This window comes from Genypterus blacodes, unplaced genomic scaffold (assembly GCF_046128005.1).
Source record: "Genypterus blacodes isolate CSIRO-AG114 ecotype Tasmania unplaced genomic scaffold, CSIRO-AGI_Gbla_v1 ptg000104l_1, whole genome shotgun sequence".
In the NCBI taxonomy this organism is placed as follows: Eukaryota; Metazoa; Chordata; class Actinopteri; order Ophidiiformes; family Ophidiidae; genus Genypterus; species Genypterus blacodes.
Window position 1 is genome coordinate 1,162,501 of NW_027466908.1, and position 62,500 is coordinate 1,225,000.

The 62,500-nt window shown below is 43.8% G+C and overlaps 6 protein-coding genes across 9 annotated transcripts; 2 read left to right on the top strand and 4 right to left on the bottom strand.

The window, feature by feature from the left end:
- Positions 1–4,821: 4,821 nt before the first annotated feature.
- On the bottom strand, positions 4,822–11,570 carry LOC143008469 (G-protein coupled receptor family C group 6 member A-like). 2 transcript variants are annotated; one of them, XM_076160248.1, is made up of 7 exons: positions 11,310–11,570; positions 10,994–11,184; positions 10,407–10,516; positions 8,479–9,360; positions 8,119–8,334; positions 7,799–7,925; positions 4,822–7,656 (listed from the first exon to the last, which is right to left on the bottom strand). In XM_076160248.1, the coding sequence occupies exons 1-7, from the start codon at positions 11,519–11,521 to the stop codon at positions 6,626–6,628; spliced, it is 2,769 nt and encodes a 922-aa protein (XP_076016363.1). In that variant the 5' UTR covers positions 11,522–11,570; the 3' UTR covers positions 4,822–6,625. The 2 variants fall into 2 exon arrangements, with proteins under 2 accessions (XP_076016363.1, XP_076016364.1); XM_076160249.1 differs by having other exon boundaries at positions 10,994–11,570.
- Positions 11,571–15,892: 4,322 nt separating this feature from the next.
- LOC143008467 (G-protein coupled receptor family C group 6 member A-like) lies at positions 15,893–21,218 on the bottom strand. The gene is made up of 7 exons (XM_076160245.1): positions 20,890–21,218; positions 20,584–20,774; positions 19,906–20,015; positions 18,105–18,851; positions 17,747–17,962; positions 17,359–17,485; positions 15,893–17,216 (listed from the first exon to the last, which is right to left on the bottom strand). Exons 1-7 carry the CDS (start codon positions 21,081–21,083, stop codon positions 16,258–16,260), a joined length of 2,544 nt encoding a protein of 847 aa, XP_076016360.1. The 5' UTR covers positions 21,084–21,218; the 3' UTR covers positions 15,893–16,257.
- A 1,490-nt stretch (positions 21,219–22,708) lies between these two features.
- On the bottom strand, positions 22,709–27,015 carry LOC143008389 (G-protein coupled receptor family C group 6 member A-like). Its single transcript, XM_076160129.1, has 7 exons — positions 26,590–27,015; positions 26,282–26,472; positions 25,929–26,038; positions 24,842–25,723; positions 24,464–24,679; positions 24,157–24,283; positions 22,709–24,032 (listed from the first exon to the last, which is right to left on the bottom strand). The coding sequence occupies exons 1-7, from the start codon at positions 26,781–26,783 to the stop codon at positions 23,074–23,076; spliced, it is 2,679 nt and encodes an 892-aa protein (XP_076016244.1). The 5' UTR covers positions 26,784–27,015; the 3' UTR covers positions 22,709–23,073.
- A 1,135-nt stretch (positions 27,016–28,150) lies between these two features.
- tmem63a (transmembrane protein 63A) lies at positions 28,151–35,936 on the top strand. 2 transcript variants are annotated; one of them, XM_076160131.1, is made up of 23 exons: positions 28,151–28,310; positions 29,376–29,563; positions 29,778–29,857; positions 30,093–30,171; positions 30,262–30,299; positions 30,404–30,546; positions 30,753–30,804; positions 30,905–31,013; positions 31,175–31,245; positions 31,343–31,423; positions 31,582–31,699; positions 32,017–32,150; positions 32,289–32,432; positions 32,612–32,765; positions 32,888–32,994; positions 33,099–33,185; positions 33,273–33,338; positions 33,480–33,642; positions 34,029–34,134; positions 34,214–34,381; positions 34,543–34,658; positions 34,744–34,788; positions 34,966–35,936. In XM_076160131.1, the coding sequence occupies exons 2-23, from the start codon at positions 29,393–29,395 to the stop codon at positions 35,092–35,094; spliced, it is 2,361 nt and encodes a 786-aa protein (XP_076016246.1). In that variant the 5' UTR covers positions 28,151–28,310; positions 29,376–29,392; the 3' UTR covers positions 35,095–35,936. The 2 variants fall into 2 exon arrangements, with proteins under 2 accessions (XP_076016246.1, XP_076016245.1); XM_076160130.1 differs by having other exon boundaries at positions 31,582–31,698; positions 32,013–32,150.
- Positions 35,937–41,767: 5,831 nt separating this feature from the next.
- On the top strand, positions 41,768–46,163 carry rsph9 (radial spoke head component 9). 2 transcript variants are annotated; one of them, XM_076160097.1, is made up of 5 exons: positions 41,768–42,344; positions 42,960–43,110; positions 43,414–43,543; positions 43,645–43,791; positions 45,578–46,163. In XM_076160097.1, exons 1-5 carry the CDS (start codon positions 42,118–42,120, stop codon positions 45,736–45,738), a joined length of 816 nt encoding a protein of 271 aa, XP_076016212.1. In that variant the 5' UTR covers positions 41,768–42,117; the 3' UTR covers positions 45,739–46,163. The 2 variants fall into 2 exon arrangements, with proteins under 2 accessions (XP_076016212.1, XP_076016213.1); XM_076160098.1 differs by lacking the exon at positions 41,768–42,344 and adding an exon at positions 42,564–42,867 and having other exon boundaries at positions 45,578–45,843.
- On the bottom strand, positions 46,063–47,712 carry mrps18a (mitochondrial ribosomal protein S18A). The gene is made up of 6 exons (XM_076160100.1): positions 47,545–47,712; positions 47,222–47,253; positions 46,978–47,082; positions 46,777–46,900; positions 46,546–46,618; positions 46,063–46,457 (listed from the first exon to the last, which is right to left on the bottom strand). The coding sequence occupies exons 1-6, from the start codon at positions 47,690–47,692 to the stop codon at positions 46,313–46,315; spliced, it is 627 nt and encodes a 208-aa protein (XP_076016215.1). The 5' UTR covers positions 47,693–47,712; the 3' UTR covers positions 46,063–46,312.
- Between the last annotated feature and the right edge of the window lie 14,788 nt (positions 47,713–62,500).

The following is a 62,500-nucleotide window of genomic DNA, read 5'->3' on the forward strand; positions in this document are numbered from 1 at the left end:
GAAAACGTCTTCTGGGGCAGCGATGAACAACCATACATTTAAAACTGACGTCAACAACCTTGTTCAGATGTTATTTTCCTGAAAATCACGACATTTTGTAAAATTACAGCCGTGTCACTTTAAAAGCATAAGAACATCTATAAAAAGACGGCAAATGACAGTTAAAGGAGGTATAATTACCACAGAGGGAGTGTTTTTTGTTTTCCTCTTCCGGCCTGTATATGATTACAACCTGACAACTTCAAGCCTGGGCTTATTCGGCCCTGGCTGAGGTATCTGTTCTAGTGAGTGCTTGTATTCAATTTGAGAAATATTGGATTGTGACAGTTTGATAATTGATTATATGCTTATGTGATTATATGCTTGGAAATTGAATTTACGCTGCGACATCACATCCATCGTATGGGAACGTTAATGCCCTTTTCTCTCCCAAAGCCAAAGTCACCATCAGATTTAATAGTTTTAAGTGAGACTACATTCTGTCCCACTGTGCTGCTGCAGTCTGCTCATGTGTCCCCAGCAGGAGGGTCCCACTGGGCAAGACAGGGATTTAAACCTGGAAGCACAGCACCGCACAGCATGGCAGCTTTTTAGTGTGAGTCAGTTTGTGCTGTTGTGGGACGGCGAGAAGAATAGTGTGTGACAGAACAATCCAGATAGAGGAAACTTATGTACGTGGCCAGAGGGAGGGCGATAAAGAAAGACACAGGGACGGAGACAGGCAGCAGAGGACAAATAGAAAAGCGGGGCGGCAGAAAAACAGAGCAATGATCCTGAACAGCCGAGACGAATGACGGAAACTAAGTTGGCGATAAGGTTGTGTTGGGGGTGAAGGCACAAAGGAAGGAGTTTGTGATGGAGGGAAAAGTGCACACTCAGCAATATGGATCCATAGCCCAGGGTAAGCGAAGACAGAGAGAACTCCTCATCAGCACCTAGACCCATCCCAATATCGCTGAGTCATCATCGCCCCCAACACACAGTAGCGGCATAAAAGAAAGAGGGAAAAAAATCACACATCCCTCTTCATCATCATCATCATCATCATCACCATCGATATCACTTCTCAGCCTTGTCATTCCTGCCAGACACAGACACAAAGACGCCGTGCTCAAGACGATTCACTTTGAATTCTCTTTTTGTCTTCCAAGTGAATCGAGCTTTATTGGTGGAGTTCCGTCTCTTTTAAACGGCGCTCCTCAAAGCCTGTTGGGAGAAGCCCGGAGCGATCCGGCATCTTTCCCAGCGCCGCCCTCACACCTGCCCCTGGCAACAACACAATAACTATATGCAAAACTCTTCTTTCACTCTTGAAGTCTCTTCCCTTGTTTCTTCTTTCAGTTTTTAATTAAACAGAAGCAGAGGACTGCAGGAACCTGCTACTAATTACACCGCTGCCTCCCTCCTCCCTCTCTCTATCTCTCTCTCTCTCTCTCTCTCTCTCTCTCTCTCTCTCCCTCTGCTCCTCTATCCTCCCTTCACCTCTCTTTTCTTTTCTGAGCTCTGGAGCTTGGCCAACAGCCTGTGGAGTCACTTACCGGCCACTGCAACGAACAAGAACACACACTCATGCACAGATGATGATATATGCCCTCAAATCACGCACACAGGATGTAAATGTACACAATGCAGACACACACACACACACACACACACACACACACACACACACACACACACACGTACACACACACACACACACACACACACACACACACACACACACACACACACACACACACACACACACACACACACACACACATGTCTCATCTACTCATTCTGACACGTGTAACTGCTTTGACTTTATTCTGAGTGTATGTGTGGCGATTGGCAAGGGTCATAGGCCCCCTAATGAGAGAGAGAGAGAGAGAGAGAGAGAGAGAGAGAGAGAGAGAGAGAGAGAGAGAGAGAGAGAGAGAGAGAGCACGGGACATATTTCACAAGCACAATCAAAACATCTGTACGCACTCTGGCCCCGCCCCCTCCTTCCTCCCCCTCCTCTTCCTCATGTCTCCAATCTAAAATAACCTCTCCTCTGCATCACATTCGTACGGCTCAATTTCTGCTGTGCCTTTTGTGTATGTGTGTGTGTGTGTGTGTGTGTGTGTGTGTGTGTGTGTGTGTGTGTGTGGCCCACCAGCTTTCCATCACACCCCGTTCTCATCCTCCTCTTCTATTCTCCTTCTTTCAGGCGGAAGACTAATACTCTCCCTTGCTTCACTTCTTCACCCCTTTCCTCTGTCTCCCTTCATTACACGGCGTATCTCCTTCTCCCTCCCTCTCTCTCTCAATCTCTCTCCTTTCCACCTTAATACATATTGCTCTTATTTAAGCTCGGGCTCGGAGGTGGCGCTAGCGACACTGTAATTTAACAATGGCTAGTCCAATCCATCACACAGACAATGTACACACACCGCCGCCATGCATCACCTGAGTCTGCAGGCGTGTGTGTGTGTGTCTGCGTGTTTGACGAAAGGGGTGTGAAAGAGGGTGGATGAGTGAGAAGCAATAGGGACATCAGAGCAACACACGCACGCACACACATGCACACACACACACACACACACACACACACACACACACACACACACACACACACACACGCATGCAGGCACGCACACACACACACACACAAACACAGAGAGAGAGAGAGAGAGAGGAAATGATGGCAGAGATAACACAGGCTGTAATATAAACACAGGCGAGTGTAGAATCCCAACGACAGAGGAAACACACACTAATAGCTCAGCGCAGCGTTGGAGAGAGGAGGGAGTGATAAAAGAGTAGCAGCAGATAGATGATAGAGGGAGCAGATAGAGAGATGCAGCTTTAGCTAAAGTAGCTGGACAGCAGGAGTGGGCGGGACACACAAGCCCCCTCTGCTGCAATCAAGCTTCTGTCACCATCTGGACGCCATTTTAAAACCATCAGCTCCAGCTCCCCATGTAAACAAGGGCGCGACCCCAAACATGCTCCCCTCGCTAAATGGGCTCTCTCTGGCAGCTGCAGACCCAAAATGGCTGACTTTGTGGGTTTGCAACTGGAGCCAGAATGGCTGACTCACTGTATTACAGAAGTGGGCATTTTGTTGGTCCATTACTGAAGCTTGTTTGACCTCGCCAAGTAGTTTGCTGTGTGCTACTGGTAGCAGGCAGTGCTCCAAGGAAAGGGCGTTACATGTGTGTCATCTGGTTCCATGACATTGTTAAGCGAAAATATTTGCTAATGTGTAACACACTATTTTAAATGCTGGACCACTGAGCTCTGCCCAACATAGTTTGTTTGTAATGTCATGATGAATGCACCTAATGATGAACATGTATTGAACATGGATCCATAAGGTGCTCTGGTTCTCTATGGGCCTATGAGGTCAATAATAAGGGCTGTTATTGACCAAATGTGTGAGTCTGTATTTCTCTGGTCTCACGTATGTTACTGTTTCATATGTGTGTCACCCAGTGATTACATTATTTTTTCTCTTAATATATTGTTTCTTAATATTTTTTCACATATTTTTATTGCACCAAACACCAAAGCAAATTCCTTTTGAGTCAAAACTGACTTGACAATAAAAATGATTCTGATTCTGACTACATAATTTAATTAATGAAATGTTTGAAAGATACTTGTACTAGTTCATCTGGTTTAAGAATGTTGTGAAAAACACTGATTGATTAAAAGTTGCTAAAAACAAAGAGTAAATATCTCCTGTTATTTTATTTTGATAGGGCGTATAGGAGTTTGGTTGTGGTTAGCTGACTCACAATTTACAGAGTTTACCTGAATTAAGATTGACAACCGTCCCTTTACTGTGATTGGATGTCGTGTCTGATCCAGCCAATCACACGTCAATGTGACGGCGAAGGGGCGGGAAACACAGGTGCTGCAGCTCAGTCTGAAATGCTATGCTAATCGCGGTTAGCATAGCATTCAAAGTAAGTTTGTGTCGTGATCGTTAGTGAGTGATTTGTATCTTAGTGGGACATATGACAGGAATAAACATTTCTTGTTTTTCACCACGATGTGATTCATTTAGATACAATATAAAAAGAGTATTCATCATTTTAAATTGATACAGGTTACTGCCATAAAAGTACCCAGGCCCCGCCCACAGCACGGCAACATGGCGTCATCATTTAAACTCTTCACTTAAACAGCTACATGGGTTTGGCGCTTCATGTGTGTGATGGGAAAGATGCATAGTTGGTCGGGTGAAGAGATTCTTCATACCGCTTACCTTTTAAATGTTTAATGGTTTAATTTTGTAAAGGGAACAAGGATTTTGAGTGACAAATTAGTGAGAATTATGATGTGCTTACATGGTGTGGAACAGAGATTGAGAGATAGTCTATGACAGTGAAAAACAGGGAGCATGTCAGACAGATGTGTGTATCCCTTTGGGGGAATGACCATGTGTGTATGGAGAAACAGTTAAAGATCTGATGCAAAATTCGCACACACACACGCACACAATTGTATGCACACACTCTCACACAAACACAAACACACGTACACAGACACACATATTGTAGGCAGAAGTCTAATAATGACATGGAAATAATATGGTAATGATATGGTAATCTGGCAACATTATTCTACCCACAAGAGACTAGGAGGGAGAAGAACCTGCCACAAACTGCACACACACACACACACACACACACACACACGCAAGGATAAGGTGAAATCTCTGAACTGACATGGTGAATGGCTCAGGAGAGTTTGGCTGGTTTGGGGGAAGGTGTGTGCTGTCATCGTCTATATGTTGAAGGTGAAAATGTTTGGTTGACTTCTGTTTTACTTACTCATTTATTGTTACTGCTTTTATTACACTTTGATAAATTTCCTTCAAAACTGTCAAGTGCATGACAACATAAGACATTGATGTGACCTAACGTACACCATTTTACAGCACTTACAGATAAAACTGGCCTTTTTCCTCTAGGAGAGCAATCCAAATATTAAAACACACCGCAACACAAGGCTGTAGTACATATAATAATGTAGGCACACAGACCCAGAGGATGACAACAGAAAAGTTGGTAGTAAAGCAAAGTGAGGTGAAGTACACCTTTCATTACACAACTCAGTGCGACACTGCCACCCTCTGGTTTAACTTCTACACTACAGCTATTGACATATGACTTACTGTACAGGGTAGTATATTTTTATCCACTTACAGTATATGAATTATCCAAACTTAACAATTTAAACAACACATTATTCAAACAGCATTCTAAGTTAGAGCAAAATGTTCTTGAAGTTGCTTCAATGTAGTGAGTTTATTTTCCTAGCATCAAGAAAGTGATACTATGGTGAATTTACTCAAATTACTGATTTCTGCAACTACAAGCAAGAAATAAAAAACAAACTGTGACCCATTTTTGTAAATGTATAAATGAAAACCATTATATTTTGTAGAGTCTCGAGGCATTTTAAGAATGAAGCTTGGCTGCATCTAAACTACTCTAAATCATGATTAGATTGTAGCTTGAAAAGCTATCCAATTCAAAGTATCTTCCCCAACACTGGGGTAAATATATACAGTATATATCAATGCACTGCATGCAAACTGATTCCAAAGGGAAAAGCAGAGCCCAGATTGCTAGAGCAGGACTATCTTTCCTCCTTATTTCCTCTCCTTCCTTCCTGCTTGGCTGAGCCCCCCCCACGCTGCTCCCTTTAAGTGGGTGTGATTGACAGGTGAGCTATATCCATGCAATATCACCCAGCGCACGTTCCTATTCCCTCCTGGAGCCTTCATCCGCCGCTCAAATTAACCTTCCGTGCCAAAGGGAGGGGGCCCTGCGTGGGCCAATCAGCAGGTGATTAGGCCGGGGGTGGGAGGGGTGAGGGGTCACTGCGATGAGGCCATCGCAAGCCTGATTGGTTTCAATCAGCAGCCTGCCACAAGGACAACTGGGAGCTGAGCCGCAGTGAGCGCTAATCAACGCATCCCACAGTGAGGCATGAACAGTCACTATGTACGTGCACGAGCGCGCACAAACACACACATGAATGGATGGATAGATTGATGTTGGTGTATATACACACTGACAACAGTACACATTAACATCCAGACAGAGAAACACACAGATTTGCACAGCAAGACACAGGATGCAGAAATGAACAGTCAAGACCACAACAGATAAACAGAAAATCACCAGAGAGCAAGAGAGAGAGAGAAAGAGAGAGAATAAGAGAGCACACAGAGGAACCACAGAATCTTAGTAAATTCAATGACTAATTGCATTGGACTCGTTAATTTGACCACTGGCAGATCTGATAGGGGCCCGTGACATTGGTTAGCAATGCTCTGTCCTACAAACCACAACAACACATCTCCTGTGATGTCTCAAATGTGGAACAATCCAGATTCTCTCCGCTACGCCTGATAGGCTGCTAATTCTTGTCGAAACGTGGGGGAAGGAGTGCACAGAAGGGTCATGAAAAGATAAGACGGGGGGAAAAAAATCCCATTTCACTTTGGGAATGCTGGTAAGCTTGGATTTCTCTGCAGCCGCCTGTGATTGTGACTAAAATGCTTTGATTCAATAGCATTCTGGCGATGGGGCAGAGTCTGGAGAAAGTGGACAGTCTGGAGAGTTTGTTGACCTCAGGACTAAACTCTGCTCTGAAGGCGGGTTATTGATCGTTGGTCCATCTCAAAAGCAGGGTTTTGGAGCCCTACAGGTTTTGATGATGATGAGCACAGAATCTTCCCATTGTCATCATAGATGACACCCATGGTATAACACCTGATATCCTGCCGGAATGCAAGTACTGTGTTTGCTTCTTTCTTGCACAGAATGATGTAACACTTTGGCAAGAAGTGACAAAACAGAATGCCATAGGCTGAGAAGAGAATAACAACCATTTCCACAGCTGCAAGGTACTTGCCCTTGACTGTGAAAAACACTGGAACAAAGATGATCCAACTGATGAAATAAATGAGCATTCCAAATGTGATGAACTTTGCTTCATTGTAACTGTTGGGGAGATTCCTGCCCTTGAAAGCAAAGCCAAAGCCAATGAGAGCTAAAAAGGCAATGTAGCTTAGCATGGCTCCAAATGCAGCAAATGGTCTCTCATCACACTCTAACAGACGCAACTGTTTTTCTGGCAGAGAATTCCACTTGGGCTTTGGAGGCTGGAATATTAGCCACAGGGCACAGATGACTACTTGAAGGGACACACACATCCCGATGATGATATAGGGCTTGTAGAGTTTCTTCAGAACCCTGTGAAGGCTGGGGTCAAACTCAAAGGCCAAGATTATTTTATAGGACTTGACCAGGATACATGAAATACACAAGGTGAAGCTCAAGCCAAATAGTACTTGGCGTGCTTCACACTGTAACGGATTGGGCCTCCCAACAAATATGATGACGCTCACAAAGGTACCCAAGAGAGACAAGAGCAGAAGAAGTGATATAGGGCCCACAGAGGCACGGACAACTGGGGTATTCCATCTAGCAATGAAGACGATCCCAGCCACAATGGAAAGCAGTGCCCCCAGAGCTGTAAATGCCAGCAGTACATCACAAAAGATATCAGTCCAATCCAGAAAGACAGCTGTCTTCTGGGTACAGTAGGCACTTCCCCTCTCAGAGTAATGGCTGTCAGCATCACATGGATTACACTTAGTGGAGTCTAGATGCAGAGAACAATGGTCAGTGATATCATGATCTTTCAAGCTTGACACCAAAGTTATTGATGCTGAATTGACGGCATTATCTAAGTAATGAAAATTATTTGTGTTTCAGTATTATGAGGAGTTGGAGCTCAGGCTCACCTGTATAATTGGAGAAGGTGTTCTCAGGGCAGGCCTGACACTGATAGCAGCAAACTGGCTGACCTTTAGCTGACTGCTTCACGTAGCCAGGATGACAGCTTTCTGAGCAGCTGGAAGTTACATTTCCCTGTGGAAACAACCACATTTTCCTCATCATGCTTTTTTGAATGCGTTAAAGAGCAATATGATCCATTAGAGAAGTGTAGGAACAATATAACACAGAAATTGTATATATACAGTGTGGTGAAGTGTGACTCTGTAGAGGACAACGATATAGAGGACGGAGTTGTTCAAAGAAGGAAATGAAAGTAATTGTTTACTGTGAGATTGAGGAATTCTTGTCTTGCACTTGGTGAGGTGAAAGTGATGTTCTTGTTTTGTATACTGTAATGAGCCACAACATTTTGCACATCCAGCATTGCTTGATTTTGCCTCCAGAGGATGATTTCATATCCTGTGTTGAGGTCACCCCGATTGTCAAAAGTGTAGTTTTGCCCTTCCAAGTCAAATGTGGCTTTCTGTAAGGCTCCCAGAAACTGAAAGAAGAAGCGTTAAAGTATTTGAAACATACTGGAAATCTTACCCTTACATGACTCAGATGCATCTTATGATATGGAACTTTACATTTAAAGTTTCATCATGCTGAAGTGTATATGTATACAGCATGTGTGTTTATTCACCTCAAGAGGCTGCAGTCCTGTTTTACAGTCCCTGTTAACACAGAGGTCTGCTGCAGCCTGAGCAACAGCTCTAACAGCCATCCCAACACTGAATACAGCATACGGATGTATGCTCTTCTTCAGCACCTCATTGGCTGACTCGCCTGTTTTTTTTTGCTTCCCTTTTTTCACCGGCTTGAGAGCACGGTTGAGTTCAATGCTGAAATTTCCTTGTGTTGTACTGGCCCTTCCTGTTTTCTCCAGCCTTACATTCCATTCAAACCTCTGTTGCTGCTGCTTTGTCTTGTGTTTCAGCAGAAACCTTCGCAAGAATGTATTGTTCTGATGGTAGTCAGGGTCTGGATCAACGTTACTGAGGTACTGCTTAAACTTAGATGTGTTTCCATTTTTATGAGTAACCCCAATGATCGTTCCTATATCATCCAATGACCAGTTCCCCAGTACCTCCCCTGATTGTGACCAATTGTTACTGGCTACCCAAACTTTCCCTTGGCCTTGTGGATTGCGGAGAAGACCGTCAAAAATATTCTTCATATGGTGTGGTGTGGCAAAGGACACAATGACCCTGACATTTTCATTCCTTAAAATGTTTTTGATTGCATTGTTGATGTACTTCATGAGTGTCTGGTCATCAAGAAACTCTGGAAGTATAGAGGTGAAAGCCAGACAGATGTTGTTTTCTTCGGCTTCATTCTCCATGTGCTGAAGAGCATAGCGGCCATAGTCACCATCAGGTGCCACCACACCAATCCAGTTCCAGTTGTTCTTTTTGAGAATTTGGATGATGGCATCAACTTGGTGATCAACCGCTGGTACTGTTCGCATAAAGTTTGGAAAACGTGTTTTATCACTCAGTAGACCACTGGTTGCACCATAACTTATCTGTGAAATGAAGAACAATCAGAGTGAAATATCAACAGTATGCAGACTATGGTGTTAATTCTACCTTTACAGTAATCCTGGGGCCTATACTACAAAGCACGATTAAGGGGTAAGTCAGCTATGTTGATGCTCAAGTCTGATTTTTCGCTTGTCATGTAGCTGACTGACTTCTGATCTCACTCTGTCAACGCGATAACTGATGCTTGATTGCAATTCTGATCCGGAGCAGAATTTGTTGGAGCTCAGCTGGGCAGAAAAATCAAGCATCGCCTCTTGACCAATCACCTAGTTTGGAAAATAGCATCACCGTTCCTGCAGGATCCCCTTCACAAATCTGTAGGGGGATTCCAGACATAAAGCGTGGCGAGGATATTTAGAAAGCAGCAAAAAATACTTTATTTCCCCAAGAATAGTCTTTGGAAACGCTACAGATTTTCGGCAGAAGGGATTAAGTATTTGTGTACATGTCTTACCTGCTTTTCACACTGTGGGGATTGCAACTAAAACAGTAATGATGAGGAAAATGCTTTGTCTAAGGGTATTGATCACAGGTGAACTTAAACAACTTCAACAAGCTACAGCAATGACACTGACGACAACCAGCTTTATTTAATGTGCGTTTGACATGAATGGCTCAGTGTATAAAAATATATATGTAATATGCACACACAAGCTTCCCTGACGTCAATTATACAGTATATCTGCACTTGACTGTTCCACCTTGTTCCTATAGGCTCGTCTTTGAAGACACGCCGCCTTTTAAGGGAGTGCGCAAGTCACTGAATTAACAAAGCAGGTATTAAGAAATCTTGCAGATTAGTGGTGTCATGATGTCGACAAAGCCTGATTGCAAGGTTCCGATTTTGTCAAGCAAGCTTACACAAACAAGACCAAGGTCTGTTGAACTCCCTTCAAAGTATAGACAACTTAATTTTTTATTATTACAATTATGATCCCAGCTCTGAGGTTTATGGATGCAAAACTCTACCAACCAAAATTTTACAGCTTTACTTGAATCAAGAAAAGTTCTGTCAGCGCAGTCATACCTGAGGGATGTGCTCCAGGTTGAGTTGCCTAGCAACCGCTATGGATACCTCTGAGTTGAAATCACCAATGATAGCCATTACAGGTGGGGAGGGGAACCTTGCACCGATACCTTCATCAAAAGATCAGTATGCATTTAGTTATTCATCAAACATATATTTCTATAGTAATAACTGTTACCACCAGAACAACAACTTCTGCTACTAATGATATTAATGCAGTTATTTCTCGTTATCATAAACTGACAGCACATAACCTAATTTGATGCTTTGGAATCATTAGTCAATTTGATCAAATTCTTTTAGTTTTTTAATGAAGTTTCAGTTTCCTGAGCAGACAGCACGGTAAAGTAAGTGAATGTAGCCTGATATCGGTGTAACAAACAAACATGTCCTCACCGCAAATAAATTAATCAGCCAACTCTTACATTCAAAACGGCAAATAAGGTTTTTGAAATTGTTAATATTTAGATTTCATTTTTGATGATGTTAATAGTAGGTAGAATTAACAACAACATGTGAATATATTATTGTCAACTTTACCTAAAACGAGGGGTTGAAACTTGTATTCACTAGGATTTTTGACTTACATTTGTTGTCATGAAACTCCCCTCTGCCGCCTCGCATGAAGGAGAGGATTCTCTGGAGGGCAGTGGTCGCATCGCCACAGGAGTCTAATATTTGATATCCCAGGGTCAGGTTCCCTAACTTATGGCTCCTGTTTATCTCCTCCACCGCCTGCACCATCATTAGAGAATGGACCAGAAAAGGAGTGCTCAACCTGCTGGATGCAATCACATATCATTTGCAACCCCCCCCCACACACACACACACATACGGCCTTTATTGGAAGTGCACACTATGTTAAACTCACACCTAACAGTACATGTCAGAGTGAAACGTTACCTGTTACACGTCCTTGTTTCGCTGCCATCTTCTGCAGAGGTAACGTCAACACTTTTGTGTATTGGGAATAAACCTCCAATGATGATGTCACCCGGTGCTGTGGCAGCATCAAGATTTCTAATATTAAACTGCTCAGCGTAGACCTGCACTAATAAAACTGAGACAAAACTATAGAAACTAAAACAGTGCTCCATATTCTCCAGCAATTGCATATAGTTATGAGTTGTCCTTCTCTACCCCAAAATCTGATGCACACTACTTCAGAACACCTTGGAGAACATCTCTGAAGTAATATAACAAGCCCCTTTCTAAAGATGAATTATTTGCATCATGCCAACAAGGAAGCGAGATACTATGCAAAGTACAACAGATAAACAGTAGGTACAACTTATCGAATATAGTGATCATATACAAACAATGCTAGTCAAATGTGGCCTTTTCATGGAGTAATGTACGTTGCTAATGTCATCTCAGGTTCGTGCCTCAGTAATAGGATAAACGGCCATTATTTACACACCCCATAGCCCTTACTCAGACATGGCCTAACATGGCCATGTTGGCTTAGTTATCTGACTTTTCAGAAAACCGCTTTGTGGAGTTGCTAGAGAATTTAGGAGACCAAGTCAGTGGAGCCACATGTTAATATTCCAGTTTCCTACATTAAATCTGCCTGAGGCTACATGTCAGTACTTGTGCTTTCCAACTGATCTTTTCGTGCATGGTGACCATTAAGTGATGTACATAGTTAATTTTCGTTTGTGTATAAGGATGGTGCTAGGATGGTTCATGTCTCTTCGTATCGACTGTGGTTCCAGTCACGTCTCTCACTACAATAATTTGGTGAATCAAATGAAAAATATAATTCCATTTGAATGAATTTGGAAGTGCTCTATGCAAATGCCGGACCCATGAACTAATGTTTCTGTCAAGTTAGGAGGGAATTGGCGGAATGGTGCTTTTACACACATGTATATACCCACATGCACTCGCAATTATAGTAGTATAAGAAAAGATAAGATGATGGCACACCTTCAAGCCGTCTGCTTTATCTGTGTGTTATAACAAGTCAGATTTTCTGTCCTCTCCAGATGCTCCTTTCTCTCTCTCTTAAGCAAATGTACTTTAATGCACCTACACACACATTATTTGCCATTTCCTTAGTGTTCCCCAAACGTAAAATGGCTTGATGCCACTGTCACTATGAATAATATCCTTCTTTGATTTTGCCGGCTGATATGGCTGTTGTATTATTTTATTTTTTGGAACAATCATGATTCTCTCCACCACGCCTGATGTTCTGGTAACTGTTGGAAACTGGGGGAAGGACAGAACAGAGGGGTCATTTTCTACAATAGCTCATACTATTGGTCTACTTTGGTGGGTTAAATGCGGGCAGGACACTGATCTGCTCTGATTTTATTTATGTCACCCAGAGTTATAGACTCCTTTGTTGGGGGAATTTCTGTAGAGATGGACGATAGGAATTTTAGTGTGGTGTATAATGTATTTTCTTGGACAAACAAGAGACCCCAGCATGACATGGACCTGAAATAACTTTCTCAAAGCCTCTGAGTCAATCGTGATATTATCAGTTGTATTGCAACAGCGCCACCGGATTTTGTCACTACCTCACACATGGATCACGCAGTTATTGTCCTACTTCCCTCCCTACAAGGAAGAGAAATAAACGCTGACAAGAAGTTGCACTGAAGCAGAAAAGACGCCATGTCCTCCTATTCAAACATGCGGGGCACGGATGTTGATGGTTGTCACACATATTGTATTGGTAATCTCTTCTCAGAACAACATGACACACAATCAACTGTTCCTCTTCCTGTAAATTGAAGAAAATGTTCATATCATATAGTGATATAATGTATTAAATCTTGAAGATGCTTGTTGATGACTCTGAAAGACTTATTTGGCTTCAAGACAAGTTTATTTTCAACACGAATCATTGCCATCACCGCAGATCTCAGTAATTTCATGGGAGACAAAGGAAAGAAAAATTCAGACAATACATGTATTGCACACACAACAGATTAACAAATAATAATTTCCACACTGATCCAGAATAACCGATGGAGATTTCTGCTTTCCTGCTAATAAACTACAGCAAAGGTAGATGCTTTCATATTGACTTACTATCTGATTTCGGTGGATGTTTAGGGTGTTAGTACAGCATTACATCAGCATAATGCCACTAATATCAAAGCTTGCATCAATGTATTTCCTTGCATTTCATTGTAGAATGCTGGCCAGCTTGAATTTCTCCTCAGCAGCCTGTGATTGTGACCAAAAACCCTTTGATTCTGTAGCATTCCAGGCAGTGGCGCAGAGTGTGCAGAAAGTGGATAGTTGGAGAGTTTGATGGTCTCATGACTAAACTCTGGTCTGATTGTAAGTTTGGTGATGGCAGATTTCTTATGGCTTACATTTGTTGTCCTGAAACTCCCCTCTGCCTCCTCTCATTAAGGAGAGGATTGTCTGGAGGGCAGTGGTCACATCGCCACAGGAGTCTAATATTTGATATCCCAGGGCCAGGTTCCCTAACTTATGGCTCCTGTTTATCTCCTCCACTGCCTGCACCATTATTAGAGAATGGACCAGAAGAGGAGTCCTGAACCTGCAGGATGCAATCACATATCATATGCAACCCCCCCAAACACTTACAGCTTTTATTGGAAGTGCACACTATGTTAAACTCACACCTAACAGTACATGTCAGAGTGAAACGTTACCTGTTACATGTCCTTGTATCGCTGCCATCTTCTGCAAAGGTAACGTGAACACTTTCATGTATTGGGAACAATCCTCCAATGATGATGTCACCCGGAGCTGTGGCAGCATCACGATTTCTGATACTAAACTGCTCAGTGTAGACCTGCACTAGTAAAACTGAGACAAAACTATAGAGACTAAAACAGTGCTCCATATTCTCCAGCAATTGTTTACGGTTATTTGGCTGTCCTTCTCTTCCAAAACATCTGATCCACACTACTTCAGAACATCTTGGAGAACATCTCTAAAGTGGAAAACAACCTCCTTACCAAATATGAATCATTTGCATCATGCCAACAAGGAAGAGAGATACTATGCAAAGCGTAAACAGAAAAGCAATGACAGGTAAGAGTTATCAAATGTTGTCATCATATACAAACAAGCTAATGTCATCTCAGATTCGTAACAGGATAAACACCCATTATTTACATACACCATACCCCTTATTCAAACATGGCCTAACATAGCTATGTTGGTTTAATTTCAAACAACTAACAACTGTCTGACTTTTCAGATAACCGCTGTGTGGAGAGTTGGCAGAGAATGAAGCGGACAGAGTTGCTTGAGGCCAAATGTAAATATTCATGTTTCCTACATTGGATCTGCCTGAGGCCACATTTCCTGAATTTTCAAACATTTTAATTTAATTCCTTCAGATGTGTTTTGTGATTCCCCCCTCAAAACTATCATTACAGAAGGTTCCTGGTTACTGGTTTTCGAAATCAAATTCATGTTTTTGCTGGAGCATGATTCAGCATGTGACAGAGCGAATTCTGCTAATTCAGGGAAACTGAGTTTGTAGACATCACAGGGAGGCGGATGCCAACTCACTCATTTTCTTAACCCTGACCTTTGTTAATGTTTACTGTGGAATCCAGCTTGACAGGGAAATGCCAACTGGCAAAGGTGAAGGGACGTTCATAATTTCTGTCAAGGTGGAGCTTCTTGCCAACAATTACGCAACTCTATACAAACAAACAGACAATCTCCAATTTTCCTTTCTGACCCTGCTGTAATGCAAAAGCCGGACCCCTGAACTAATGTTTCTGTCAAGTTTGGAGGGAATTGGAGGAATGGTGGTTGTTTTATTCACGTTCATACGCACACACATACATATCCATATGCGCGCTCCAATTATAGTAGTGATAAAAAAGACAAGATATAAGATGAGATAAGATATAAGATGTTTACTGGCACACCTTCAAATTATCAGCTACTCCGGTGTTTTATGGCGTTCAGATTTTCTGTCCTCTCTAGATGCTCCTTTGTCTCTCTTGAGCAAATATACTTTCATGCACCTACACACACAGTCTCACCTACACCTACACATGTTTCCTAAGTGGTCCCCAAACATAAAATGGCTTGATGCCACTGTCAATATGAATGGACCTGAAATAACTTTCTCAAAGCCTCTGAGTCAAACGTGAAAGTATCAGTTCTATTGCAACAGTGCCACTGGATTTTGTCACTACCTCACACATGCTCACACCATGCAGTTATTATCTTACTTCCCTTCCTACAAGGAAGAGAAATAAACGTTGACAAGAAGCACAAGACGCACAAACAACTGTTCCTCTTCCTGAAAATGTTCATATCATACCTGGTTTAATGCATTAAATCTTGAAGATGCTAGTTGATGACAAGACTTATTTGGCTTCAAGATAAGTTTATTTTCAACACAAATCATTGCCTTCACCGCAAATCTCAGTAATTTCATGGGAGACAAAGGAAAGAAACAATCAGATATACAAATGAATACATACATAACATATTAACAAAAAATCATTTCCACACTGATCCAGAATAACACCATGGAAATTTCTACTTTCCTGCTAATAAACTACAGCAAAGGTAGATGCTTTTCATATTGACTGACTTTCTGATTTACGTGGCTGTTTTGGGTGTTAGTTCAGCATTACATCAGCATAATGCCATGTATTTCCTTGCATTTTACGTGAGAATGCTGGCAAGCTTACATTTTTTTCCTCAGCAGCCTGTGATTGTGACCAAAAACATTTTGATTCAGTAGCATTCAGGGCAGCGGCGCAGAGTGTGCAGAAAGTGGATAGTCTGGAGAGTTTGATGGTCTTATGACTAAATTCTGGTCTGATTGTAAGTTTGGTGATGGCAGGTCCATCTCAAAAGCAGGGTTTTGGAGCCCTACAGGTTAGGATGAGGAAGAACACTGATCCTTCTTATCCTCATCATGGACGTCACCCATGGAAAAGCTCCTGATATCCTGCCGGAATGCAAGTACTGTGTTTGCTTCTTTCTTGCACAGAATGATGTAACACTTTGGCAAGAAGTGACAAAACAGAATGCCATAGGCTGAGAAGAGAATAACAACCATTTCCACAGCTGCAAGGTACTTGCCCTTGACTGTGAAAAACACTGGACCAAAGATGATCCAACTGATGAAATAAATGAGCATTCCAAATGTGATGAACTTTGCTTCATTGTAATTGTTGGGGAGATTCCTGCCCTTGAAAGCAAAGCCAAAGCCAATGAGAGCTAAAATGGCAATGTAGCTTAGCATGGCTCCAAATGCAGGAAGTGATCTCTCATCACACTCTAACAGACGCAACTGTTTTTCTGGCAGAGAATTCCACTTGGGCTTTGGAGGCTGGAGTATTAGCCACAGGGCACAGATGACTACTTGAAGGGACACACACATCCCAATGATGATATAGGGCATGTAGAGTTTCTTCAGAACCCTGTGAAGGTTGGGGTCAAACTCAAAGGCCAAGATGATTTTATAGGACTTGACCAGGATACATGAAATACACAAGGTGAAGCTCAAGCCAAATAGTACTTGCCGTGCTTTACACTGTAACGGATTGGGCCTCCCAACAAATATAATCACGCTCACAAAGGTACCCAAGAGAGACAAGAGCAGAAGAAGTGATATAGGGCCCACAGAGGCACGGACAACTGGGGTGTTCCATCTAGCAATGAAGACGATCCCAGCCACAATGGAAAGCAGTGCCCCCAGAGCTGTAAATGCCAGCAGTACGTCACAAAAGATATCAGTCCAATCCAGAAAGACAGCTGTCTTCTGGGTACAGTAGGCACGTCCCCTCTCGGAGTAATGGCTGTCAGCATCACATGGATTACACTTAGTGGAGTCTAGATGCAGAGAACAATGGTCAGTGATATCATGATCTTTCAAGCTTGACACCAAAGTTATTGATGCTGAATTGACGGCATTATCTAAGTAATGAAAATTATTTGTGTTTCAGTATTATGAGGAGTTGGAGCTCAGGCTCACCTGTATAATTGGAGAAGGTGTTCTCAGGGCAGGCCTGACACTGATAGCAGCAAACTGGCTGACCTTTAGCTGACTGCTTCACGTAGCCAGGACGACAGCTTTCTGAGCAGCTGGAAGTTACATTTCTCTGCGGAAACAAACACATTTTCCTCATCATGCTTTTTTGAATGCGTTAAAGAGCAATATGATCCATTAGAGAAGTGTAGGAACAATATAACATTGAAATAAATAAAAGTGATGTAATGAATTGATAGGATGTTTGAAATATGAATTGTGGTGAAGTTTGACTATGTAGAACAACAATATACCATAGATGACAGAGCTGTCTGTTCAATGGAGGAAATTAAGAAATCAAAGACAAGAAACACTATGGAAAGTAATTATTTACTGTGAGATTGAGGAATTCTTCACTTGCACTCTTGGAGGTGAAAGTGATCTTCTTGTCTTGTGTACTGTAATGAGCCACAACATTTTGCACATCCAGCATTGCTTGATTTTGTATCCAGAGGACGATTTCATATCCTGTGTTGAGGTCACCCCGATTGTCAAAAGTGTAGTTTTGCCCTTCCAAGTCAAATGTGGCTTTCTGTAAGGCTCCCAGAAACTGAAAGAACAAGTGTTAAAGGATTTGAAACATGCTGGAAAAATCTTACATGACGCTTACATGACTCAGATGATATTGAACTTTACAATTGATGTTTCATCATGCTGAAGTGCATATGTATACAGCATGTGTGTTTATTCACCTCAAGAGGCTGCAGTCTTGTCTTACAGTCCTTGTTAACACAGAGGTCTGCTGCAGCCTGAGCAACAGCTCTAACAGCCATCCCCACATTGAATACAGCATATGGATATATGCTCTTCTTCAGCACCTCATTGGCTGACTCGCCTGGTTTTATTTCCAGCAGAAACTTTTGCAAGAATGTATTGTTCTGATGGTTGTCAGGCTCTGGATTGAGATTACTGAGGTACTGCTCAAACTTGGATGTGTTTCCATATTTAAGAGTAATCCCAATGATTGTTCCCACATCATTTAATGACCAGTCCCCCAGTGCCTCCCCTGATTGTGACCAGTTGTCACTGGCTACCCAAACTTTCCCCCGACCTTGTTGATTGTAAAGAAGACTGTCAAAAATATACTTCATATGGTGTGGTCTGGCAAAGGACACAATGACTGTGACATTTTCATTGTCAATAATGCTTTTGATTGTATTGTTGATGTACTTCATGAGTGTCTGGTCACCCAGAGCATCTGGAAGTATAGAGGTGAAAGCCAGGCAGATATTGTTTTCTTCGGCATGATACTCCAGGCGCTGAAGAGCATAGCGGCCATAGTCTCCATCAGGTGCCACCACACCAATCCAGTTCCAGTTGTTCTTTCTGAGAATTTGGATGATGGCATCAACTTGGTGATCATCTTCTGGTGCTGTTCGCATGAAGTTTGGAAATCGGTTTTTATCACTCAGTATACCACTGGTTGCACCATAACTGATCTGTGATAGGAAGATTTTAATCAGAGTGAAATATCAACACTATGCAGACGATGGTGTAAATTCTACTTTTACACCAATCCTGGGGCCCATACTATGGAGCAGGAGTAAGGGGTTTGTCAGCTATGTTGAAGATCAAGTTAGATTTTTCTGTGTCATGAAGCTGACTGACTTCTGATCACACTCTGTCAGCACAGTAGCTTATGCTCTATGGCAATTCTGGTCCAGAGCAGAATTTGTTGAGCTTAGTTGCGCAGAAACATGGAGCACCGCCTCTTGACCAACCACCGCGTTTGGAAAATAGGAGCAGCGTTCCTGCAGGATCCCCTTCACATATCTTGAGGGGGTTTCCCGGTAAAAAGCGTGGCGAGGATATTTAGATAGCAGCAAAATCAACTTAATTTCCCCAAGGATGTTTTTTGCCAAAGCTACAGATTCTCTGCGGAAGGCATACAGTATTTATTTACAAGTCTGACTTGCTTTGCCGTGCATTTCACACTGCCAGGATTGTATCTAAAACAATAATGATGAGAATAATGCTTAGTCTAAGGTATTGATCACAGGTGACTTCTTATGAACAAGATACAGTAAGACACTGAAGATAACTTTTTTTGTGAAGGAAGTCAAATCAAATCCAGGTTTATTTGACATGGATGGCTCAGTGTTCTTTACATAGAAGCATAAAAATAGGACAATATCTGCACACAAGCTCCTCTGACATGACCATCTTGTACCTTAGGCTCATCTTTGCCAACACGCCCCCTTTTAAGGGATTGCGCACATCTCTGCATTAACAGGCCGGCATTAACAAATCTTGCTGATTGGCCTGATTGCAGGTTTCAATTTGGTCAAACCTGTGTTTGTAACTTTAAAGTATGTTTAAGTCAGTCTGTTGAACTTCCTTCATAGTATAGACCCCTTAACTGAACCTGTTGTTGTTTTTGTTTTGTTTTTTACTATTTTGATCCCAGCTCTGAGGTTATAGATGCAAAACTCTACCAAACAAAATTTTACAGCTTTACTTGAATCAAGAAAAGTTCTGTCAGCGCAGTCATACCTGAGGGATGTGCTCCAGGTTGAGTTGCCTAGCAACCGCTATGGATACCTCTGAGTTGTGATCACCAATGACAGCCATGACAGGTGGGGAGGGGAACCTTGCACCGATACCTTCATCACAAGATCAGTATCCATTTAGTTATTCATCAAACATATATTTCTATAGTAATAACTGTTACCACCAGAACACAACTAGTGCTTCTAATGATAGTAATGCAGTTATTTCTCTTTATCATAAACTGACAGCACATAACCTAATTTGATGCTTTGGAATCAATGGATAATTGAATCAATATAAAAGTGAATTGAATTTTTCTTTTAATAAGGTTTCAGTTTCCTGAGTAGACAGCAAGGTAAAGTGAATGAATGTAGCCTGGTATCCGTGTAACAAACAAACATACAGCATGTCCTCAAAGCATATGACAAAATAATGAGACAATTCTTAAAATCAAATCAGCAAATTAGGTTTTTCAAATTGTTAATATTTAGATTTTATTATTAATGACATGATATTGGTAGTAGGCAGAATTGACTTGATTCTCAGCCGTGATACACAAAGTGTTACTAGACCAACATGGGATTTCATTATTGTCAACTTTACCTAAAAATATTGGTTGGAACTATATCAACAGCAAAATTAGTGACGGATGTTAATAAGGGCAGATTTCTTATGACTTACATTTGTTGTCCTGAAACTCCCCTCTGCCTCCTCTCATGAAGGAGAGGATTGTATGGAGGGCAGTGGTCACATCGCCACAGGAGTCTAATATTTGATATCCCAGGGTCAGGTTCCCTAACTTATGGCTCCTGTTTATCTCCTCTACTGCCTGCACCATTATTAGAGAATGGACCAGAAGAGGAGTCCTGAACCTGCAGGATGCAATCACATATCATATGCAACCCCCCCAAACACTTACAGCTTTTATTGGAAGTGCACACTATGTTAAACTCACACCTAACAGTACATGTCAGAGTGAAACGTTACCTGTTACATGTCCTTGTATCGCTGCCATCTTCTGCAAAGGTAACGTTAACACTTTCATGTATTGGGAACAATCCTCCAATGATGATGTCACCCGGAGCTGTGGCAGCATCACGATTTCTGATACTAAACTGCTCAGTGTAGACCTGCACTAGTAAAACTGAGACAAAACTATAGAGACTAAAACAGTGCTCCATATTCTCCAGCAATTGTTTACGGTTATTTGGCTGTCCTTCTCTTCCAAAACATCTGATCCACACTACTTCAGAACATCTCTAAAGTGGAAAACAACCTCCTTACCAAAGATGAATTATTTGCTTCATGCCAACAAGGAAGAGCGATACTATGCAAAGCGTAACAGAAAAGCAATGACAGGTAAGAGTTATCAAATATACAAACAAGCTAATGTCATCTCAGATTCGTAACAGGATAAACACCCATTATTTACATACACCATACCCCTTATTCAAACATGGCCTAACATAGCTATGTTGGTTTAATTTCAAACAACTAACAACTGTCTGACTTTTCAGATAACCGCTGTGTGGAGAGTTGGCAGAGAATGAAGCGGACAGAGTTGCTTGAGGCCAAATGTAAATATTCATGTTTCCTACATTGGATCTGCCTGAGGCCACATTTCCTGAATTTTCAAACATTTTAATTTAATTCCTTCAAATGTGTTTTGTGATTCCCCCCTCAAAACTATCATTACAGAAAGGTTCCTGGTTACTGGTTTTAGAAATCAAATTCATGTTTTTGCTGGAGCATGATTCAGCATGTGACAGAGCGAATTCTGCTAATTCAGGGAAACTGAGTTTGTAGACATCACAGGGAGGCGGATGCCAACTCACTCATTTTCTTAACCCTGACCTTTGTTAATGTTTACTGTGGAATCCAGCTTGACAGGGAAATGCCAACTGGCAAAGGTGAAGGGACGTTCATAATTTCTGTCAAGGTGGAGCTCCTTGCCAACAATTACGCAACTCTATACAAACAAACAGACAATCTCCAATTTTCCTTTCTGACCCTGCTGTAATGCAAAAGCCGGACCCCTGAACTAATGTTTCTGTCAAGTTTGGAGGGAATTGGAGGAATGGTGGTTGTTTTATTCACGTTCATACGCACACACATACATATCCATATGCGCGCTCCAATTATAGTAGTGATAAAAAAGACAAGATATAAGATGAGATAAGATATAAGATGTTTACTGGCACACCTTCAAATTATCAGCTACTCCGGTGTTTTATGGCGTTCAGATTTTCTGTCCTCTCTAGATGCTCCTTTGTCTCTCTTGAGCAAATATACTTTCATGCACCTACACACACAGTCTCACCTACACCTACACATGTTTCCTAAGTGGTCCCCAAACATAAAATGGCTTGATGCCACTGTCAATATGAATGGACCTGAAATAACTTTCTCAAAGCCTCTGAGTCAAACGTGAAAGTATCAGTTCTATTGCAACAGTGCCACTGGATTTTGTCACTACCTCACACATGCTCACACCATGCAGTTATTATCTTACTTCCCTTCCTACAAGGAAGAGAAATAAACGTTGACAAGAAGCACAAGACGCACAAACAACTGTTCCTCTTCCTGAAAATGTTCATATCATACCTGGTTTAATGCATTAAATCTTGAAGATGCTAGTTGATGACAAGACTTATTTGGCTTCAAGATAAGTTTATTTTCAACACAAATCATTGCCTTCACCGCAAATCTCAGTAATTTCATGGGAGACAAAGGAAAGAAACAATCAGATATACAAATGAATACATACATAACATATTAACAAAAAATCATTTCCACACTGATCCAGAATAACACCATGGAAATTTCTACTTTCCTGCTAATAAACTACAGCAAAGGTAGATGCTTTTCATATTGACTGACTTTCTGATTTACGTGGCTGTTTTGGGTGTTAGTTCAGCATTACATCAGCATAATGCCATGTATTTCCTTGCATTTTACGTGAGAATGCTGGCAAGCTTACATTTTTTTCCTCAGCAGCCTGTGATTGTGACCAAAAACATTTTGATTCAGTAGCATTCAGGGCAGCGGCGCAGAGTGTGCAGAAAGTGGATAGTCTGGAGAGTTTGATGGTCTTATGACTAAATTCTGGTCTGATTGTAAGTTTGGTGATGGCAGGTCCATCTCAAAAGCAGGGTTTTGGAGCCCTACAGGTTAGGATGAGGAAGAACACTGATCCTTCTTATCCTCATCATGGACGTCACCCATGGAAAAGCTCCTGATATCCTGCCGGAATGCAAGTACTGTGTTTGCTTCTTTCTTGCACAGAATGATGTAACACTTTGGCAAGAAGTGACAAAACAGAATGCCATAGGCTGAGAAGAGAATAACAACCATTTCCACAGCTGCAAGGTACTTGCCCTTGACTGTGAAATAAACTGGACCGAAGATGATCCAACTGATGAAATAAATGAGCATTCCAAATGTGATGAACTTTGCTTCATTGTAACTGTTGGGGAGATTCCTGCCCTTGAAAGCAAAGCCAAAGCCAATGAGAGCTAAAAAGGCAATGTAGCTTAGCATGGCTCCAAATGCAGCAAATGGTCTCTCATCACACTCTAACAGACGCAACTGTTTTTCTGGCAGAATATCCCAAGCGAGCTTTGGAGGCTGGAATATTAGCCACAGGGCACAGATGACTACTTGAAGGGACACACACATCCCAATGATGATATAGGGCTTGTAGAGTTTCTTCAGAACCCTGTGAAGGTTGGGGTCAAACTCAAAGGCCAAGATTATTTTATAGGACTTGACCAGGATACATGAAATACACAAGGTGAAGCTCAAGCCAAAAAGTACTTGGCGTGCTTCACACTGTAACGGATTGGGCCTCCCAACAAATATAATCACGCTCACAAAGGTACCCAAGAGAGACAAGAGCAGAAGAAGTGATATAGGGCCCACTGAGGCACGGACAACTGGGGTGTTCCATCTAGCAATGAAGACGATCCCAGCCACAATGGAAAGCAGTGCCCCCAGAGCTGTAAATGCCAGCAGTACGTCACAAAAGATATCAGTCCAATCCAGAAAGACATCTATCTTCTGGGTACAGTAGGCACTTCCCCTCTTGGAGTAATGGCTGTCAGCATCACATGGATTACACTCTGTGGAGTCTAGATGCAGAGAACAATGGTCAGTGATATCATGATCTTTCAAGCTTGACACCAAAGTTATTGATTATTAGTAATGAATATTATTTGTGTTTCAGTATTATGAGGAGTTGGAGCTCAGGCTCACCTGTATAATTGGAGAAGGTGTTCTCAGGGCAGGCCTGACACTGATAGCAGCAAACTGGCTGACCTTTAGCTGACTGCTTCACGTAGCCAGGATGACAGCTTTCTGAGCAGCTGGAAGTTACATTTCCCTGTGGAAACAAACAAATTGTCCTCATCATGTAGTTTTAAATCACCATAGAGTAATATGAGGCATTAGAGAAGTGCAGGAAAAATACAACATTGAAAGGAATGATAAAATTGACGGGGCTTTTCAAAGGAGGAAATGAAGTCACCGGGGACAAGAAACACTATGGAAAGAAAATCTTTACTGTGAGATTGAGGAATTCTTGTCTTGCACTTGGTGAGGTGAAAGTGATGTTCTTGTTTTGTATACTGTAATAAGCCACAATGTTTTGCACTTTCAACAATTCTTGATTTTGTCTCCAGAGGATGATTTCATATCCTGTGTTGAGGTCACCCCGATTGTCAAAAGTGTAGTTTTGTCCGTCCAAGTCAAACGTGGCTTTCTGTAAGGCTCGCAGAAACTGAAAGAAGAAGAGGAAGAAGTTGTAGTTGAACAAGTTGTAACCATGCTGGGAAAAATAAAATGTTCACTTATCTTGGATGCATCTTATGATATGGAACTTTTTTTTTAGTCATGCTGAAGTGCATATGTTTACAGCGTATGTGTGTGTGTGTTTATTCACCTGAAGAGGCTGCAGTCCTGTTTTACAGTCCCTGTTAACACAGAGGTCTGCTGCAGCCTGAGCAACAGCTCTAACAGCCATCCCCACACTGAATACAGCATACGGATATATGCTCTTCTTCAGCACCTCATTGGCTGACTCGCCTGGTTTTACTTGCTTCCCTTGTTTCACCCGCTTAAGAGCACGGTTGAGATCCATGCTCAACGTTCCTTGTGTTGTACTGGCCCTTCCTGCTTCCTCCAGCCTTTCATTCGGTTCAAACCTCTGTTGATTCAGTTTTTTGTTGTGTTCCAGCAGAAACCGTTGCAAGAATGTATTGTTCTGATGGTTGTCAGGGTCTGGATCAAGCTTACTGAGGTACTGCTCAAACTTGGATGTGTTTCCATATTTAAGAGTAATCCCAATGATTGTCCCAACATCATTCAATGACCAGTTCCCCAGTACCTCCCCTGATTGTGACCAGTTGTCACTGGCTACCCAAACTTTCCCCCTAGCTTGTGGATTGCGGCGAAGACCGTCAAAAAGATGCTCCATATGATATCGTCTGGCAAAGGACACAATGACTGTGACATTTTCATTGTCAATAATGCTTTTGATTGTATTGTTGATGTACTTCATGAGTGTCTGGTCACCCAGAGCATCTGGAAGTATAGAGGTGAAAGCCACGCAGATGTTGTTTTTTTCGGCATGATACTTTAGGCGCTGGAGAACATAGCCACCATAGTCACCATCAGGTGCCACCACACCAATCCAGTTCCAGTTGTTCTTTTTGAGAATTTGGATGATGGCATCAGCTTGGTGATCATCCTCTGGTACTGTTCGCATAAAGTTTGGAAAGCGGCTCTTATCACTCAGTTTACCACTGGTTGCACCATAACTTATCTGTGAAAGGAAGATACACAATTAGATCAGATCGAAATATCGACAATATGCTGCAAATTGGTGTAAATTCATATAGTTTTATGCCTATTCTAACCAGAACCAGTTTGGCATTTTAAACCCATCTCTTTTATAAATGCAAAACACTACCATCCAAAATTTAACAGCTTTAGTTGAATCAAGAAAAGGTCTGTCACCGCAGTCATACCTGAGGGATGTGCTCCAGGTTGAGTTGCCTAGCAACCACTATGGATAACTCCGAGTGGGGATCACCAATGACAGCCATGACAGGTGGGGAGGGAACCACTGCACCGTTACCTTCATCAAAAGATCAGTATGCATTTAGTTTTTCATTAAACATTTTTCTATAATAACTACTACTACAACCAGTGCAACTACTTCTACTAGTGATTGGTTGAAACTTGTATTCACTAGGAATTTGAAGGAACTTATTTCAAATCATAATTATTTTGTTATTTTCTTTAGGATGAATCAATCATTTATCTATCTACAGCAGAATTAGTGATGGATGTTAATAAGGGCAGATTTCTCATGACTTACATTTGTTGTCCTGAAACTCCCCTTTGCCTCGTCTCATGAAGGAGAGGATTCCCTGGAGGGCAGTGGTCACGTCTGCACAGGAGTCGAAGATTTGATATCCCAGGGTCAGGTTCCCTAACTTATGGCTCCTGTTTATCTCCTCCACCGCCTGCACCATTATTAAAGAATGGACCAGGATAGGAGTGCTGAACCTGCAGGATGCAATCACACATCATATGCAACCCCCCAAACACGCACAGCATTTATTGGAAGTGCACACTATGTTATACTCACACCTACTAACAGTACATGTCAGAGTGAAACATTACCTGTTACATGTCCTTGTATCGCTGCCATCTTCTGCAAAGGTAACGTCAACACTTTCGTGTATTGGGAATAATCCTCCAATGATGATGTCACCTGGAGCGGTGGCAGTATCAACGTTTCTAATATTAAACTGCTCAGTGTAGACCTGCGCTAGTAAAACTGAGACAAAACCATAGAAACTAAAGCAGTGCTCCATAATCTCCAGCAATTGTTTGCAGTTATTTGGCTGCTCCGTGTTCTCTTCCTAAAAATCTAATGTGATATCTCTAAATTGAAATATCTCTTTTTGAGCTTAAGCGATTAAGCTTCCCATCTCTCTGCCATGGCAAAAAAAAACTGTGCTCTGTGATTTCCTTGATGCTAAAATACTTCTTATCTATCTTCCATCATTACGTCTCACTTCAGATCAGATGTGGCCAGTGAGAATAAGGCTGGCTTTCTCCCTTGTATTTATTCAGCAAATCTCTGCAGAGTATTTGTCTGCCACAAATCTTTGAATTATTCATACTTTGGTATGGTGTGCCAGGTGTGCCAGAGGGCAGGCCCGGGCCAGTCTGCAAAGGGAACTTTTAATGAGTGCAATTAAAATAAAACACAGTGCACTAATCCATAACCAACATCTCCACTGATCAAGTTGATTACAGAATTCATTTATGATGTATACAAATAGATATTTTGATGCTCATTGAAGTAAAGCAGGTTTTCTAATTTATTTTATTTACTTAGCCTGTTTAGTGTGTGTGTAGGAGAGAGAGAGAGGGGGGGGGGGGGGGGGATCTTCTCTGCTGCAATGAGAGAGAGCATTCTTAACTATTCTTTTACAACTACTCCAGTCAGGGGTGCTGTTGGGAAAGGAGACTGAATGATTCAGAGGGCCCAGAGGCACTTTAACGTGCCAGGATTTTATAGATATTAATGTGCGAGAGCTGGTTTATAGCTCAGATTGTCCAAAACTGCTCTTATGACACATTTCGATGAACCTTCCAATAAATACCTTGTTAGAATATCCTAATTACATTTACCTTCAGAGGCTGCTGAGATCATTCTGAAACCTACAACCTCATAAACAGTTTACAGTTTCAGAGCCCTGGTTGGATGATGAATGGAAACTACTCCCTTATCTATCAAGCTGCTGCAGAACAAACCCTCTGCAGTGGGAGCCGATATGGAATTGAAATACATTTTGGTTTTGTGAGCTTTTTACCCCCAAAAGACATTTGAATGAAGAACGAACTACAACTATAGAAGATTCCTTGTTACTAGTTTTGAGTTTGTTGACATCACAAGGATTACTTTAATAATTCTGCATGGTCAGAATATAGAATTTGTTGAAAGTATAAGTATATAAGTGGCCTCTTCTAATGGTGATAACATTTTAAACCTAGGACATAAAACAATAACTCCTTACAGTTGGTATCTATCAGTTGGGATCTATGACACAACCTCTGCTCTTCGTGTCAGTGATGTAGGGGAGATAAGAGTTGCATTCATGTTTGTCGAAAGTTCTCCGTTTCCTCTTCTCATCACCAGGAGACACCAGGCAGCCGCTGTGCCTCTGCGCATGCGCACACGCGGCACGCGAACCGGACAGCAGCGCCGAGCTGGAGACCGTGGTCCGATGTGGGCGGTAACAGCGGCGGAAAGTTTCGTTATTTCGGAGCAGAAGCGGATGAAAAATAAAAACGGAGAAAAAGTAAAGCCCGTCTGCGTCCCGCGTCCTCACGTAAGTACCACAGGAGCGGCGTCTGTGCCCCTAAACTACTGTAGGGAACTTCTGAAGCGGATGTTGTCATTGGAGGAGTTGGTAGCGTGATGTAGCTAATCTTTGCTAACTTTTTGTTTACGCAGACCTCAGTTTGGGCATAATTTAGTATTTTTTTCTGCCCGTTTGATGGAACTCGACTCGTTAGTTTCTACAATGATTGAGTTCAGTCACGACGACAGATGTGTGTGTGTGTGCATGTGTGTGCTCTTCTGTGTTCTTCTGTCGAAACAGCTGTCAGGGATAGTGACGCTTAGCTTTGCGCTGTCACCCGGGCTAAGACAGCAGACGTGTTTACTTTTAACATTAACCTCCAATACATGTCCCAATACAAAGGTCAGTGGTTGTACATTATAATAAGACATCGCATCCTCGTGACTCGGGTCTAATCGGGTTCGAGGTGCGGCTCCGCTCCGCTCATGACTTGTGACGCCGGGATTTGTCATGGACGCCCATTGTGAAAGTCACATTTCATCACAAAACTCTCAACTAGACACACACAAACCTGAACACACACACTCGGTGGTCACTCTTATACAACAAGTCACCAAGTCACAATGCGGGCTGTACTGTACTGTACTGTACGTGAGAGTGAGAGTGTGTGTGTGTGTGTGTACTTTCACCACAACCACAGTACTCTCATGCATGTCAGGGTTCCTCTTCAGTGTGCATGAAGAAGCTGTATGACTTCACACGCTCCTACAAGAGAGACAGTACGGAAAACACACCCTTTCTGCTTTAGTGTCAATGTTGATACGGCTTTACTGCTACGTCTCCAGCCACACCTGTGTGTACCAGGTGTACACACATCAGTACACCTGGACACACACTCTAATATTATTATTTGCCATTTCTTAAGTTCTTAACATGAAGTGGCTTTATGTTGCTGCTGTCAGTATGAATCGTCTCCCTCTAATCATTTATGAGGCCTTATTCGACTCTGTGATGTTCCCTTGACAGTCCCAGGTTCTTTCCTCACACTGTGGCCTCTATCACTTCACTCTTTGTCTACTTCTTCCTGTTTAGCGGCTGCTTCTGCAGTGATGTCGTCCCCGTGGTGGGAGCCATGGCCCCTGCTGGTCTCAAACGGCAGCTCTCCGTCCGGCTTTGGGGACAACAGCACCTGCCTGAACTCCAAGCAGAGCACCGTGCTGGCCGGCGTCCCGTTCGGAGGGGTGCCCATCGTGCTGCTGATGGACTTCATTGTGTTTCTGGTGCGTTTGTCCTCCTCCACACACAAATCCAAGTTGAAGCAGAATCATGCAACCCCAATTATCCTATTTATAGCTACGTAATGCAATAATAACTCGTACACAAACTGATAAACAGCAGTCCATCCCTTTTGTCCACTACTGCTTACTTCACTCATTTCAAAGCTTTAAATAGGTTTCCTTGTGATTACTTATTGTGTTTCATTAACTCTCACAGGTGTTGCTGTTTGTTTTTTCCATCATCCGGCGAAAGTTCTGGGATTATGGACGTCTGGCTTTGGTTGCAGACAATGAAGGGTCGGTACATGAAGCCAAACACTTTCAATTCATTGTTGAACCTGCTTACAGTACACAGAGGGACTGAAACCCTCCCAGGAATGTTGTCCTAGTCCCAGCATCAGGCACTGAGAAGAATAAGTAAACGTGATACAGAATAGTAATTAAATTCAGATGATAAAGGATGTGGCAGGTTGTTTTGTGTTGTATTGTTTGTATTGTTTGTTTGACTTTGCTCTTGCTCTTTGTGTGTCAGGTTCAGTGATTCCTCTCACCGTCGCTATGGGCGCATGTCATCCGTCATGTCCACCGCTGACGATCCAGAGTATGAACTGGTACGTAGAAGTCAGCGTCTTGTTGAGATACTTGTAAGTCTGAGTCTGTGGTAATGAAAGTATCTGACCTGATTCCCCGTGTCTCTGCAGGGCTGCTGCTCCTGGCTGCCTTACATCCTCACAATGAGGTGAGTGTCTCTCAGTGATGTCACTTTGTCGGTCGTCTGTCGTTGTGTTTCATGCTTCAGTCGTTTCCTGTCGCTCACACGCGTTGGTTCCCCTCTAATTTCAGCGATGAGAAGATTAAAGCCAGATGTGGCATCGACGCCGTCCACTACCTGTCCTTCCATCGCCACCTGATCTTCCTGCTGTTTGTTATCACCGTCACTTCCCTGGCAATCATCCTGCCTGTCAACCTGACTGGAGACCTGCAGGGTGGGCTGACATTCTGCTGACATGCGGGACAGTTAGAATGGAAGATTTCAGTGCTGTTTTGCATACTGATTATCGGTCAGGTGTGCGTTCTCCATGGGAACAGTGAACAGGAGTGATTCTCAGAGATCTAGTGTTAAAGATCCAGGGGCAGACTTCTTATCTCCTCATTTCTGTCACTTATCTGTTATCTGTTTTTTCCATGTCAGGCAATGACCCAAAGACGTTTGGTAGGACAACCGTTGGGAATCTTCAAAAAGAGTAACTATGCCACCGGAATGTGCAGACAAAAATCAATGTGTTCCGGGGAAAGCTACTCGTTCAGTCAACACGCTAACAGTTTCCTGCTGTTTGTTTCCAGTAACAAGCTGGTGTGGCTGCACACAGTGTTTGCTGTGCTGTACTTGGCCCTGACGGTGGCTCTGCTGCGACGTCACACATCACAGATTGAAGGAATGCGCAGGGAGACGGTGAGTGTCTCAGCGACCGCAGTTGACCTCTCAGCCCTCATGTCTGTGTCTTGCCTCCAGGCTGAAGTAGCTTAGAATGTCAGGATTGATCAAACTAGCTGCCCATTGTTTCCCATGCTGGTACCAGACTTTGATCTGCTGTTCTGTTTTTTTGCGGGCAGATCAAAAACGCCTTGTTTGTGTGTTCAGTCCCAAAAACTGCCACAGAAGAGGAAGTCAAGGTTCATTTTACGTACGTAGCCTGGATTCATCTCTGAACATATCAGGAACCCTGCCTTCTCTTGTCAGGTGCTTTGTCAAGTTAAACGTGTTGAATCTGTTGTGCTCAGAGAGGCGTACCCTTCCTGCCGTGTGTGTGCCGTCACTCTGGGATACGATGTGACCAAGCTCATGTACCTCGACAAGGAGAAGTAAGGCATGACTCAACAATCGCACCTCTGTTATCTGTACATCAATGCATATTCCACGCGTATGTCGGCAGAAGAATTGTTTTTGTGAGGCATTCCAAGGCTTTCTACACTCAAATCTCCAAACTAACTTGTAAGTCGTCCGGTTCTAAACACTGCAGGGAGCGAGCTGGAAAGAACCTGCGCTACTACGAGCGGATCCTCGAGAAAACGAACAAACAGGAAACCATCAACCCCCGCTTGTGCAGTCACCTCTGCTGCTGCGCCAACTGCCAGGAGGTGAGACCGACCGAGTCGTGTGACCGCTCATGTGCGGCGACTTAAATGCTTCCTCATTCTGTAAACATAGATTTAGTCAACAGAGAGTTAAGTAGAGTTTAGTTCACATTTCTTACTACTACACACCTCTGCGTGACGACAGAATGATACGGTTGTGTTATGGGAAGAGTGAATGAGGAAAGAATGGGAAGTATTTTACACACACGTGACAATTTTGTCCGTTGCCGCTCCAGCTGCATGCTACTGCTTTCTGCCTTATTTATTCATTATGTCCAGTCATACACATTAGGTCACGCTTTCATTGTGTGTTGTTGGAGGTGGATGCCATAGAGTATTACAGCACTAAAGAGAAAGACCTGCTGGAGGAGGTGAGGAAGCAGGTGGAATTGGTGCCACAGCGCCCCCTGGGGATGGCCTTTGTCACTCTGCAGACTGGAGCCATGGCCAAATAGTGAGTACATGGAGGAGGAAATAGGAAGTTAGGAGCTGTTTAAAGGCTGTCGTATTCTGTAGATAATAAGAGATGACCTGATGAAGATGAATGATGACTGATGAATGTTTACCTCACGCTCCCGTTCGGCCCCTGCAGCATTCTCAAAGACTTTAACGCCCTGGATTGTGGCGGTGGATCGTGTTGCTGTAGGAGGCTGCCACAGACTTCATCCAAAAGCGAATCTCTGGAAGTAAATAAATGGACAGTCAACTACGCGCCCCACACCAAGAACGTGTACTGGTAAGTTCTATTAACCCCCGACGCTCCGTGTCCTGGAGCGGGACCGTGACTCTCCCCCTGCTTACTGTTTAATGTAGCAGCCACAAAAGAGTGTGGATGCAGCTTTGAATGTGAATCTGTGTGTGGGCGGAAGAAGCGCATACTCCACCTGTGACACGTTCCTCTCTGTGTCGCCATAGGGACAACCTCTCTGTGCGCGGTTTCTGCTGGTTCTTGCGCTGCGTGCTGCTCAACATTGCCCTCTTCTTCCTGCTCACCTTCCTCACCACGCCAGCCATCATTATCAGCACCATGGACAAGTTCAACGTCACTAAGCCCATCTACTACCTCAATGTGAGGCTGATGCTCACACACACACACACACACACACACACACACACACACACACACACACACACACACACACGGTATCGTTTGCAAAAGTACAAATGTGTGGTTTTGGTTTCTCACCTCAGAGTCCCATCATCAGTCAGTTCTTCCCGACTCTCCTGCTGTGGTCGTTCTCTGCATTGCTCCCAACCATAGTTTACTATTCTACCCTGGGGGAGGCACACTGGAGCAGGTAACCGCACACACACATCCACACACACACTCATAGTGCTCTGATGACAGTAGTATCTTAGAGCAAAGGGGAAAAGTTCTGATCCAGTGCCGTCTGTGTCTCAGGTCCAGTGAGCAGCTCAGCATGATGCACAAGCTGTACTTCTTCCTGCTCTTCATGGTTCTCATCCTTCCCTCACTGGGACTCACCAGGTGACTGTTACTACCCTTAGTCTCAATACTATCCTGAGTATCTCAATCTATTGCTCAGCTGACAGTCTTTTTCCCTTTTCCCGTTAGTCTGGCAGTGTTCTTCCGCTGGTTGTTTGATAAACAGTTTCTCTTGGATGGAAAACTGAGGTTTGAGTAAGTGATGTCCTCATTCTGTACTTCTAAATATAATATGAATGAAACTATAAGTATTCTTGCAAAAGCTACGTTCTGTTTTATAAAATCCTTTCTCCTTTCTGATGTTGTCCTCCCTGTCTTCTTCCTCTCACTCTGCAGGTGCGTCTTCTTACCGGACCAAGGAGCGTTCTTTGTCAACTATGTGATCACGGCGGCCCTGGTGGGCTCGGGGATGGAGATGTTGCGGTTGCCAGGGTTACTGCTTTACATCATACGACTGGCATGTGCTCGCTCTGCGGCTGAGAGAAGATACGTCAAACAGGTCAGTAATGTTATTCTCCATTCATACATTATAATTGTTTTACCCCACATATCATGAAATGTTGTTTGTTTGGCCTGCATGACATTTCATTCATTGTCATTGGGTCAATGATTTGCCTGGCATCAAAAGCTTAGTTAGCAACATTTGAGTGAAAACACGTTTGAACAGATGTCCTTATACTGTTTTGTCTCCAGTCTGCTTCATCTTATCAGAGCTGCAAACTGATTGTGTCCAACATTTTGCAGGATTAAATTATAAACAAAAAGCACATTTGGAATGTTTTGGATTTTGCGTTCTTCTCAGCGAGGCCTTCATTCCAACATCTACAGCTTTGTGTTAATTTAAATCATCGTTCAGCTGCCGACTAACGTCACTTCTCTGTACAGAACCAGGCCTATGAGTTTGAATATGGAGCCATGTATGGATGGACCCTGTGTGTGTTCACCGTCATTATGGCTTACAGCATCATTTGCCCCATCATTGTACCTTTTGGTGAGTTGTTAGGAGGGTACAAAGACACACACACACACACACACACACACACACTGATGTCTGTGTGCCTGCTTCCTAGGTCTCATGTACATGATGCTGAAGCACCTGGTGGACAAGCACAACCTGTACTTCGCCTACCTGCCTGCCCGTCTGGATCACCAGGTCCACTTGGCAGCCGTCAACCAAGCACTGGCTGCACCCATCATCTGCCTCATATGGCTTTACTTCTTTTCCGTCCTCAGGACAGGTTAGAACCAATTGTGTGCTAAACCTGGACTCAATAGCATGAACCTAATACTAACAACCATATGAACTGACTCCACAGTCAAAGTAGAGACCAAGCTGAGCGAGTCTGTATATGTAATGTAGGTGTCAAGTCATCATTCAATACCTGATTTGTTGTTTCAGGCTTCAACGCTGCCACCTCTCTGGTCACCCTGGTGGTCCTCTGCATCACTGTGGCCATCTGCATCAGCTACACCTGCTTAGGATACTTTAAGTACCTCAGTCCACACAACTATGCAGTAAGTGTTTGCTCGTGCACTCAGGGGTTGTACACACCTGTGTGTCCTTACACACTGCTCCTACCACGTTTGTGTGTCTTTGCAGGTAAAAGAGGAGGATGAGGAAGATGGCACAGACGATAACTCCATGGTATGTATGCTTGTTCCTACACATTTATAACGTCAGAAATGAAGAGCAGACTTGAATTTGGACTTTTACAATCAAATGCCAGAGTTTAGAAGACATTCATCAGACCTGAGCTGTAGGCTTATACTGGATAGAAGTTATTCTTGATGTCTTTCTGTCGGCTGTCCTACGTCTTTACAGGTCTACCTTCCCAGAGTGCTTGATCCCAAGTCCCCTACCAGCCATCCAGAGGGGCCTCGGCCTTATCAGGCATACGGTTCCGCAGAGGGCAGCTCAGTCTACAGCTCCAGTCCAGGGGAAGATGACTGAATGTGAAAAAGCCCCAAGTAAGAGGTCTGGAGTCACGACACCTTAGGCTGCTGATTGCAAATCGGATTCTTTCATAATGATTTCAGATTTGAAGTCCTTACCAATCAGACTCAGCCACTGCTCCATGCGGGGGAATCACCAGGCGGTACGAGAGTAAAGACAGCGATGGGTTCTAAAGCCAGGCAGCAGCAGCCTGGCTTTTTTTTGTGGGAAAGATATGAGTTAAATGTACCTTGACCTTGATATTGCGTCAAAGATTGTTTTCCGTTGGAAAGAAGGTGATAAGCTTTTGCTATATGGTCCTTTAGAATTTGAAGAACCTCTCTGTCTGTGAAGTCTGAGTTTGTGTTGTAATGCACTTTCAACGGTGCAAAGACTCAATGAACAGGACCAATTCACAACAGAATGTTCTTAAAAACTCCATTTCATTATAAGCCACAGTATTTAAGTTGTGCCAAAGTGACGGTAATGCTTTTCCTGCATGTGCTGAAGCTAATTATGCGAACATAACAAGTCCAGAAGAATCAAACCAAAGCAGTGACGGCCAGAGATGCAAAATCAGAACGTGCTGAATGTTTTAATACTTTTTTTTATGTTCAGATTTTGTCTGTTTTGACTTTTCTGCTGTGCCTTATTTCATGCCAGAGGACAGAGCTTGCAGCTCGAGCTCCTTTTTGTATTCAGACGGGCTGTGTTGTGTTCTAAACACGTCCTCCTGTCTTCACGTCTCTAACGGGACGAGAACAACGGCATTTATGTCAGTATTTGTAAATCAAGTCTTCAGGTAGTAATGGCTGAAACCATTTTATAAAATGTTTTGCTTAAAGTATGTTCAGTGCAGTTTCATAATGGGGCATAATGCTGTCAAAGTAAAAATCACATTAATTTTAAAGACGTTTTTAAATAGAAAAGATTTATGTTTAATGTATTTTCCATTGCTTTTTTTCCTGTTTATAATGCGGATTTACACATTTGTAAAGCAAATAAAATACAAGTGGTTTACTGATGTAAATGGAGCATATGGTGTAATAATTAGTACAACTGGGCCGTGGATGCGAGTAAGCCTGACCAGCAGGGGGCACTGTTGAGTTGCGCTGGGAAAGCTTTACTTCACTCTGGCGTTCACACAGCAGTGACAAGAGGAAATGGTGTTATGCTGCAGTTTTCTAACTTAATCACACCGGCTGACAATTCCAGGAACTCCTCCTCCTCACATGATCTCTCACTGCCGTCTCCCCGCCTCTCCCATTTCCCCTCCATCATCACTTCCCTGCTCCTGTCCCCTTCCTCACTTCGGCACCGTACCCAGCTGAGAGCCTGTGTTGTCATTAAAGGGCTTTCATGGGGCTGCAGTGATCATCGCGTAGTTAAATAAGGTTCATGATGAGGCTGAAGTAACAGCGTATCTGCTGTTGTGATGAAATCTGTTTGTTTTTTTTGATGGGATTAGCTCATAATAGTTCTTAAACTGAATAAGGGAAACCAGGAGCTGCTGGAGTGGTTCTTAATGGCTTAACAGCTAATGAGTACTTCCTGTCTTAAGCCACTGACATACTTCTCTGGTCTCACTAGTTTTGTATCAGTGTGCGTTTAACATTTTCTTTTGAGAGGCAGATAAACAAAAGTGGGTCAGTGAGTTTATGCATATGCTGTGCCCCTCGCTGCACAGGCATGTAAGTGCTGTATGTAATCAAGCAGTAAAGGTTCTCTTCACTCACATTGATCTCCCAACGTGCTGAAACTGATACAGCCAACAATCTCAAATGAATATCTGATTATTACACACACACACACACACACACACACACACACACAGCTTGACTCCCATGCAAAAAAAAGTGCTCTGAGACAGATTTGGACAGACATACTTCAACAAAATCACATGAGAAAGCAGCGCAGGGTCAGGATGCGGGGGCACTAATAACTTACAGACGTCGTCCTGAAGGCGCGGAGGATGAGCTGGAAAAGGAGTGCGAGTGTGAAATTAGACACCTGATAGGCTGTCTGTGGGTTTTATTGTGTACTGTACGCGCTGTGCGTCTAATGTAAACCCACCGTCTTTGCCAACACGGTGTAGGAGAAGAAATATAGATGTTCAGGAGCCTGGGAATGAGTTTTTGTCCGGCAGAAGCCAGAAACACAGTTTTCCAAAACCACACACCAAACATTGACCCCCCAACTTAAACAGACCGCTAACTCACTGGCACAGTTCCGACACACATGGTTCTAGGCTCCTGCTAATGGGTGTGTGAAAGTCTCATCTGAATTTTGATGCAGTTACATGAAATCTGGAAGTGGCTTGTGGCATCGCAGACCGACGCAAATCTCACAGTTTGTTGGTGTTAACATTTGCTCAAAAGCTGCAGTGCTCAACTTCCAACCACTTGCTCCACGTCTAACTCACACACTTGAAATCTGTCCATTGCAATCTGTTTCTATCATTCCTGCTAAAAAATGGCATTGACCTTGACCTGATATGGGACAGAGTTGGTGGAGCTGCAGTGACGAGCAGAAGCAACAGGGGAACCTTGCAGAATATTAGGTTTTGAAGGAGAACAGCTACAACCAATTACATATTTGCGTGGAGTGTGTTTGCAGTTGTTTACTCTGTAGGCTGTTTCAAGCACGACAGCCCGCTCTGGATCAGATTATTTATCCCATGTTAATCCAAAAAGCTCTGTTACTGTGTTTGTGTGTAGGTGAGCGACGCATTGAACCCAGCGCCCTCGTTGCATTCTCGGTATTGTTGTTGTCTGTGCTTTTGTAAACCACAGACACTTCTTTATTTAGTCACTTCACTCCCTCTCCCTCAGTATTCACTTAATTCCGCACTCACAGGCCACTGAACTCAAGAAAGAGCCAAGTGTGTGTGTGTATGTGTGTGTGTGTGTGTTTGCATGTGTGTGCATCAAATTGGAATTAAACCCATTTAAAGTTCTGGGTTCAGTGGCAGCGGCGATGTGGGGGTCAGTTTTCCTCCTTGTCACCATCAAGATCGATGGATGTGACCTCTGACTGCTCCAATTTGTATATAAACACTGCACCGGCCAATCACAGCATCGCGTGGGCTCGTGCCAACCAATGAGAGCCTCTGGCCACATCGTGCTCTGTGGCACTCCCATCTTTTGTCCCTCAGGATTAGTGCCGTGGCAACGCTGGTCGCCTGGGAAGTGAGTTTCCCAGAGCAGTGGGACGAGGACAGAAACAGACGACCGATGGTAACACTCCAAGTATCGCCGCCCTCCCAGCCAATTGGGAAACAGAACGGGGGTGTATATTTGCGTGCATGGAGGAGGGAAGGAAGGGGGGGGGGGGCTTCTGCTTCCAACCCAAAAACTTCCACCTAGACTGCCAACTCTAATGAGGTGCCATCCTGGGTGAAATGAGTGTGTTTGTCTGTGAGTGAGTGGGTGGGTTGGAGAGGGGCTGTCCTTGTGTGTCCGTGGCCAACTCCTCTGTGTGGGGTACTCTGCTGAGAAGTCACCCCACTCTCCCTCCCCTTTGTGTTGGTGGACTACATTAGCCAGAAGGGCGGAGGTCCAGGCAGCTGAAATCACCACTGCTGATGAAGCATGTGACTCCAGACCGAGGCCCTTTTGTTTGGACAATTGCAGCCAACACACAGAGTTGTGCAAATGCAGTGGGAATGGGCAAAGCATGGGAATGAATGGACATTAGCCATTATTGAAGTCTGCTGTTCTGAGACGGATCTGCCTGGTTTGTAAAATGGTGAAACCAGAGTGTTTGAATGATGAAAAACTGCGATAAAAGCACTCATTCAAAATCAGGCGGCTCTGTTCTGTTTTGTTTCCTTTCTTCTTTTCTTGCAAAGAAGTGAAATTCCCAGTGCAGAAACCTTCACACAATACATTTGACTTTTATAGTCTCCTCGACCTTGAAGGCGTCCCCATAGTAACATGAATCATCTCTCTCTCTTTATTAGTTTCGGAAATATGAATGGAAATGGATAATTGAATAATGGCGCTGTGGTTCTGGATGGAGCTAAGCAGCTATTAAAGATGCATCAAAACGGATTAGACTTTACTGAATCAGAATGATTTTACTATTTGTAGCCCTACTGGACACCCAGCAGTGCCTGGGTAAACATAACTCACCTTCATAATGTTTAGGCACAGGATTCAATGTCTGTACAGGAAACAGGAACGCCACTTTGACCTCTTGTCAACAGGACCAAACAGATGTGTCCCCACCTGCCCAGTGTCAGAGGCAGAAAGCTACACACCTGACAGCTTGTTTACGCTCGATATGAAATGAGGCTGATGAAATCTGCAGTCAATACCGATAAAGCCAGCGATTGCACAAATATGCAGCACACTGACATCACACCGTCCCCGCCTCCACCTCTCCCCCTTTCTCAGTTAGGGTTCTGATATCTCAAATATAGCCGAGTCACCTCAGTTTCAACCTTACCACACACACACACACACACACACACACACAAACACACACACGCACACACACACACACACACACACACACACACACACACACACACACACACACACACACACACACACACACACACACACACACAGACAGGGCATTCATGTGTGCTCTCATTGTGCTCCACGCTCTCATTTTCTGACCTTAAATCCTATTCATGAGGTCGCATTGAATCCAGGGGAAGACAGGGGACCATGAGCCACGGGCTGCTGTCGTGAGTCAGTATGCTACCTTAAGTTACGGCCATTACAGGACTTCAGTTCAGATGCGACCATAAAGCTTCAGTTATGTTGTGTCTTACTGTCTACTGGCCTCTAGCATGACTTACTTTACTACTCAATAACTCATTTATAATTACACATATAATCAGTTTGGATCCCTCTCAGACAAACTCTAGCGCTATCTCCTGCTCATATGGTCGCCTGCGGAAAGATGAAGCGGGCTGTGCAGGAAATGCACACACAGTTCATTTCCTAACCCTGTTCACTCCTATTCCCGAGTGTCATGCTGTCATGTTAGTGTGATCTAAGCATGCATCCTGCCAGCTGTGCGTAACCGATTCTGTCTGAAACTGGGCAGACTCAGTGCTCCTTCCCTTTCCCTCTCTATTTCTCTTTCTCTCTGCAGCTTCAGGGTGAAAGTGCTTGAAGCTGTCACAGCAGAGCTGTGATTGTGTGCTGCACAGGACAACCTCACAGATGCTCTGAGGTGTGATTTCCAGGTTGTCAGCAGGGTCCCAACATTACTCAGCAAAATTATAGAATACAGTTCAAATCTCTGCTCATTTGGCTTTATGGTATAGTTTATGTGTGGACACTATTGCACAAAAAACAATAACATTACACACGTTCCATGTGTTGTAACAGAACAAACTGAATTCTAGTGCCATTGAGCCAAAATTGAACAACTGTCTGTCAGTAGCTGTCAGACCTTGTTGAACTGATTGTGTACTCAATGTTCTTGCCGTAACATTTGGATGGAAAAATTAAACAATCTGATACGCACAATAAGGAAGACATCAAGGCTGTAGAACCAAGGCAGAGGAGAATAAAATTGACCAGCAGACAAAAGCAAACAGCCTACCGCAGCTGGACCCAAAGCCGAGCCAGAAGTTTCTCAGCCTGGAAAAATGCCAGGTGCCTTCCTCAAGATGCTCCGAATTTCAAGGTCTGTGATGAGCAGGAGACCATCTGTCAGCAGACCCTGTAGGCCTCGATTTATCTCCCTGAGCTGGAACTCTGGAGGCTCGTGGGAGAGACGGAGTCCATCAAACTGATGGCCTGCGAGAGGTGGAGCAGCTCAGACAGATGCTGCAGAAAGGGAAGACTCTCGCTGGCGAAGCAGCATCAAAGAGCAAGACCAGGATCAAGGCCCTGGAGCTTCGTCTTTTGGACAAGGAGAGAGTCACAGTGGAGATTCTTGCATAATGCCAGAAAGTTCAAAGGAACTCACCAGGAGAAGAGAGAGAACCATCAGGTGTTGGAGAGATGCCTGGCTGAGCAGATGGAGGAAGCTGCCAGGACAACATTCAGAGCGAGCATCTCCAGTGGCACAAGAGGGCTGGTTTCCTACGGGTCATTGCCAACATGCATCATTCTCTCACGTCCGCAGAGAGGAGACCCAGATCAGGAGAGCCAACAATGAAGAGGGTTGCTGGTTTGGAGCAGCATGTGACAAAGATTCCAAGAAATCCACAAACCCATTACTAGCTCAAGTGAGCCAGAAACATTTGCTGTAGGAACTAGGCTTCACTCCGCCCTACCACCACCACCTTAATGCTCCTCCCTCACCTCTTTCACCTGAAGTACAAACTTCTACCATCACAACAGCTGCAAATTCATTCACTCGTTTGTTCCTACAATGTCTTATGTGACAATTACATCTTAGAAATTTTGTTTATAGGTGGAATTCACAGAAATCTAGTGTGTGTATATATTAATATATACATGAAGGTGTTTTGAGAATTTTCTGCAATTCTTCTGAGTCTCCTTGTAGTTTGTGATGTCATTGTTGGATCAGTGGACTTGTCAATAGTAGATGGGTCATAATGGTCAATTTAATTATTTTGATGTCTTAATATCTCTCTAAATGTGTGTTTTGTTGTTTTACAGGCTGGATTATAATTTGTGTGATTTTACTCCACTAACGGCTGATTGACACGACCAATAGTTTATATATGTTTGGTCATACACTCTTCTTCTTCTTCTTCTTCTTCTCTGTAAGTCAAACCTCTCTCCACCTGCGCGCGTGTTGACAGTGGGCACGCGCTGCCCGAGGAGCGACAGTTTGCGTTAAAAGTTCGTCTAAACATTAAAACTTTATCTTCAAATTCACCGTTAGTTTATCGTCATTAGACTCTTCAGTCTTTTCTTTTACTCGTTACATTCAGCAGCTGTCTTGTAAACAACCCCGAAGTCAGCGTCTGGCCGTGTAGCCTAGCTAGCAATCTACGGCGCTATATGACGTCATACAGCTAACAAACTAGCTTTCTGACGCCATAGCAAACAAAACATTAATCAACGCTGTTAACCGCTACAAAGCTCATTTATTCTACGCACAATGGACGCTAATTCGTTAACTACTACTTTGGAGTTCGTTTCCTGTAGTGGGTTCAGGTTGAATATTGAGGAAAGAGCAGTTTTGCAGAGTTCTTTGGTCATATTGAGGAAGAATCACGACTTTGACCGCGTCTTGTACTGGGGCCGGATAATGGGAGGGAGAGATTATTACCACATCGCTCAGGGAAGAGGAGAGGACGATTTGATGGGCAAGAAGTATCTCTACAGGTAAGAGAGAGAGAGAGACGGTGTGTGTGTGTGTGTCGCCAGATTCTTCTCCAATCACAAAACTTTACCCCCGAAATCTCCATTTACTTTATTACATATATTGCCATTTTCCAATTCCAATTTACTACATTAAACAGTCTGAAATGAAAAAGCCGCAGCGTCGCTAACAACCCCGCGCGACACTGAGTTTGGTTGCCATAAGCAACAGGTAAACAAACCTAAAGCTAGCTGCTAGCTCGCTTGTACAAAGTGTGCCATCGACACGGGTGAATCTGCTAACGGTGTGTTCCCTGCGCACAATGGACGCCAATTCGTTAAGTTATTGTTTGGAGTTCGTTGCCGGTGGCGGAAGCACTCTGAGTGTTGAGGACAGAGCAGCTTTCCAGAGCTCTTTGGTCATTTTGAGGAAGAATCACGACTTTCACCGTGTGTTGTTTTGGGGCAAAATAGTGGGAGGGAGAGATTATTACATCGCTCAGGGAAGAGGAGAGGATGAGATGAAGGAGACCAAGTATCTGTACAGGTATAACATGATATTATAGTGTGTGTGTGGGGCGGGGGGTGTCAAGTACTTGCAGATGACATGGTCTCCCTCTGTGTGTGTTTCATTTCCAGCCTCAACTGCATGGACTGGCTCGTGCTCCCTGCTGTCACTGACGTCATGATTGCAGACATGTCCAAAGCAGTAAAGGGTCTCTTCACGGGGGACCCCTCACACCTGTATGAACATATGGAGGTGGTCGAGGGCTCAACGGAGGAGAAGGTGGTGAGTGTGACTCCACACATTTGTAATGGGACCATGATTGAAACAGTGCGAGGAGCTGAATCCCCTCGCTTACATTCACAGTACAAATGGTTTGAACTCCCACTCAAGCTGGGCCTGTGCTCATTCAGTCATGGTGTTAAATTGTATTTTCCCAAAATGATATATCCAATAAACAACCTACTGTAATGTACCTGGAAAAGGCATTGTCCACACATTTTATTATGCTATGTGGTTCCAGGGTTGTTTTCCACTTTTAACAGTCACAAAAATTCCAGATTTGTGAGGGAATTGTCTTCATTGCAGACCAAAGTGAACGAGGAGGAGAGGCTGGCAGTGGCTATTCATCTGATCGACAAAGAAGCATCTGTGGTGCCACGCGGCGCATACATCAAGAATCCATGTGGCCTTGTGCAGACGAACCGGCGCTTTGAGGGTACGTTTATTTACATTGTGGTGCATCTTTAGAACCAACAACGTTCATATTCGCTGCTGAGTTGAGTCTAAACACTGTGTCAATATGATTTTTTTCTTCAGGTCTCACTAACTCAGAAGCAGGGAAGCTTGACAATTACTTTCACTTCACTGTGCCCGGGAAGCTGAAGAAGAAGACGGTCCTGGAGATGGCTGAACTGAGCCCATCCATCGACTTCCTGGAACCACTGAGTGACGACAATCCCAAAGGTGAACATGCAGGCGACACTCAGCACATACAGGACCGCCTAAATCTTGCAATTACACATTTATTTCAACTGCCAGCTGGGTTTAGTTTTACTGAAATAACTATAACCAAATCAGTGCAGTCAAAGTTAAACCCTGTAACCCCTCATCATTACCAAACAGCTTTTCTGAGCATTTACATCAAATGTTTTTGAGGCCTTTACAACGTGGTCTAAAGGCATAAAATGACGTTATCGGTGTGAGGCGTATTCCAGCTGCCATGCTACATTACCTGCATGAGCTGTGTCTCCAAACAAGTCGTCACGGTGATTCAGTCAGACAGAGAATTTCAAGAGCAAATAACAGAGACGTCCTCTTGGTTGACAGGTTTGTTGTACTCCCGCGACCCCACCCTCCATTTTCTCAGTGAAATGATCCATTTTGGGTTGATCACATTAAATAGTCAACACTGTAGGGAGTAAGGAGGAGGTACAATTGCTAAACTAAGATTAAAGTTCTCTGATGTTGACCATCATGACCTTTTGACTGCACATCTGGACCATATGTAACGTGATTTATGGGAATTTATGGGAATATGTTGGAAGACTTTCCATCGTCTTTTCTCATCATTGAGTTTTATGTGCAATGGTCTGATAGGATAAGCCGGGGCTTACTGCTACCTGCTATCACTGGGAAAAATGATTCAAATGTTCCTGTTTGTGTAATATTAAACTTATATGTATTACAACAAAAACAAATCTACATAAGCAGCGTGGATGATAGAAAAGCTTAAATTCTGGCTTTAAAAAGGTCCGGTTTGACGTCAAAGGTTAGTCTCCGCAGCTGGACGCCATAGTAAATGTCGATCTAGAGCGAGGTTGTGTTTACTGTATAAGTGCGTGTGTGTGAGAGAAAAAATGTTTAGTAGCCATGACCAAAGCATGCAACAGCTGCCTGATTTAAGAGAGCTTAAACATGTTTGTGTGTGTTCTTCGAGTTTACACGGATGTCTGCAGCGTCACTCCTCCAGCAAACATTACACAGCTGTCTTGGTGCCACACTTGCTGTGGCCTTGTTAACCGTAGACTGCTTACTTTGCTGAAAAGGAGAAAGAGTTAACATCCTCCAAACGAGACTCTGGGGACAGTGTGGTATGCTGTATCTCCACAAAAAGACAGGTGCTTTCCTCTGAGGCCCCCGTGTTTGAATCCCCCTCTTTCCAAGCAACAGTCCTGCAAACTGTTTTCACCTCCTGATTTATGGCTTGAGGGTTCTGCTAATGCCATGGCCGAATGAAACATCCACCCTGACTGAACTACAGTAGTGTGGTTACAACATGTGGCGTTTTGCGTGTAAAACATCTAAGACGTTTCACAGGAGGAATGATGAAACAATGTGCGGTTTACCAGAAACGCCGCCCTCTGTCTGAATAGATTCACGTAATGGCTTTTGTGTTTTCATAGTAAGCGATCCAGGTTTCATGCTCAGTTCTGCGGTAATTTCTTGGGCTGGTGTCTCCACCCTAATATACTGTGAAACAGGTTGGACCACAGATATTATCAGCACAATGGCCTAATGTGTTACAGTATCTGCCATGGGGAGCAGTTGATGCAGTGCAGTGAGTGAAGCTGATGGGAAAGCATCCTGTCGGCCAGAGTGAGCCTCTCTCTGGCCGAGTCTCAAGCCAGCAGCAGGCAGTCGTGTAAACCGCGAGATAGCACTTCAGATTTCTATCATAAGACGTTTGATTCTGTAAAGTCTCTTAAGAGTGTTGGAGAGTGCTAAATCTCATTTCTGTGTTTGCGTGTAGGATGTTGGAGCCTTCAGTTTGAGTGTGCCGGTCGTGTCTGTGTCATTCGTAGCCTGTTGTGGCTCGGCCTGACCTCCTTTCATGTTCCACTGACAACGCACCATGGATACATCTACATCGGTGATGGGACCAAGAATTTGGACCTTCCCCTCATGTTGTAAATATCCTACTTTAAGAACTGATCTACATGTATAACCGTGAAGTATCTTCTCAGTCTCTGTCCGTTTTTAAATCGGGTTTGTCACTTTCAACTCTCAAAACCAAAATGCTGAGGCGCTGTGATTTTTGCCTTCTACAAGCTTTTTGTCTCTTTGTTTACATGCAATGAAATGTTTCCCCGTACAGTAAATACATTTGAGAGTCAGGGTAAACGGACACACTTTATTTGCATCTAGTATATACAATTAACTCGGAAGACCACCGACTGACCCAGTTGCCGGTGACACACTAAGTTGTTCTACTTCAAGGGCTTTTTTTCAGAAACCAGCTGAGACAGGATAAATGTTTTTGGGTGGGGCTGAGAACGATTCATTAAAAGTGTGACACAGCTTAATAAACAAACCGTCTCCCTCTTTTCCCAGGACAGTATGACAAAAGTCGGTGTACATTGCAGATTTAGTTGCTCGCTGTGTGTGTGTGTGTGTGAGAGGACGATCCTCTGCCAAGTCACTCCTTGTACAGCGAGCTCACACGCACTTCTGTTTGCTGAAAGTGATTCGTCAGGCACTCTGTCCCTCAGTGTTTAATGTAAACGGGCTTGAAGGTGTAACGCACATTGTTCTTCAGTAATGGGTGACCGACAGCCACGCGCTTCTTACACCACTTCAGTCCAGATCTGTAGATGGGCTTCACGGAACTGATGGACCAGCGAGTCAAGTACCTGCGATGTTAACAGGAGAGCGTTACTTTGACTGAGAATCACACACACTGTTATATGTAGAAAGACACACATATAACCATGACATCACCTGTTGAGCTGCGGTTTGGGCTTTTTGGTGACATGGTCCTCTGGAAGTTTGGGTTTGTGGTCAGGCAGCAGGCCTAGAACAACAACACAGAAAGGTCATTTCCTTATCCAATCATCTCTGAAACGTGCAAAAAGCCGACAGTCATTCTGGATTTGTCACCACAGACATAATTCAAAATAGATGAGCAGAGGCAGAAATGACTCAAACGTGGGAGCAGGCAGTGACACAGACCTGCTCTGTGAGCCATCTGCACACAGGCCGCAACTTTCCGATGCTCCTCTAGACAGAGACCCGTGACTCTCCTGGGCAACATGCCTCCATCCGACCTGATGAACTGACTAAGCAACAACACATCCTGGGCAGGGGAAAGAACAGAGGTCAGGCACTCGACACTCACTGATACACTTTAGATCTGTGAATTCATTTACATACTGTGTAGTTGTATTTGTGCTGCAGGTTCCACCGGTAGATGGGGCAGGAGGCTGTGGGGTTTGGAGGCTGGGGGCCCAGTGGAATGTCCACTGTTTGTCCCTCAATCTGAGAGGAAGATTAGGAAGAAGAAGAAATGATCCAAAATAATTCAAATCGTACATAGTGACTTCCTAAGTAGTATAACAGCAGCAGACATAGTGAATAATACAGACGGCCATGAAGGAGGCGTGTGTGATGTACTTACAGTTGTTGTTGCACCATCTTTCTTCTCCACCACTGTAAGATAAACATTGTATAACATTATCCAAATACAATACATCACAAAAATCACAATACAGTCAGAGGCTCAATAACAGTGTTGCTGTGAGATTATGGTGCGAAATAATATTAATAATATTGGAACATCTAATTAAGCGGGAAAAACAATGAAGTCTTAATGGTAAAGGCAACAGTTAGAGCGCAGACATGTTGACAATGTTCCAGTTCGAGTTGTCTGTGTGTGTGATATCATGCTGGCTACCTGGCGATGCTAAGCTCTGAGCGGCTAAATGAAGAGGTTTGTCTCACCGTGGCGGAACCCTCTGCTCTGGATACTTAAAGCGGACAACTGCGGGACATTTATCCTCTGTAGAACGCTCACATTGCTGCCGGTTACGGCCGGTTTAATGGCCCCTAAAGAGCTCCACACGGACCGCAACAACCTGCAGCCAGCCATGTTGGATTGATGACCTTCCCAGTCTCTTCCTCTATGATAATCTCGCGAGAATAGAGTCGGACAGCGACGCCCTTGGTCAAAGCTGGTTACTACACCATGGGAGAAACGTAGAGATAAAAAAATCAGACCAATAACGAATCTGTTCATCTATTCCGGCTTTGGAAGAAAAAACGTTTTCAAGTTAAGATAAATGTATTAATAGCTATAGGAATCTTCATCACTAAGCATGTGTCTCAGAAGACATAGAGCCAAGATCCAAATCTACAATTAATCATCAAATAGATTATTGCAACACAATAACCAACAAAATTAAACACAAGGGGCAAAACATGTTGAATAGAGTTGAAAAAAATCTGCCCTGTCTAAAAATGTTTCTGGCTCTACCTTACAATGACATGAAGATGGAGAGCTCAGCTTATTCCTTATTTCCTCAAGCCCTATTATTATACATTATCAATTTACCTTAGATGTAAGACTTCAGGACAGACATTCAATCAGCCTGTTAAGGTAACACAGTATTTCCACATCTCCAGATTTCTGATTGGAGTTGAGAACATTTTTTGTTGTAAGATGTGAACGATATGTTTGGGAGATTGTTTCAAACATGGTCTGACATGCCAGCGCAGGACAAACCCTGTAATGTATATGATGAACATGTGGCATGTTTCCTCTCATGTTGCTTTTGTTCAGATGCTCAGAGGCCATAACAAAGATAGGGCTACTGTTGTCATTCCTCTCTTCATGCCAAACTCAACTGTTGAAAGGAGAAGGTAACAGAGAGGAACAGTGCAGGAACATGCCCACCTTTCACTGCAGAAGCCAGAAGATACCTGTATATGTTTTTACTCCCACATAGCCACTCAGACAGGGAGCTTGATGTCTGATAGCGTTATCGTGAGAACACTGTGCCTTTGTCTGAAATGCCACATTTTTCTCTGTCCGGATTTATCTTATGGATTCAGCAGCGGGCATAAAGAAACCCTTAAGTAGGCTTATACAGACTACAACAACAGATCTGATTACACTGACCTATAATTAGTTGCTGAGTAAACTTAATGAAGCGAGTCTTGCACAAATTAGCGGTATATACAGTTACATTAAGGACAGCTGTCATCTGTTTGCAATATAGCCGTCCTATGTAGTGTATGAAGACAAATCTGTATGTTTCAGTTTGTTCAGGGTTTGATTCCATTGCTGCAGTCGCTCATACTATAATAGCACCTACTGTTTGCCCCCTTTGGTTTCTAGCACCTTGTAATTATTACCGTTGTGTAACCAACAGGTTTCTGTTTTGTCCTCGGGGTAGTTTAACTTCTGGAAGTCAAAGCGTTCAGCTGGCCTCCAGCTTCAATAAGAATGCGGCTTTCTCACAAATGATTTACAGTCTTCTCCAAATTTATGAATGCGTTCTCTTCCAGAGGTCAGACTATTGCAATAAAGGCAAAGAGATTACATGAAGTAGACCCAGTTGTAAGGTCATTTAAGAACCAAAGAGCTTTAGAAGAAATGTGTATTATGAGGAAGATAGTGCACTTTAGATGATGGACAACTTTACTATGACACGGAATATATTTGTAATCATAACAAAGATTTTCTACATTGTCTCACAAGCTTTTCTCCTCATTGGAAAGTGAACTTGTGCCCAAACCACATTTTGACTACTGTCCTGAATTCACTGTAAAAAATAGGAAAAAGTGTCACAGTTCAACTATTGAGGGGATTGTTTTGTCTGTTCAGCAACAAGCGCTGCATAATTAATGAGTGTAAACATTACATCACGTGGACTGTTCAAAACAACAAGGAGACCTCAGCAGCCGGTTCACCACTGCGGTTCCTTGAGTTCACAGTCACAAATATGTGAACTATTTGTCTATTGCCATCCAAACTGTGGAGTGTAAACGAGCTGCACACTGAGATGCAAATGAAAAATGTGTAACGGTCTCATCCATGGAGCAGAGAGTTGAAAGATGGAGATTACCATCACCCTGCCGTCACAAAGACAGCTTTGTCTCAGTGACCAGGTCCCTTCGTCAAGGACACTTAAGCAGTCACATTCCTCAAGAGAAGCCCAAAAAAATGCCATTTAAAGTGTCTGGCCACCTTCTCCTATGCTTTGATATTCAAATGCAACATGGTACTATACAAACAGGCGCCTCAGCTGAGGAAGAGGGGGGGGTAGGAGTAATCAGATAGGGTCTCCCTCAGATGAAAAGAGCTCGTCTGACATTTTCACAGCAAGTGCTAAGGGACACTGAGGCAATGTTGGTTTGATGTCATGGTGGGAAGTAATAGCTGTGTGGAAAAGGTTAGCTTCTTCACCCTGCTTCCCCGGATAAACTGCTAAACACAGCGTGGAATGGCGAGATTCCAGGGATGTAGTCTTGACCCGACAAGACTACATCCCCACATCCCCACCACATCCTCTTTTACCGCCTCTGTGGTCTGGTTAGGGTTTGATATTCTGGTGAACACGGAGCAGGAAGGGCTTTCTCCTCGGGGCGTAATCAAAAGTTTTACAAGTTATCATAACAAAACCATGGAATTCTGTGGTACCCTGAGACGTAAGATCACTCAATTTCAGTCTTGAAGCGCCCCGGCTCTGCTTTTTGATGTGAATTTCCTGAGATCAAGATTGAGCTTTTTATCCCCATGCAGATGGAATGCCTGGATTTGCTCCTCTCCAAATTGATGGGCACAGTCTGGTATGCAATTAAGGCATAGCTGTCACTAAGAGGCTTTCCTGGCTGATTAACTTGTAAGGGCTGTTGCATCCAAGGAAGTCAACTGGACACAACTAGCCCATTTTCTGGGGATGGGTTTGGTAAAAGCCTGTCCTACATGTAAAATGAGGTGAGGTGAAATAAGCCGGGCCAGAGCAGACGACTGGAAACTGAAGAGCGGACGGCGAAGCTCTATCCTGCCGCTTCAACGTCCAGACTGACGGAAGAAGAAGTAAATGATGACATTCACTCGACCTACAATGTGCATTCATGCCTCTTCCTCTGATGTGATGCCCCACCACTGCCAGCAATGCCAATCTACATCCTTCCAAGTATCAACAGCCCCCCCACCTCTTCCCTTTCTCTGCTCTCTCACACAGCCCAGCCAAACACCCCTCCCGCACTTAATTGGGTGAATAGAGAGACCCGGGCGTACGTGCTAAATGGCACTAGCTTCTACCAAAAAATCCGGCCCTCTTTGAAGAGGCTCTTATCCCCATTTTTCCTCCACTTGGCCCTCTAATAGCACCAGCCTCTGTCCTCACATACTACTCTCAGTCACATCTCACTCTCCTTTCTCTCACACACACCACCTCCCTTTGCATCTGTCTTTCATATATGTGTGATGGGCAGCCCCCCGGGTCCATTGAAGCTGTATGCACGTTGCACTGCCCCAGGATACAATACGTGCTTGGCTGCTGAGAGCTCCTCTTTAAATGTTTGAAAACGTTTTGTACTCTCACTTTGCATTTTTTCTTGCCGGGATGTAGTTTTTGTTTTAGTTTGGAGCCGCCGATGCTGCTGCTGCTGCTGCACCTCCTGAGGTTCAGGCTCCTTTGGTTGAGTTGTGTTTTTCTCTGACCTTTGAAGGGGTCGTCCCTGGTGGGTGGCAGCGAGCAACTCGAGGCAGGAAAAAGAGAAGACCGAGGCTGCCAGTTGTGGAAATGAAAAGGTTTTCATTTTGTAGGAACATCCGTGTTTGTGTGTACAATTTCACACGCAGCGATGTTCTCAATGTACTTTCTTTTGAGGGAAGGATCTGTTTTTCATCCACACGAACCCAAAAACGTGCAACCAATGATTCCTTTAAGCGCTGAAGGATGTTTTCATGTGATATGGGGCAGTCTCATGCTGTGTTGCTTTGTGAAGCACTGTCCAGATTAGTTTCCCACCGTCGCTGCCCCTCTCTTTGCTCTTTACTTCCTCCTTATGCATGTTGCCATGACGCCTGGAGAGGCATTCTCATGTAGACCAGATGCTTTACAGTGTGGAGACTCCACAGATCTAGCAGGTGATCATGTGACCTATGAGGTGAGTAGCAGTGTTTTGATCTCCTTTTCCCCCTGATGGATATGTGATCCCATCTTTGAACACAATTTACTAAACAAAGTATTGGCAGTAAAATTAACCAAAGTCTCACATTTGCCTACTTTCACTGTTGCGTAGTTTGCAGCCACATAATGATTCTTGCCCCAGCGATCCTTCCACCTGAATATTCTGGAGGAGATCACATCCAATGCCATCGCAGCCAGAGGATGTCGTCTCACAGATATGTGTTCAATACCCAGCGGCGTTGCTTCCCGGCTTGGCTCGATGCCCCATTGAACACAACTGGCAGTGTTGGTGACTGTGGGAAACCCGGTGAGGGATCGTGTCCTTGTGTGACTTCTGTGTGTTGGGGGTTAGGAGGGGGGGGAGTCGGTGCTCGGTGTCGGATGATCCGGTGAAAATGTAAAGCTCCTCTAGGTGCACACATGGAGATTACAGTTGTTGAAAGCTGTACTGTACGTATGTACCTAATATATCTGCACTCTAGACTCCAGACTCCAAACTGTGATATGACTGGTTGGTTGGTTGGTTGGTTGAGTTCCTGCTTAGATGTCATTGGTCGTTCTAGGATTGTTTCTTTTAATCATATGGAAGTCAGATCATTTGTTTAACAGAAAATGAAACAGCGACTCAGTGGTCTATTTTATCTAATGACCTTACATGCATACATTATTCTGCAGCGTAACCATTGACAACAGCCTCCAAGCTATGTGTAGCACAGTGTTTCCGTCTTTCATGTGTGAAACTTCTGCCTGTACTTTAGAACATAACTGTACGTCTGTGACGGCCGGGCGAGGACCTGCTCTGACACGAGCGTTTGACCCACAGTCACGTTGCTTTTTTGCTCGTCGGCGTTCAAACGTCTTCAAACTATTTCATTTGTGAGGTGTTGCCATGGTGCTTTTGTCATAAATTGTAGCTGTCTGGGCCGCCTGTACATAACAAGGAGCACTGAGCTGACCTTGACCCGGACCAGATGTCACTTCATACTGGAGTTATTTTTGGCCGTCAGCCTCCGTGGAAATCGAGCCGACGTGCTGTTGACAGTTCCATCTCGGTCTTTCTGCTCTTCTGGCCAATCTCTCTCTCTCTCTCTCCACACTTTGGTTTACTTACTGCACATTTTATCGTAGTTGTGTTTACCGAGACCGAAACTCAATATATGCCATTCTTCTCCTGTTTGAATAGCAGAGAACTTCACGTCAAACTTCATTGTGAAAGCAGGCAGTTTAGTGTCTGCATGCAGCCCACAACATCAGCACTCATCTGAGCCAAACATGAACTTTTATGACCTGTTTTCCTGCACAACTTGTAGTACAATGACGGGTTGAAGTTGTATCGAAGTGAAGCGGCTTTTAATGTCAGATTTACCAGTTGAGTCTAACTCTAAACAAAATGGCATTAGCTGTCTTCCTAACAGTCGCGGTCCTTCATGTATTAACCTCTCCTGGCTTGTAAAGACCCCTTGTTCACACACTGTCACACACTGTCCTTCGCCCCTCATTAGGCGCTCTGCTTTTCTCAACGTATTGAAGAGTATAGAATCCATTGTAGACAGGTGGAGCCCAGCAGGGGGCAGTGGTGATTGTCAGGTGCGGCTTCGCTCGACTGACACTGTTTGATTGACCCTCCCACCTTCTGAAGCACCAGGAGATACTCGGATTAAATCATAAAACACAACTTAACAAGATCGTTCGGGTGGATACACTGTGTTCAGTCTCATTGGTTGGACGACGCGTATCCATCTTCAATTGTAGAATTAGAAGGAACGGAACATCTCCAGCCTCCATGACTGGAAAATGAGACAATAATTAACTTTCCCCCTTTGGCACTGTTGTCTTTTCAGACCTGAGAACCTCTCCTCCACCAGAGACATGTTTTGTGGGCTCCCTGTTGGGGAACATGATCTTTGTCCCCTCGTTCTGTTCCCTTCTCAGTCGGGGGTCATTCACGTTAACAACTTGAGACCGTCTTTTTCTCTTTCCTTCTTATTTTACAACCTTTTTTTTCTTGTATTTTAACACCGTGTCCAATACATCTTATCCCCTGAATGAGAACGTAAAAACCCTATGTTGCCAGTGTGTGTGTGTGTGTGTGTGTGCGCGTGCGTGCGTGCGTGCGTGCGTGCGTGCGTGCGTGTGTGTGTGTGTGTGTGTGTGTGTGTGTGTCCAGTCCGTCTCGCCACGGTGAGAAGAGGCAGTAAGTACAGTGGACGGCAATCAGTCAAGAGCTCCTGGAGCCTTTATGCATGGGGCTTAATTAGGAAACGTTCACTCGCACAAAAAGACATGATGCAACAAAAGACCGGCCGCTGAAAAGAAGCAAACCTGAAGTCCTCTTTCTCCCATTCAGTCATACGCAGAAGGACCGAGCAGTCAAGCACAAGGCAAACTCTTCAGTCAAATTCCATCGCCGGCAAAAACAGGATGAGGAGCCGTAATGAACGAGGCACTGCTCTCCTCCAAGGGTCCCTTTGTCGTCAATTGGAAACATACTCACATGTTGATTTCTTTCCGTTCACACCAAATAATAACATCAAACGGAGAGGTAAATCTTCTTCAGCCATGTGACAAATGGGCTTTTAGCTTTATGGTCATGTGGCAAACGTTAACAGGGGCCTCGCTTCAGTGCTCTAAGGAAATGATAAACTGCAGAGATAACAAGCCGTCGCTGAATTGGTTTTGCTTTAATGGCTAAATATAAGAGATGCTTTGATTAAAAAACGTTGCTGAACTCAGCCGGGTGCTTTTGCAGCACAAATTTATTTTGTAGACATAATTTGGAGCAATCTGAACACATAAATGAGAAATATGACACAAATTCCCTGTAAGACAAGACAAGAAATAGTTCTCAAGGGAAATGTTGGGAAAGAAAGAAGTCAATATTATGATGAATAAATCCCTGACAGCACACGAGGCACCGGAGTGATGATCATGAAATCTTTTAAGATCTCACTCAGCCCTCCGCTTGATCTGTGAGCACACACACACACAGAGGACTCACACCAGAGCGCTCAGACGAAGGTGTCGGCTCTGTGAGGCGTTTGCAAAAAAGCAAATGAGACTCGATCGCACGTTGCAGCCTCGGCCCACGCTGCCGGCTGCTGAGATCCAAGAGAGCAAACTTCCTTTCTCCTGTTGAGTTCCTTGTTGAATAAGCCTTTCCAACTGGCAGGCGCCCCGTTTACAAATGTGGGATGTTTTCTCTTTGTTGTGGTCAGGGACCATCATGGTGTGTGATGGTGGAAAGAAGCAAAGGATTAAAGACGGCAACAAAGACAGAAACACAGCGAGAGACGGCAGATATTAATGGAAATGCGTAACAGACCGTATATGCCATGTATAAGAATAACACGAGTACATCCTGTGTTTGATTTGGCCTGACTCACACACACTCGTATATATATATATAGTTGTTCCACATACTGTATATCATTATATAAATAACACTGTCCTCTCCACGGATGTCTCTTTGTGTCTTTGTGTGTAATTAACACTCTGTCATTGTGTGATCATAGACAACCATCACCCCAAAAAGACATCAAAGCCTCCGTGTCCCCTATGTGAGATCAGTGCACCGCCGTGAAGCTCTTTGAACTCACAGCTGTTACAGAGACCGGGGGTGACCTTCCACCTGGGCCTCGGGGTCGGGCTTTCACTATCAGCTCTTCATTTGATATGCAGATCCCCAGCACAACGTGGACCAGTCGTTAGAAATTACATAGAACATATGACAATGTGATGGGGATGTGTCTCCTTCATCACCCTAAGAGAATGGGGATGTCTAGTTTTGAGTAATGGCTTGGTTTCGTCATGTAATAGCTGTCGTCTGACGCTTTGAGAAGGCTTTTACTACAAACTGCTCTTGAGCTGCATCTGGATCATGTCAGTGTTTCCCCGGCTACACTGGCACGAGCACAGAGAAGTATTTATGTTTTTTAAAGGGGACACATAGACGGTCATATACGTCTCTGCAGAGGGAATCGTCCAACCAGAAAGCTTATTATACGCTCCATAATGTCCTTTACAAAGACGCGATTCAGTCGTAAATAATAGTTTGTCAGTACGACATGTTTTTATCTTCCCGCTGCACATGCAAACAGTTATCATCATCTCATTTTCACAGCAGGACGTCGAGAAAATGTTCAATGTGTTTTTCATGACGCTGATTGAGAAACTCTCTCTGCGATGGCGGCGACACCTGTTAGACGTTAAGAGAGATCTGCGGCATCTCGTGTTTGTGTAAGCATTCTGCACGATTCGGTTACTACCGGAGCTCATCTGCCACTGATCTCCAGGAAATCTGCAGATATTTGATCGGAGGAAGATCTCTTTGAAAGCCGTATTAAGAAAAGGGAATGTCTACAGTGTGCGTGTGTGTGTGTGTTTGTGTGTCACTTTGTTACACGCAGGGGCCCAGAAATCAAAGGGAAACCACGTAAAAGCCACAGCACTAATACCTAATAATGCCAGTTACAACATTTAGGAAGATGAAACCGCTTCCGTTGCGCATCGTGGTTTATGTTTGCTCTTGGACATACTTGACCAGAATACTTGTTCACCATAATATGACAATATAATCACTATCTAGTCCTCATAAATCCCACAGCAAAAAAAAATCACCCTCTCTCCCTCCCTGCAGCGGAAATGTGGCTCTGATTACCGGGGCTGTACATTGAATGAGTAGTAGGGTAAACCTTGGGAGGCAAAATAATGCGAAACAGATATGCTACATCTTTAGCGAAATTGGCTACACTCAACAAAGACATACCTTTGTCATCATCCAGAAAATCATGTTAAACTCCCGTGCTTTGGGCTGGCGAAAAGCGGCGCTCAGACCCGGTGAGCAGACAGCATTACCTGTCTGCTGGAGGAGATTCTTTTCCCTGAAGTAGTATCTGCTTAGCCCGCGGCTACAGCGCCTTCACCGACGGGAGATATAGAGCTCGCATGCCACAAGTACTAGGATAGGCCCGCATCATTAGAATTATGTACTGTCAAAATATTTGCCACTCTGGTGCACCTAAGGGAAGGCTGGGCCGTATAACTTTGGTGGGCCTGGCTGCTGTCTCTAACCCCAAACATTTGGGCATTTTAATTTCCCAGCAGCACCTGGTGTTGCGTGGAGAGTTATGCGCTACAGTCTCAGCCGTTCCCACGTGAATTGGAGCAGCAGATGAACGCACGGGACGCATCTGTAGTAAATGTGACTTCCTCCTTGACGTGGGACATCCTTCATGTTGCATGTGAATACGTTTAACGTGCTGAGTTAGTGCGTTCGAATCAGAGTCGCGATCTGTGAAGCCCCGTAGCCGTCTGCAAATTAATAACACTCCAAATGGCCTGACCTGACTTCACTAGCGATGTGTCCTCCTACTCTGAGAAGTGTTATGAATATGGGGCCAGATGCAAAACATCTGCCTCTGTTGCTCTGCTTTTGGTTGCATCCAGTCCCACTACACTATTTATCACGCTGCATTTTGTCTCTGCTGCCACGTTTCTGCCAGAAATTGGACAGAAAACCCTTTTTGCACAGCGTCTATCCAGGCCGAGACACAGACAGCACAGCCTCCAACCAAACCATATACATGAAACCAGCCTGTGAACGTTTCCCTGGGACTTTTGCCAGATTGCAATCACAATGACTGCCAATCAAACCAAAGACCCCGGGGGGCTCTGCCCTCTGAGGGAAATGTTTGTTAGCTCCAGTGTGTTTGTGTTATCTTCAAATACAATGAAACCTCACAGCTTATTTGATCTGTTTGAGGATTTACAATTGCTAAATATTTGTTGGATTATATTTGTGTAGCTCATGCTCCGGAGCGCTGGATGCACCATAAGAACATCTTTTGTCCCACACTGGGGATCATTTCCTGACGTCATTCACAAGATATTGCAGTTTCCCTACAGTGAAGCGGAGGATAATGAAAATAGTAATAACCCAACAGTTTCCCCATTGACTTATTAAGATGCACTGTGTTTTTGTTATATTCTCATTAAAGCGGTTTCGTAGGACTTTAGGACTTTAGAGGGACCTCGGGGGGCCCAGGACCAGGTGCTCACCCCTCACACACCGCCTCCAAACAAGCAAGTCAAAGTCATCTTTGTCGTTCCTCGTTCAGGTACAGTAAAGACGTTGTTCTGTGTGCGAGCATGCATGCAGAGCCACGACGCAGAGTCCATGTTAGTGCTCTGATCTTTACATCCTGGCAGGGGATTCTTGTGGATCTGCTCCAAGGAGAGCGCGCCTCTCTCCACCAGGGCCCGGCTGGAAATTAAATTACCTCTGTTTCATAGAATCATGGTGGTCACATTTAACAAAAAAACATAAGGAATAATATTTCTCTTGAGATGGCTGAGATAAGGGTGTTGATGAACAGACACATGCTCCCCTTTGGCTGTTTGAGGTGTGCGTTTTGGTTCACCGCTCCCCTATAGGGACGCTGGACTCGCTCGCTGGAACATGAGGGACCTTTTCATTTGCGTGGCACAGAACGGAAATGTGTTTGTCATGGCTGTTTCACCAACTTCATGCCTGTTGTAGAGGAATGACTCAATCACTGCAGAGTCAGGCCTCAAGCAGACATTCTATAGCTCAGTTTGCATGCAATTACAAGGGGTTGAGAACAGTTAAAGGAACAATATTGGATATACTATTAGTTTCCAGTGACTCTGTATCATTGATGCTCTTTTCTCAGGCGGAAATTGGCTCGCAAAATTAAAAGAAGGAGGCAAATGATCTCACTTCAATCCACATTTGACTTTCTTTTCATTTAGCCAACAATCAAGATGGACTTTCACCGACATCTGTTTCTTCAGGTTTGCTGTTCTGAGCTTGTCTTGCCTCTTTCTGTCTGAATGTCTAATTGCAGGAAGCATTACAAATCATCTGAGTGATGCCTTGATTTCCTTGCCAGCAGCCATTAAGTTCACTCATTTGCTTTTACTAATGCGGAGTCATCCTGGGACCTTGAAACCACATCAAGGCAGCACAGTTATTTAGAGTGATGCCATAGAGCCTTTCCAATTTTTAAGTCTAGACATTCCAGACACATACTTTCACACGCAACAGAATGGTTTGGGTTGCCCTGTGAGAAGCGGCGTTTCTCTTGTTTTTCTAGCTCTCTTTGCTTCACCATCTCATACACAGGAAAAACTGCTGGAAGCCAAGTGAACGCTGTGACTGACACAGGGAGGAAAATGAAAAGGATGCTCCATAAGTTATGTCTTCAACAGAATGACAAAAATGCTCTTTCATGTTGTCCCCCGACTGTGTCCAGAGCCGTGTTATGGAGTGTTTCGCCTGTTTGTTTGTGTTGCTTAGGGGTTCAGAATCCACTTTGGGGCTGAAAACGCTTGACATTGACGTATATGAAGAGGATTCTTCAAAGTCGGCGCTCTCCGCTCCCTTTTGTACCCTCCATGCCATTCATGCTTTACCTCTCAGATATCCTTCAACAAATGACAGCGAGGATGGATGTCCCCCTCAACAGCACGACTCCTGATGTATCCAGTTGTCTTCCTTCTCCATCTGTTAATCAACACATCGCAAAAACCCCTAGACACAACAAAATGGAATGTAGCCCCCATCGCGTCGTCTCCAAAGTCAGCCTCCGCAAACAAGACTCCTTGTTGACTAAATGGAGGGAAAAGTTCCGGCTCTCGGGTCCTCTTTCCTCTTTCCTCCACGCTAAGCGGACCACACATCTTTTTATTAAGCACTTTAATTGGAAATGTCGGTGTATGTTGCAGAGTGGATTGAGTCATCGGTGCAGCTCATAAACTAGATAGAAATCAGGTAATCTATGGTGTCACATGTGTTTGAGTGCATTTATTTGATGCCCTCTGGAAGAAATAAATTGTTCACTTTTATTGAGTCTGAGCGACAAAGGTCATGCACGTACTGCGCAGTTTATTGTACTTTTTTGCCTCTGGGCGCTTCTCCCAACACTGTATTTATTTCCTATCAGATGCTCTTCCTAATACTTTTCTCCTTCCCTGAGGTCCCACCACCCAGACAGAGCCCCATCTCTCATCTCCGGCCCCCTGCCTCACCCCCAGAGGCAGTGACAGTCTCTTTCCCCTCTTTACTCATCCCCATTCCCTGTGTTCTCCCTCTCCCTTCGCTCTCACACTCTCCCCACTTTACTTTCTCTCTCTCTCTATTCCCACTTCGTTGCTGCACCTACTTTGTCCACACCCCTCTGTTGATTAGCACATCTGGGAAAGGTTAAGACGAGGGGAGCGCGGTCTTTGGGGTCGTTTAGTTTGAGATGCTGAAAAAGTGACTTCTGCTTCATAAAATGGAAGTAAAGACCCTTTTCTTACTCTTTCTCCGAAGTGAAATATAGACGGATTCACAGGCCAACTCCATCAGCGATCATATTTCAGGCTCTTTAGGATATTCTGTTATGGTTCTGGGTCAAATTGTCATAAGATCCACCGTTAATCTGCTTGAAGGAGAGTTTTTGTCAGGTGAGGAAACTGCAGTTAAAAACAGGAAACCAGCAAGGTTACAGCATTCAAATGGGTTATAAATCAGGAAGGTTCAGGTGATGTGAAAAAGAAAAGGCTGTAGACGAAGAAACCAGAGAGTTGGGCTTGTTTGAGAAAGTAATGGGCAGATGATAACCTGGAGGCGATGTCATTAGAGAAGGTTATGGATGTAAAGGAGGGTTTGTATGGAGACCCTGTAAACAAAAGTACTGCAGTCTACCATGAGGTTGAGATCAGGTGAAGCTATAGGTTCAGCCATGTCAGGTGAGGTGCAGGATGGGAACTTTAAGGATAATGAGAAGGTATAGTGAGGACCTCCAGGTGAGGCCTACCTGGTTAAGAGTGGGAGACCACCTCGGCGGTCTGTCCCGAGGCTCCAGCGCACATCTGGTCAGCGTGTTGTTAAAGGGAACCTGTAAAATCCATTATCATCGCAGAATAGCTGAAATTACAGCCAGAGAACAAGGGCGGAAAGAAACAGCTGTGAGAGTGATAACCTGTGAGAAAACCTCCACCAACACACGCCGACACTGCACGGCAGCTTTACAGGGTGAGAGATTGACTAACAGTTGTAAAACAGAATCAGGGAGGGAGTCAGTCAGAGTGTAATTCAATCCTAATGTCACAGGACGTGTGGGGGGAATGGATTTTGCCTTTTTGGCACCTTGTTAATTGCTTCATCTGTAATGTAAACTCTCTGTGACACTGATATATCCATAAGGAATGCAGTGATATTAGTGGAATTACACTCATTTCCATCCAACACAGTCCATTTGGGATGCAGGGTAATCCTAAATATAAGGCTTCCTATAGGAAACCGGGAAAGGAGACAACCTCCAGGCTTGTATTGGGTAAATGTTACATCCTTGGGGACGTGTTTTCTAGTAGAATTCCTGGGGCCCGACCAAAGGCCAATGCCAAGACCACACTCTAGAGGGGCCCTTTGGTATTTAAAGGATGAAGTGATGACAGTTGGATGTTGTTTGTGTATAAAAAGGAAACAAAGTGAAACAGCTCTGAACATGTCCGCCCCGTGGCCTGTCACTTCAGAGCCAAACGTGTCTGGGGACTGCACGGCTGATAAACCCCAAACAACACAGTAACTGTGTGTTGAGGTGTGTGTTGCTTAGTCTGGAAATATATTCAAAACAGACTAAACAGACCTACTGCCCCAAAAAAGACTAATGTTCTATAATGGCTTTTATTCTTTTACTTTGAAATTTGTTTCTGGTTTAAGTAACAACTTCAGCTTTTAGATTCAAGCCTAAAAAAGATTTTCAAGCAGAACGGTGTGTGTGCTGTTGTGTATAATGGCTTTTCTTTATTTGCTCAGTTTGGGAGCGGTGATCCACAGAGTACAGTCATCGGTCCCCTGCTGTTTTTAATTTGCAGGCTCCCAGTGGGTCAGGTCATTCCCAAACACAATGTCTTCCTCCATTGTTACACTGATGACACGCAGCTGTATGCTCCTATCAAATATCCCAATTTTAGAAATGTAGCTTTTTTGTATTTTTTAAGGGCCTAACACAGCTGGCACACAACCTCAGCCAATATCTTTATCCCTAGTAGAGTAGACAGACTAACAACTCATTTTACTCGTGTCTTACTAGGAGAGAGATGTGAACAGATCACACATTCAGATTTCATTAGTGGCTTGAAATTATTTTAACCTAAACATTTAGCGCTGTTCATGATCTGGCCCCTGAGACCTTCACACCCTCAGTTCCAGGTCTTACCAGACACACCAAAGTCTAGGATTGCAACCAAAGGTGACCGACCACGCATTAGCATTCACAGCAGCCCGGTTCCGGAATAGTCTGTATTCGCGCAGGCTGATAACATCAAATGACTTAGCTCAGCTGTGTGTTCATGTGTGGTCATGCAATATGTATCCACTGTTATCTGTTGTCTGTGCCTGCATAGCTGCATTAGTTGCAGTGTGTTTGAGGCTCCACATGCAGCATCAGACCGTCTCCAACCAAAACACCTCACAGTACCATACATGCACTAACTTTTAGTATCTTGATACTAGTGGGAATCACCCTCTCGCCGTGAAGTGTTAATCTCATAACACAGCTAGTGACCTCGCACAAACACACGTGAGCGTTGACGGTGTGTTTCTCATGGTCAGACAAGGTTAGGGATGTTTGGCCATCCAGATTTTTGGCAGATACACAGTGTTAAGAGACACAGGGCACCGAAATGTCACAATGGCTGTCATGAATATTTCTGGCATCCGTAAGCCATTCCTGTCACTCATGCTT

Excerpts from the sequence above, each read along its gene's own strand:
- LOC143008469 (XM_076160248.1), bottom strand. The coding sequence starts at position 11,521 with ATGCAATTGCTGGAGAATATGGAGCACTGTTTTAGTTTCTATAGTTTT. Across the intron at positions 9,361-10,406 it reads ACCTGGAGCACATCCCTCAG|ATAAGTTATGGTGCAACCAG; the intron begins GTATGACTGCGC and ends TTCATTTCACAG. Across the intron at positions 7,926-8,118 it reads AAGAATTCCTCAATCTCACA|GGAAATGTAACTTCCAGCTG; the intron begins GTAAACAATTAC and ends TTGTTTCCACAG.
- LOC143008389 (XM_076160129.1), bottom strand. The coding sequence starts at position 26,783 with ATGGAGCACTGCTTTAGTTTCTATGGTTTTGTCTCAGTTTTACTAGCG. Across the intron at positions 24,680-24,841 it reads CAGGACTGCAGCCTCTTCAG|TTTCTGCGAGCCTTACAGAA; the intron begins GTGAATAAACAC and ends TTCTTCTTTCAG. Across the intron at positions 24,284-24,463 it reads AAGAATTCCTCAATCTCACA|GGAAATGTAACTTCCAGCTG; the intron begins GTAAAGATTTTC and ends TTGTTTCCACAG.
- mrps18a (XM_076160100.1), bottom strand. The coding sequence starts at position 47,692 with ATGGCTGGCTGCAGGTTGTTGCGGTCCGTGTGGAGCTCTTTAGGGGCC. Across the intron at positions 47,254-47,544 it reads GAGCAGAGGGTTCCGCCACG|TGGTGGAGAAGAAAGATGGT; the intron begins GTGAGACAAACC and ends TTTATCTTACAG. Across the intron at positions 47,083-47,221 it reads AAGATGGTGCAACAACAACT|ATTGAGGGACAAACAGTGGA; the intron begins GTAAGTACATCA and ends TCTTCCTCTCAG.
- LOC143008467 (XM_076160245.1), bottom strand. The coding sequence starts at position 21,083 with ATGGAGCACTGTTTTAGTCTCTATAGTTTTGTCTCAGTTTTACTAGTG. Across the intron at positions 18,852-19,905 it reads ACCTGGAGCACATCCCTCAG|ATCAGTTATGGTGCAACCAG; the intron begins GTATGACTGCGC and ends TTCCTATCACAG. Across the intron at positions 17,486-17,746 it reads AAGAATTCCTCAATCTCACA|AGAAATGTAACTTCCAGCTG; the intron begins GTAAATAATTAC and ends TTGTTTCCGCAG.
- tmem63a (XM_076160130.1), top strand. The coding sequence starts at position 29,393 with ATGTCGTCCCCGTGGTGGGAGCCATGGCCCCTGCTGGTCTCAAACGGC. Across the intron at positions 30,172-30,261 it reads ACGATCCAGAGTATGAACTG|GGCTGCTGCTCCTGGCTGCC; the intron begins GTACGTAGAAGT and ends GTGTCTCTGCAG. Across the intron at positions 32,433-32,611 it reads CACACCAAGAACGTGTACTG|GGACAACCTCTCTGTGCGCG; the intron begins GTAAGTTCTATT and ends GTGTCGCCATAG.
- rsph9 (XM_076160097.1), top strand. The coding sequence starts at position 42,118 with ATGGACGCTAATTCGTTAACTACTACTTTGGAGTTCGTTTCCTGTAGT. Across the intron at positions 42,345-42,959 it reads GGCAAGAAGTATCTCTACAG|CCTCAACTGCATGGACTGGC; the intron begins GTAAGAGAGAGA and ends TTTCATTTCCAG. Across the intron at positions 43,544-43,644 it reads GACGAACCGGCGCTTTGAGG|GTCTCACTAACTCAGAAGCA; the intron begins GTACGTTTATTT and ends TTTTTTCTTCAG.